Source organism: Engystomops pustulosus, chromosome 4 (genome assembly GCF_040894005.1).
Source record: "Engystomops pustulosus chromosome 4, aEngPut4.maternal, whole genome shotgun sequence".
Lineage (NCBI taxonomy): Eukaryota > Metazoa > Chordata > Amphibia > Anura > Leptodactylidae > Engystomops > Engystomops pustulosus.
In genome coordinates, this window is record NC_092414.1 from 139,300,314 (window position 1) to 139,372,402 (window position 72,089).

A 72,089-nucleotide genomic window follows, 5' to 3' on the forward strand; every position below is an offset into this window, starting at 1 on the left:
GTAACTTAAACCTCAGAGCAGACTACAATAGAGAGCACAAACAAGACGATATTAATGATGGTGGAAATTGTCTGAACCCACACAGCAGGTAATAATCGTGAATAATTGGCCGCACGCAGGGGGCTCAGTACGTTACTGTGCCCTGTCTGCAACCAACCAGGTATTCATACTTATTATCTGCTGCACATGGCCGATTCTAGCCTTTTTGCTGTCTGAGGTGAAAAGAATATAACTACTACAACGCTGCCCACAGTTCCCGTCCCTTGACCTCCCTGCCGCCCACAGTTCCCGTCCCTTGACCTCCCTGCCGCCCACAGTTCCCGTCCCTTGACCTCCCTGCCGCCCACAGTTCCCGTCCCTTGACCTCCCTGCCGCCCACAGTTCCCGTCCCTTGACCTCCCTGCCGCCCACAGTTCCCGTCCCTTGACCTCCCTGCCGCCCACAGTTCCCGTCCCTTGACCTCCCTGCCGCCCACAGTTCCCGTCCCTTGACCTCCCTGCCGCCCACAGTTCCCGTCCCTTGACCTCCCTGCCGCCCACAGTTCCCGCCCCTTGACCTCCCTGCCGCCCACAGTTCCCGCCCCTTGACCTCCCTGCCGCCCACAGTTCCCGTCCCTTGACCTCCCTGCCGCCCACAGTTCCCGTCCCTTGACCTCCCTGCCGCCCACAGTTCCCGTCCCTTGACCTCCCTGCCGCCCACAGTTCCCGTCCCTTGACCTCCCTGCCGCCCACAGTTCCCGTCCCTTGACCTCCCTGCCGCCCACAGTTCCCGTCCCTTGACCTCCCTGCCGCCCACAGTTCCCGTCCCTTGACCTCCCTGCCGCCCACAGTTCCCGTCCCTTGACCTCCCTGCCGCCCACAGTTCCCGTCCCTTGACCTCCCTGCCGCCCACAGTTCCCGTCCCTTGACCTCCCTGCCGCCCACAGTTCCCGTCCCTTGACCTCCCTGCCGCCCACAGTTCCCGTCCCTTGACCTCCCTGCCGCCCACAGTTCCCGTCCCTTGACCTCCCTGCCGCCCACAGTTCCCGTCCCTTGACCTCCCTGCCGCCCACAGTTCCCGTCCCTTGACCTCCCTGCCGCCCACAGTTCCCGTCCCTTGACCTCCCTGCCGCCCACAGTTCCCGTCCCTTGACCTCCCTGCCGCCCACAGTTCCCGTCCCTTGACCTCCCTGCCGCCCACAGTTCCAGTCCCTTGACCTCCCTGCCGCCCACAGTTCCAGTCCCTTGACCTCCCTGCCGCCCACAGTTCCAGTCCCTTGACCTCCCTGCCGCCCACAGTTCCAGTCCCTTCCCTCCCTGCCGCCCACAGTTCCAGTCCCTTCCCTCCCTGCCGCCCACAGTTCTAGTCCCTTCCCTCCCTGCTGCCCACAGTTCTAGTCCCTTCCCTCCCTGCTGCCCACAGTTCTAGTGCCTTCCCTCCCTGCTGCCCACAGTCACCCCTAGATAGTTTCTCCTCACGGAGTTTGAGCAGCTTCGACTCATAGGAGGCTGTATAAAGGAGAAGACGGAGGGTCATGCGATGCGTGCTACGGGTTGTGCACTCCTGAAATAGGGGGGGGGAAGATGAATTTTAGATTTTAATTTATGTACAAGAACCAGATCCTGTATCGGCCAATTGGCTTTTTCGGTCAGCGTCTGGATTCACAAATTGGACATCTACCAACTTCAACGTGATTGGGAATAGAAGCAATCACTGGAAACAGAGGAGCTGGGAAAAGGCAAGTTAACATTATGTTCCCACTCCGTGCAGAAAAGGGGCAGCTTTTCATATTGCATAGGACCCCTTTAAAGTGGCATTCTGGCAGTACCACTAGGATAGGCTAATCAGAGGGGTCTGAACATAACAACCTCCATCACTCATAACAAAGATTTTGGGGCTGTGTTGCAGTATGTGAATGGAAAAATGGAACCTGGATGACCTTGGTGCTGTTCAGATAATAGGAGAAGGAGCCACAATGGTTCAGACCACCACAGCCCCTTTATACTAGCAATCTATTGCGTCTCAAACCCCCACATTAAAGGGGTGGTCCTGGATTATGTATGTTTTAGTATAGAAACAGAACCCAACAGTGATGACAGCTTATAACTAATGTAAAGCAAGAAATGGCATTAAGCATTATTTACAAGCTATACCCATATGTATGTCCATAAGGATTAAGATATTGCTTATCCAGTATGTCACATGTACTAAGGGTTAAATGTAAGCCAGGCTGCAGACTTCACACTAGATATATACCAAAGAGAGATAACCCAGTACCTCATGTACACCTCCTATTACTAACAAAAGACATGCAATACCAATGGAAGTATATAGGATACCCAAGTAACTAGATAGGAAATATACTACACCCTGGTGGGTAACATTATTGGTTACAGCCCAATTGTGTATACTGTAGTTTGTGTGGCACCTTTGATGTATTTAACATGTATTGCATTACTTTAGACCACTGCCACACCTTTTGTGGTTTTTATGTGTGTTTTTAACCGTATGTTTTTTTGATGGCCGATTAAATAAAGTTGTATATTGGATTTATGGATTGAGTATGCAATTTCATACTAGATACTTCTTCAAGAATACGGAAGATGTGAGGAATAACATCCATCAAGGCCAGGGAAGCATTATAGAAGAATACTAAAATATGACAATACATCCTGAGCTGCCGGCAGGACCCGGGGGATCGGCGAGTGCTTTGTATTCAGGCGTTCGCCTCAGCAGATGATGCAAGTAGGAAACATTCTGCTGTTTATGTGAGAATTATTCATGGCGTGTTAATGATGTGAGTCAGTGACAGTGACCTATGGATGTATCATTGCAGAAGTGCTAAGAATTCTCCATTTACCTCAATATATATAGCACGTATCTCTTACACATTGAAGAAACTCAACGTAACAGACTATTGGGTTAACATTGGGGGGTTAAGAGGTAACTAGTCAACTGGATTGATATTACACTAATCTCCTTCTGAACAGGCTTAGTCCATGGGGGAGATTTATCATTAGACAGGCTCCTTGGGACAGTGATAGGACTTTGAATCTCTGCTGCTCTTCAGATGCATTAAAGTGGCTTTGGCCCTTTAATAAATGTTCTCTGCTCTATATGGGTCTGATTTTTCTTTCAAAAAGTTGCAGCACATACACCAGCAGGGGGCTGGAGTGACTTTTGCTAGTCATGAATCTGGCTATGCACTAGCAGTAGTTTTATGTTATGCTAGTATAGTGAAGTGGGGGGAATAGTCCTGTGCGACTTGAGCAACGAAAATTTGCAAATACCCTCTATGAAACTTTTATACGCCAAAAAACCCCAAACCAAAGATAAAATTCCACCCATAAGTCTGTATCTCACTTCATATGAGTTTGCATCAATGACGCACACTGAAGTCATTTAGAGGTATTCTAAAATGTTTAGAGCATATCTGGTAGAACCTTCTATAAAAAGAAGCACAATGATATTTACCACTGAGGCCAGTATCCGGCCAGTAAGCAAGATCCTCCTGAATAATATACATATAACCCATGTTACCCACAGTACATGGAAATCTCCCTGCATTGCATCTATAGCAATCACTACAAACATACCCCCGGCAAAAGATCTTTATTAAGTGACCCCTGCATATGAGTTTTTGTAATTGAGGGCAGATCCCCTACTATTTACAGGATAAGTAGTTATTACATTGTCACTTTCAAGCAGAGCAATTTCAGAAAGATAGAAATCAAAGAAAACATGAAAGCATGCTAGAGAAACTACCAAACATTTATCACATTGGGGAAATTTACCATAATCAGTATCTTCTATGGGGAGCTTAAAGGGGTATTCTCACCTCACTAAGTTTAATCAATCCCTAACAAAAAAAAATTTCTACAGATTTGTTTTTTTTTTCTTTGTTAAACCTACCTACATGCCCATAATATACTGTAAATGGGGCTTACCTGTCCCCTAGCAACAGTCCTGAGTTGATATTAGATACAGCCACCTCGCTCGCTAGAACAGGACGGCTGCCGGGCATGCACAGTAGCACGCCGGCACTGCTAAGTCCTCTTCATGTAAAAGCAGCAGTGAAGCTACTGCTCATGCCCAGCAGCCGCCCTGTTCTAGCGAGCGAGGTGGCCGGCATATGTAAACTGTGCATGTGCTAGATATGCGTGTTCACATTTTCCTGGTGGGTTCGGAGGCCGGGAAGCCTCTTTCCAGGCACCTGCACGGCGCAGCAGTGGCCATATCTTCTGTCAACACATGGCGTTACTAGGGCGCAGGTAAGCCCCATTTACAGTACATTATGGGCATGTAGGTAGGTTTTTGTAAAATCTGTTTCCCTCAGTATGTGATGATTTTCAAAGACAACTTATTAACTATTTTCTGTGATTAATTTTACATCAGTTTTATTTTTAGTCTGACGTTTTTTTCCCCCTTCACATTTGTGGATCATTGATGAAAAGTTGCAATTCCTGGGGTATGATAGGTTACTCTTAGTGTGCGGTCTCAAGTTGTGTTTTCATTGCGTTTGGAAACACATTACAAAAGCTGGGTAGAGTCAATTTGCCCAAATTACATTACTGTTAACATTTGCGTTTCCAAACGCAATGTAAACGTGTTGTCAACTGCTGTGGTAATGAATTTGCATTTTGTAAACGGAAATGTTAACAGTAATGTAATTAGGCAAATCTCCTCTCCTAATCCCTAAGAATTTTTTCCCTAATCCCTAAATACCTCCTAACCTGATTTACACTTTAATATGGTATTTTTCAGAAGGGGCTACTGGGGCATATTTATTCATAACATATTTTGTTAAATGGTTATTCAATTTTACTACTTAAAAAAACTTTAATGACAAAAAAACCCTATCTTTTTCACATTTGTAGTCATTTATTGGCTACAAAGAAGAAAAAAAATGCAGTTAAAAAAAAAAAAATCCTATAAGTTAAAGTCTCACATTAACTTAAACACTGGAAAAAAAGTAAAAAAAGTAAAAAGTTTTGGATATATAACGCGTTTTTAAAGTCCCCCTGTGGACCCTTCAAAAATCATCATCTTTTATAACTCTACATTGTAATGTTCCCGTTATTCCTAGAAGAAATGTACCCAGTACAACTGTCAATTAATTTAAAGGAAATCTGTTACCACAATTTCACAAATGCAGCTAGTGACAGGTTCCCATAGAGACCTATTTACAAAAACCCTTCTTTCAGCCAAAACCCATTTCTCTCACATCCCCATAAAATCAACTTTATGTAGTTATATTACCAGCTATCGGTATACATCCCGTATGTCCCCTCTCTATTCAGCACTTCATGTCATGTGACCAGGGTGATCTCATCCAGACTCCTTTTCCCCCTAAGATTTGCCATATGTACCCTATGTACATATCAGATCACATAATATCACAGCATGTCTCCATGGACTTCTAGTTCTCATTCTTCATGGAGGCATGCTGTGATGTCATGTGATCAGATACAAACACGGGGTAGATATGGCATATTTTAGGGGAAAGGACAAAAGATGACATCACCCTGGTCTCATGAAATGAATGTAAAATGACATCAATTAAAAAATGTGACATTATTTGAGCTTCATATGTCTGTAGTTATTGGCAGACAGTCCATTAGTACTAGTTCCATACAGCAGGATTTCAATCAGGAAAAAGGAGGAAAGGCAGTGCCTGAGATTTAGAGAGACACAGAGCTGTCAGTCAAAGTAAGGGGTCTAGATTCACTGGCAGCCCAGGAGCAAAGAATATATCCAGAATAGGTGTATTTCACACCAGACCCAGGTCTATTGTCACTCGCCGAGATAAACTCATGCTGGGCTACTTAAGATGGAGAGGTGCTTCCTGATACTAGGATATTGCATTCAATAGTTGTAGAAAGTCACTTACCCTCTTGCTCTCCCAACAACATCCTTCTTTTCCAGCCAGTTCTGGCCCTGCTTGTAAAGTCCCCGATCATCCACAGCATTGTTATCTCCCTTGGTTAAAAATTTGATGTCTCCATTTTCTCTAAAATTAAGAAGTAAAGATTTTAAGATTTTATACATTTTTCATTTTACAATTTTTAAAAAAGAATTTTATAATAAATTATTAATTGGTCCCCGTCGCTGTAGGGCTCAAAATAATCAACCTACCAGTATGTTCTAGAGAGTGGGAGGAACCGGAGGAAAACCACACAAATACGGAGAGATCCATTTAGTATAGATACAGATATGCAGACAATTAACTTTCTGTTGCTGTTGTACACAACATGTGACCCTGACTTAGGGTTAATCTGCATATACCGGTTCCATTTAACTTGCAATTGATCCCTTTAATACGCCAGGATCAACACCCTGGTTGGCATAAAAACTTATTGAAGCCCAAGACAACTGTTGGGGTGGCTATAGGATGCCAGAGTAACTTTAACATTTGGCGTTTCATTTTCGCTATAAAAAGGTAAATGGGCAACATTAAAAACATCTGTATCTCACATACAACAAATATTAAAATATTGAAAACCAATGCGTAGAACTCACTTTTCATGAATTTTCAGGACACGATGCACAATTGGTATCTCCCTTCCTTCTATTCTGAAGACCACAATTTCACCAACTCTGATGGGATCATCAACACGGTTGGTCAAAAAGAGCAGATCCCCCCGATGAAAAGCTGGTTCCATGCTGCCACTGCGAGTGTAAGAGAAAAGGTGAGAAGAAGCTTAACCAGTTTGTAATCTAACATGTAATGCTTTATTTGTTTACAACATTTGAGCACTTTCATTTAGCAAAGCAATTTCAAGATTGTTGTTTTGTGGACAAATTGGGGCTCATCTACTAAGGGGCCTGAATTGACCCGGGTTTTTGGCGCACGTGATCAGATTGTGTCGCATCAGCGCCAGCTTGCGTGTGACGGAAAACGGGGGGGAGGGAGGAGGGGCCTGGCTGTCAGAAAATCGTTTCGGAAAAACCGCGGTATTTAAAAAAAACAAAAAACAAATTGTGCCGCAAGATCAGCACTTACATACACCGAGGAGGAGAAGAAGGCAAACTCCGGCGGATCTCGGCGCAGCAGCGCACGGACCTTAGTGAATCCGGCAGAACTGAATCCTCGTCGGAGAACGCACCGCTGGTTCGCAATTGGTCCGGGTAAATAAATGTGCCCCATTGAACTTCATGTCGGTGGCAAATTCGGATTGATACGTTTTACATTTATTACTAAAAAGAAACAAAAAAGTTTATACCTGTGAAAGATATACCTCACAACATAACATATAAACTGCCTGGATATTATAGAAAACTTTGTCTTGATATTTTACAAAGCCACCATACTGGCTATAGGATCTTATCAAGTCATTATATGACAAAAAGGACAATATTTTGGTGTAATAGGCCATAGCTGGCTATATATATATATTTGTTTGGAAGCCTAAATATGTTTTTATTAAGTGGCAATGTTATAGGTAGACTGACCTATAACTGACCTGGACATTTAGGAACCAATGACAGTCATGAAGGGGTTAAGTAAATCTCTACAGTGTAATTTGGAAATCCCCCTGTACTGCCTTACAAGAGGGATTATGGCATAACAAGGGAGACATTGAAGAATCTCAAGAACCTATTACTTCTAGAACCTATGTAGAACATTTTGTTAGGGAATACTTGGTATGTGTAGGAAACACGCCACGTCTTGCCCTTATTCGCTGAAAAAATGTTAGTCAAAAAGTCAGTGCTATAACAGCAAAGAATACTTGGATATAGAAAGCAGCATCGATACCAAGTTAAATGTAAAAAAAAAACTTTTTCCCTTCCAAAGGTAAAGAACAAAAAAAAAAAAAAAAATTAAAAATGAAAATAAGTCACCTTCCAATATAAGTGGAACCAAATTCCACACACATCTATAAGTGACAGCGTTTAACACATTGGTTTTAGGATATAGGTACGGTCATTCTCATCCTATGACAGAGCTGTAGACTATTTACTTTCCCTATCCGTGCTTAAGGAAAAATACATAAAACCTTTCGCTAGCCCTTTACAAGAACCTTTCCCGATTGCTCTTCAAGGCGGAACAAGGCGTCACCCGAATACATACTTCTTGATATTTACACAAACATGGCATAAAGACCAGTACAACACATCCGAGTGACCTTTAAAGGTAATCTCCACTAATTTGAGAGGAGATGTCAGGTTCACCTAGTATTTGCTTTATTAAGCCATCAATCACAATAAATATATTTACACGGCAGACAGCGGAAATAGAAAGAAAGAAATGGGCAATTGTGATAAGAAAAGGGTAAGGCGATTAGCAGAGAAACTCCAGGACAGGACTGGCTGATCTTACAGCAGGGAAAATATTGTTATCTCGGAAATTTGCATAATTCCGATTAGCTGCCAGTTGATGAGGCAAAAATTCCTATATTAATAAAAACTAGGGTTATTAACTTGAGAAGTACAGGGATAATTCCGGAGCACTTCTGTTCTAAATATTTCCTATTTAACAATGGTCTGGTCTTGAGGACACAAGCCACTGCTGAAGCACCTCTAGTCTGCTAGCCTGCAAACCAATATTAACCCCTTACTAGTCAAAGGTAGATTATTATGTTAAAGTTCCTTTAACTTAATTTTAACATTACCACGAAAATCCATTATAATAAACCAGGGCCACTTACCCTATATACTAGAGCATAAGCCAAGCTCCCTAATTTTACCACAAAAAAAAAAAAAAAAAAGGAGAAAACCTATTGACTCGAGTACAAGCCTAGGGTAGGAAATGCAGCGCCCCCGCCCCCCCGGGTACACAGCCTGCAGACCCCGGCCCCCCCCCCCCCCGGGATACACAGCCTGCAGACCGCCCCCCCCCCCCGGGTACACAGCCTCCGGGTACACAGCCTGCAGCCCCCGCCCCCCCGGGTACACAGCCTGCAGCCTTGACTTGTAATACAAAATGGGTGACAAAATGTGTAACTTGTAAACAAAGCCAACCAATAGAGGACCCTGCAAAAGAACCCTCTCCCCCAAAGTACAGATGTAAAGAGCACATACAAAACACTGATGACCATTTTCAAGGCTGTCAGGGAGTGCCATGTTATGGCCATTGCAGATATCTATTCCTCCTGGAATGCTGGACAATGTGACTGCATTTTCCATAGCACGATGGCCAGTGGTTGGGATTAATCATTTTGTTTTTGGATGTGCCTTTTTTGTAGGGTTGATACCCTCTGCACTTGTTATGTGTTTGAGGCTTATTGTATGTTGAGGTATAAATAAAATGATGATTTGATAATTTTATAGAATTGCATGTGTGGAATATTTGATACTGTTTGCACTTGCACTTTACTGTGACAATTGTTTGTCATCCTACCTCCACGATTCTGATATGTGGGCATGGGTATTAGTTTATACAAATAGAATACATTTTTACACTGTGCTTGTGTATGTCACACTGTCCATGGTTTTTGTCCGTTTATATGGGTATTTTTATGCTATTTGGTGTCTCTAATTGCTAATAATAAATATTGATCTTTAAAATACAGGCAGTCCCTACTTAAAGGAAACCTACCAGTTAGAATGGTAGGGGTAAGCTGTAAGTACCGAGCACCAGCTCAGGGTGAGCTGGTGGCGGTACTTACTTTCGTTAGTGTTATAAACCGCGGTATCGCGGTTTTAACACTTTTTAAACTTTAGAGCAGAAGGGGCTTCAGCGCTGCACGCGACCCTGCGCGCGCAACATCTGTTATTTCCTATGTAGGCGCACGTACGATCGTGCGCACGCAGCGCCGAAGCCTCTTCTGCTCTAAAGTTTAAAAAGTGTTAAAACCGCGATACCGCGGTTTATAACACTAACGAAAGTAAGTACCGGCACCAGCTCACCCTGAGCTGGTGCTCGGTACTTACAGCTTACCCCTGCCATTCTAACTGGTAGGTTTCCTTTAAGGACTCCCGACTTACAGATGACCCCTAGTTAAAGACAGACCCCTCTGCCACCTGTGACCTCTGGTGAAGCTCTCTGGATGCTTTACTATAGTCCCAGACTACAATGATCAGCTGTAAGGTGTCTGTAATGAAGCTTTATGGATAATCCTTAGTCCCATTACAGCAAAGAATTTTGAAACTCCGATTGTCACTGTGTCAAAAAGTTTTTTTGTCTGGAACTACCATTATAAAATATACAGTTTCGACTTACGGAACCTATCTTGTATGTAACCCGGGGACTGCCTGTAATGGTATTTAGTGTAAATTGATAGTAGATTTCTATAGGAGTTGTTATTCATAGGTTATATGTTTGGCTTGTGCATAGCCTTCTGATGAATTTTTGATACTTGATAGGATTATTGTATAATTTTTTGGTTTATAACTATTCCTCCCAGTCGATACACCTAATAGATGTGAAGGGAGCTTCACCCATCTCTGAAATACATACTCTGAAAAGTAAGATGGGATCCGCTGTACATACCTTAGGACAACAACTATTGGACTCTCACTGCCAGTTAGCACCATAAGGCCTTTCCATATCATCAGTGCTGAGGAGACAATCATACCAAAGTTTAACACTTGGTAATACAGCTAGAAGATAAAAACAAAACATTTGTTTAAAAACAACAAAACAAAATGGAAACTGAAAAATAGAAGCAAACAACCCAAAATAAATATTACATTATCTGTTACAGCACAAATGATGGCGCTAGATAAAGATTACTGTTATTAAACAGTGGCCACCAAACTAGGAGACGTCAAGTCTATTGTCACCAGACAAGCCTTTCGTGGTGGTAATGGTGTTACAGTGTGGGCAAAAGTGACTAGTCAATACCAAACTCTCCTACAAATTAGTAATGGATAAGAGACTAGCCCATGCAACTTAAATTATACCACAAAATCCAGTCATCCAGGTCTATATTCATCCTCATGGACAACACTGTACCGCAGAAGCTCCATGACCTGAGGGCTTCCCTTCGAGAACAGTGTAATGTCGCCTCAGCAGACAAGGAGTTGACTTGTCATCTGCAAACGATGCTCAAAGGCTGCGTTCACACATTGCATTTTGCTTGAGATAATGCATGTGTTTTCAAATGCATCACTACAGCTGAGAAGAGATCTGCCTAATTACATTGATGTCAACATTGCATTTACAAAACGCATGCATTAACATAGCGTTAATAAAAGCATGTGTTAACATCTGTGTTTGGTAAACGCAACATTGACAGCAATGTAATTAGGCAAAGCTCCTCTTCTCAGCTGCTCTAATATGTCTGAAATCGCAACCGTGGAAGGTGTGAATGCAGCCAAAGCCACATGACAAGTTATTGAGACACTGACATTTTTGTGGGGTTATACTTGGCTTCTGTTTCTAGTTCTATAAATATTAGATATATATTTAGGTATAAAACCATTATCTAAAGTTTACTGAAATTAAAGAGGAACTATGAAAAATACTGTGTGTACAGGGCCCTATAATTTACATAGGAGATGACAAGTGAGAGCAGGGAGTTCGGTGCACGTCACCGCACACAGCAGAGAGTGGCTAGCCCGGTCCTTGGCTCCATGCTCTACACCCCCGGTACGGCCTTAGCACAGATGTAGTATCCGCCACCGACTTGTACATCGACTCTGATACCTCTCATAAAGGTAGCCCCTCCGGGTCAGCTGCCATTGTGTCTCCCTACAGCACTGCCGGCTCTCCTCACCTGTCTCTTGTTCATCCGCCGCACATCATCGAGAAAGTCCATTGACAGCATGATGCGCCCTGTAACCAGCATCAACCGGAGACCCAGCAACTCCGGAAGTTATGTGGTGTGAAGGCAGTACACAGCACTTCCGGTGCTCGGCGGAAATAGCTGAGCGGCCATCTTATGAGAGGGCAAAACACCAGGTTGCTTGACGTTGGTGAGGCAGCAGCCGTGGAGCTGTGTTTGACGCTGTGCATTTTTTTTTTTTTTTACCCCTGTAAGCTTTAATTTAATGTGTGAAAGCTTTTCATTATCTCCTCTTTCTGAAAATTAAAGCATACCTGTTAAGTATGAAAAAATGGACAAACATTGGAGCAATAGTTTAACATTTGTATTGAAGTTGGAGATTGGGAAAGCATAAATAAGGAATGGTCAGAGGCTCAAAAGATTATAGTTTTAAAGTTGTTTAAAATTTTATGAACCCTTTGGTAACTTTTGGAGCAGCGGCTCAGATATTTATCTAATAACTAGATATTATGGAAATCTGAGATATTTTTATGGTTCAGTGAAGGGGTGTTTTCTGCCGCTCCTGGCCACATTACCATATGCACCTGGGTCGTTCACATGTACTGTTTGAATTGCATTTTAAAAAATTACATGGGAAAGATTTATTATGTCTTCTTGACCAGTTTCCTGCAGAGAAGGGATGCAAGTATCCCCTATGTGCACCACACATCACTTTGGGCGTGTAGTGGCAGGCAGAAGTGTGAACGACCCAGGCCGCCCAAGTTACTATAATGCCGCCAGATCAGACCTGGCCTAAACAGTTCTAACCTGATGGAGACTGCGCCCGCATCCAAGGTGGGAGCACAGCGCCGGGCCCCGCTTTCTGATCGTTTTGGAGGGCCTGCCGGTCTGGAGCTCCAATAGCCCCAATAATAATCCAGCCCTGGGAATGGCGTATAATAACTTGCTTGCTGCCAGCTGCTACTAGGAGGAGATAGAAATGCCAAGGGGGAAGGGACTCTTGCTAGTTGGTTACTAAGTTGTGGGGGGCTTGCTAATCAATTATTATGGGAGGGTGGACCCTACCTAATGGATGATTATAGGAGGGGAGGACCCTACCTATAAGATAATTATGGGAGAAGGAGGACCATGCCTAATGGATAATTATGGGAAGGGAACCTAGCTTAATAGATGGTTAGGGGAGGGTAGACCCTGCCTAATGAATTAATGGATGATTATGGAAAAAGGGAGGACCCTGCCTAATGGATCACAATGGGAGGGTGGACCCTGCCTAATAAATTAGAGGGGTACAGTGTGGTCAGTTGTTGTGTCAGGGGTATATATAATATATGTGGGTTCAGGTGTAAGGAGTATATAGGATGATATTAACCCCTTCACGCTCCGTGACGGATATATCCGCCATGTAGCTGTGAAGGTTGTAAAATGTAAAAAAATAATAAAATATTAAAAGTTCAAATCACCCCCCTTTCCCTAGAACTGATATAAAATATAATAAATAGTAAAAATCACAGACACATTAGGTATCGCCGCGTCCCAAAATGCCCGATCTATCAAAATATAAAAACGGTTATTGACGGCGGTGACCTCCGGAACGGCAAATGGCGCCCAAATGTCCAAAACGCGACTTTTACACCTTTTTAGATGACATAAAAAATGTAATAAAAAATGATCAAAATGTCGCACAGTCCTCAAAACGGTAGCAATGAGAACCGACCGCGGTTATTAGCGGTGGGGGTTTTCTGCAAAATGCAAAAACACCCACCTTTGTATGAAGAGGACTCAGCCCGTGAGCCCTCTTCATACACTCCTTATACCTCTGCCCCGTAGAGCTACGGCGCAGAGCGTTAAGGGGTTAAGTCATTGGATTACACTGTAACCTCTGTGCAGGACTAGTATTGGTCGCTATATGTTGGTAAATACTGGTCTGTTTGCAAAGCATTTCATACAGTCATTATGTAATGATCATTGTATAGTGTTATTATTTGGGCCATGTACAGTGATATTGTCCTTTACATGGTGCTGTTTGTATAATAGCAGTATGGCGTTAAAGATTATGAAATTGAGGTTATATTTGTGAAATTATTGGTAATGGCGGTCTTTGTATAGAGTACTGTGTTCATCACCATTACATGACTAGGCAATACAGCAAGCTTTCTCTTAGGCATATAGCACAAAGATCTGGCAGGGAATTCTGGGAGAGTCCGGCTTTTATACATATTGTGGCTAAAAGGTTCGCTTTCACTGGTATATATGAAACAGTCTAAGCAAGATAGTTGCTGATCCATGGGGATCTCAGTGGAGGGACCCTCACGGATCTCGAGAACAAAGGTCCGCTGTACCCCTGTCATAGTCAGAGATAAATAGAGAAGCTAGTCGGGTATGTGCCGGGTATGTGCCGGCTCTATTTATCTCTATGGCGCTGACGAAGATTGCCAAATACGGTGATCAGCTATCTCCATCAGCACCATAGAGATGAATGGAGCAGCTGGTGGATGCGCGACTGGCTGCTCCGGTCATCTCTGGCGCAATTGGGGTACAACGGATCCTCTTTCTCGAGAGATCGGGGGGGTTCCATTACTGAGACCCCCCAACAATCAGCAGGTTACGATAGGGATGTATCTTTCTATGACGGGAGAACCCCTTCAACTATGTATCTGTATATTGTTGTGGAAGGGAGCCCCATCCTAAATTAGGTGTCCCAGTTATGGTGGTCCTAAAGTCGGAGCCTTCTGGTCTTAAGATCTCGGCGGTGTTGCACGTCACTGTGAGGTTCCAAGAGTATTTTTATTAGTAGATTGTTACCTTTAAAAATCAAGCACACAAACTCTTTCAGTTTATTTGTATGGCTACAAGAATATATATCGTGGACAAATGAAAATCTCAATTATCACTCATGAGCTACGGAAAGAGTACCCAAGATGGTAGTTTATGAGAAAATCTCTGCAATAATAGATGATTAAGTGGAGGCTTTGATTGAGGCTACTTTCACACATGCGATTTTTTTTCCAGTCCTGTATTTCTGTGCTGTATGTATAAATCCGTATATACGTGACGTTTTTCATCCATATGTGCACGTATGATGGATGGCTGACTATTGGCTGGCTGAAAGAATGCACCTCCAACTGGTTCTGTTCTCCCTGGATGCTGCACATATATGCGTTCCCATAGACTTCTATGATGCATACGGAACAGAAATATATGAGAAAGTAGGACATGCTCTATATTTTTTACATCACAAAAACGGTACGGTGGACAAAACGGCCATGTGTATGGATGGCAGTATTGCCCATTAAAATTAATGGGGTCATATGCTACATGTATATACGGCCCTTTTCATACGGTCGTGTGCATGATGGTGTTCCCTCTCTTCAGAGCATAAGGTACATAAGGTGTTGGTTTAGATTCTTTAGGTTTATCATGCATCTGTATGATACATTGGGCATCTTTTTACAGGAACATGCAACCTGAGTGAAGTTGCCCCCCCCCCCCCTTGTTCAAATCAAACAAAATTGGTGTCAAACGTTTGTGCTATGTTTGTGCTGGTTTGTGCAGCAAAAATTTTCGCTTGTGCCGCTATCGTTTTTAAGATTTTAATGAAAGTTTTCAGAGGTCAACCAGCCCCCCCCCACATTTCCCAAACCAAACAAAGCTGGTGCCAATCAATTCTGCTACGTTTGTGCAGGTTTGTGCTGCTCAAATTTTTGTTTATGCTGCTTTTGTTTTGAATATATGAACAAAAAATTAAAGGTCAAAAGTCCAAGCAGCCCCCCCACATTAACCGAATTGAACACAACTGGTGTCAAACGTTAGGGCTACGTTTGTGCTGGTTTGTGCAGCAAAAAATTTCGTTTGTGCCGCTATGATTTTTAATATATTCATACTTTTTTCCAGAGGTCATCAGAGTTCATTTCTTCCAAAGTACAATGTGTTTGCTAGCTCCCCCTGGTGATCAAACCAGGGAAGTGTCACTAGGTTTGTTTTTTACCAGTTCCTCCTAAACACCTCTAACCTATGTAAACACCTGAACATACCTTAAAAATGATAGTGGCATAAATGAAAATTTTTGCTGCACAAACCAGCACAAATGTAGCACTAACGTTTGACACCAGTTTTGTTTGATTCGGTTTATGTGTGTGTGTGGGGGGGGCTAGTTGAACTTTTGACCTTTAATTTTTTGTTCATTTATTCAAAACAAAAGCAGCACAAACAAAAATTTGAGCAGAACAAACGTAGAAGAATTGTTCGGCACCAGTTTGGTTTGGGCAATGCGGGGGGTGGGGGGGGGGGGGGCTGGTTGACCTCTGATGACCTCTAGAAACTTTCATTAATATCTTAAAAACGATAGCGGCACAAACGAGAATTTCTGCTGCACAAAGCAGCACAAACGTAGCACAAATGTTTGATACCAATTTGGTTTGATTTGAACAAGGTGGGGGGGCCAACTTCACTCAGGTGAACATGCAGGAGTAGAAACATTATTCTATGGTGGTACCCATACAAGGACATTTTTGTTAATAGGTAGTGGATTTCTTGGACTTTTTGTTAGTTAATTGGCTGATGGACTTTTTGGCAGCTTGTCCACAGAAAGTTTGTATGGGAAACACATCTTCAGATGGGTGTTGTGTAACATAGGAGCTCCGCAGATGGCTATTTTGGCACATTTTTACACCTTGGATTTTAGGAAAAATTTTTTTTTTTCCAAAAAAATATTCGTATGACACAGCTTACAGACAAGCGGTAGTGGTATTTACAAGCCGGCGTACCTAAGATGGCCTGCTTTTAAATGTTTCTAAAACAAGGAATTAGAAATGTATTTTTTGAGGAAAATTGTGGGCTCTAGTGATCCATTTTATATTAGTGTTACAGAGGTGTAAAAAGTACAATGTTATCAATACTTAAGCGTCTTAATAAACAATAAATTAAATTGGCAGAGCAATTACTGTAATATTTTTTACACAGATTGGATCTTTTAATGTATGTAAGGAGACACTTCACTCTTTTTATCATACAGTGGTTATGAGTGCATAACTATTTTCCGTAGCTGCATGTATTTCACTGGGGGATAGTAATAGACTGAACAAAATATTCTGGAAATCAGTCTCAATTGTGGGAAAAGTTTACAAAATTATTGATAAAGAAGACCATGCTCTACATCAGGGGTCGGGAACCTATGGCTCGCGAGCCAGATATGGCTCTTTTGATGGCCGCATCTGGCTCGCAGCCGGGGCTCCTATCCAGGGGCTTAACTACAGCCGCAGCAACTGCTAATATGCCTGCCAAGACCAGACTGTTGTGCCCCCGGCTGTAGTTATGCCCCTGGATGTATTCTGCAGAGCAGCGCAGGGTCCGCGGGGTTAATTCAGGGGCGGCACCTCCCTCTCCTTCCCTGCAGCAGTCTCCTCCGTGTGTGAGAGGGAGGGGAGGAGACTGTCTGCCTGCAGCAGCCAATCCCGGGGCTGGATGTAGCAGCGCGGGAGATTCCGACAGAGGAGACCAGAGAGCTGCATACTCGGAGACATGAAGGAGAAGGAGTCCAAGGAGAAGGAGTCAGCAGCCAGCCAGGGATCAGCCAGAGATAAGTGCTCCCTCCCCCCAGTGTCTCCTCACACTCTGCCTTAACCCCTTAGTGTCCTGTGTGCAGCTATGAAGCTCTCCTGAGAGCTTCATAGCTGCATCATCCTCACATATCTTCCCCCACCACTGCATTTCTACATTAATGTGAGGTTATGCAGCAGCTTAGACACATGTTGGCATCTGTATAGGGATGTTCTGCAGCGGTTGGCGTCTGTATAGGGATGTTCTGCAGCGGTTGGCGTCTGTATAAGGATGTTCTGCAGCGGTTGGCGTCTGTATAAGGATGTTCTGCAGCGGTTGGCGTCTGTATAAGGATGTTCTGCAGCGGTTGGCGTCTGTATAGGGATGTTCTGCAGCGGTTGGCGTCTGTATAGGGATGTTCTGCATTGGTTGGCGTCTGTATAGGGATGTTCTGCATTGGTTGGCGTCTGTATAGGGATGTTCTGCAGCGGTTGGCGTCTGTATAAGGATGTTCTGCAGCGGTTGGCGTCTGTATAAGGATGTTCTGCAGCGGTTGGCGTCTGTATAAGGATGTTCTGCAGCGGTTGGCGTCTGTATAGGGATGTTCTGCAGCGGTTGGCGTCTGTATAGGGATGTTCTGCATTGGTTGGCGTCTGTATAGGGATGTTCTGCATTGGTTGGCGTCTGTATTGGGATGTTCTGCAGCGGTTGGCGTCTGTATGGGGATGTTCTGTAGCGGTTGGCGTCTGTATGGGGATGTTCTGCAGCGGTTGGCGTCTGTATGGGGATGTTCTGCATTGGTTGGCGTCTGTATGGGGATGTTCTGCATTGGTTGGCGTCTGTATAGGGATGTTCTGCATTGGTTGGCGTCTGTATAGGGATGTTCTGCAGCGGTTGGCGTCTGTATGGGGATGTTCTGTAGCGGTTGGCGTCTGTATAGGGATGTTCTGCATTGGTTGGCGTCTCTATAGGGATGTTCTGCATTGGTTGGCGTCTGTATAGGGATGTTCTGCAGCGGTTGGCATCTGTATGGGGATGTTCTGTAGCGGTTGGCGTCTGTATGGGGATGTTCTGCAGCGGTTGGCGTCTGTATGGGGATGTTCTGCATTGGTTGGCGTCTGTATGGGGATGTTCTGCATTGGTTGGCGTCTGTATAGGGATGTTCTGCATTGGTTGGCGTCTGTATAAGGATGTTCTGCATTGGTTGGCGTCTGTATAAGGATGTTCTGCAGCGGTTGGCGTCTGTATGGGGATGTTCTGCAGCGGTTGGCGTCTGTATAGGGATGTTCTGCAGCAGTTGGCGTCTGTATAGGGATGTTCTGCAGCGGTTGGCATCTGTATGGGGATGTTCTGCATTGGTTGGCGTCTGTATAGGGATGTTCTGCATTGGTTCGCGTCTGTATAGGGATGTTCTGCATTGGTTGGCGTCTGTATAGGGATGTTCTGCATTGGTTGGCGTCTGTATAGGGATGTTCTGCAGCGGTTGGCGTCTGTATAGGGATGTTCTGCATTGGTTGGCGTCTGTATAGGGATGTTCTGCAGCAGTTGGCGTCTGTATAGGGATGTTCTGCAGCGGTTGGCGTCTGTATAGGGATGTTCTGCAGCGGTTGGCGTCTGTATGGGGATGTACTGCAGCGGCTGTCGTCTGTATGGGGATGTTCTGCAGCGGCTGTCGTCTGTATGGGGATGTTCTGCAGCGGTTGGCTCATGTATAGGGACAAGCTCGAATGTAAATTATCTATTTTTTATTTTACAGGGAATTACAATTGTTTTGGTCCAGTGGGAGCTTAGTACGGGGGGAGAGGAACACTCCTTGCTGTACTAATGACTGCTGGAGCCATTGTTCTGTCAGTGTCCCTTTAAGCATATTGTACGGCTCTCGCAGAATTATATTTTAAAATATATGGCGCTTATGGCTCTCTCAGCCAAAAAGGTTCCTGACCCCTGCTCTACATGAATAAATCTAGTATCAGCAAAGTGGTTTTAGCTCAAGGTTTTTATTAATGAAGTGTCATCTTGAGAGATGTAGAAGATCATTTGTCTGTCAGTTCTTGCTATGACAAATGGAGTTTTATGAAAATGAGCAGTAAGAGGAACTTATGTAGATGAATAATGCTAGACTGCAGAAGTGAGAAATGTACCATATCAATGTTTTTCATCAATGTCTGATTTTTTATATCATTTAAATTTGTATCTGTAATTACCTGTTGATTTATGTGGATGTGATACTTTATTTTCCCTTTGGAGCAAATAAAGATTATTATTATTCCCCCCCCCCCCCAATTATCTTTATTTGTAGAGCTCCTCTCCTCTTCATGCTGCTGGACAGGAAGTGCCTCTGCCTCTCTCCTCCCCGCAGCACAGGAGCTGTATGTTCATGCAACAGGAATTTCACCAGATAGGAAGCCCGGCTGACCATAGTCCGGTCATATCTAAACACACATCAGAACTGATAGAGACTGGTTAGAATTTGATCTGTGAACTGCTGCATTTTTTTCTAATAACATTGAATTAGAGAATGTTTTATGTTGCCATCCTGAGTATTTAAGAATTTTGTAATTTATTTTTTTCAGTGGGAAGGTCATTTAATACATCAAATACATATTAAGAATTTCACAAGAAAACAAAGGTGTTCTACTGCCGTATTATTTCATGAGTTATTTACAAGTTTCTTTTTGTTTACAGCCATTTACATGTTGCAAAGGTTAACATGTGAGGAGCGCATAGAAATTATATTGATGTCCGGTGACCACAGTTCCCAGGATTATTGTAGCAGATTTCAATGCAGGACACCCTACGCCGAGACCAACCAAATTGCATGCTACAGTTAGCAAATTGCTTGACAGATTTAGTGAAAGTTTCAGTTTTGGATTTTCCAAAATGGGGACACAAGAAAACTGTCACAAATGAAGAAACATCAGTGACTGTCTAGCGTCATTCAGCAAGAGCCCATAGCGCAGCACTTGCCAGCTGCTGCACCATCTCAACGAGAATGACCCACGTCGGCGCACTGAATTTGTAGAATGGGGAAAACAAAAATTAGAACAGGACCCTCAGTTTACACAGAACATTATGTTCAATGATGAGGCAAACTTTATTGTGAATGGTGAAGTTAACAAACAAAATCACAGCTATTGGCCTGTAATTAACCCATAGTGGAGAGATCCCTCCAAGACTATTGGAAGACAAAAATTGATGATATGGTGTGGGATATGGGGTACAAAGATATTGGGACCACTCATGATGGCACATTCCCCGAGTTTTTCCAGCAAGATAGTGCACCACCACATTGTGGGGGTCAGGTCCGAGCTTTCCTACTTGAACAGTTTCCTGGAAAGTGGATTGGTCATTGTGAGCAACTTGAATGGCCAACAAGGTCTTCCGATCTGACCCCTTAGACCTCTATCTTTGGGGTCATTTTAAAGCAATTGTCTGTGCTGTGAAGATTCAAGATGTGCAGCATCTGAACAACAGATACTGTAACCCTCTGGTAGAATTTCTTCTGGAGATGAAATCAGTTTGTAAAGAGTGGGAGAAGACGATTGCATTGACAATGCAACTCAATGGGCAGCACTTTCAACACATTTTACAAGTGGTCATAAGCTTGTAAATAACTAAAGAATAAAGTTACATTAAAAACAAACATACAATGTCTTTCTTTTGAAATTCTCATCAAGTTTGATGTGTTACATGACCCCCTTCCCATTGCAAGAAATAAAGTTGGATCCAAAATGACCGATTTCAAAATGACCTCCATGGTCAACACCCATCTTGAAAAGTTTTCCCTTCCCATATACTGCCACAAACAGTTAGTTGATATCACCAACCATTTTAGTTAGATGTAAATGGCCCACCCCGTACTAGGGATCTTTATAAAACAGTTGAAAAGTTGGGTAAATTTTAAAGTAGACATACACCAACCTACTATAGTGCAATCTTCAAAACACTGTTCACAGTACAGTACCACACCGTGTCACACACTTATATATTTTTTTTATATCATTGGAGATTTCGATACAGGCATTAACAGCCAATCAGGCTTTCTGTTTCAGTCTTTTATTTGAAATATTCTGAAGCAAACATACATATAATCCTCAGAAGATTCAACAAATGTAAGAGGACGTTCTCATAACAGAAATCTACAGACAGGCTTCTATGTACATTACTCTAGTCTGCACATTGTTATAAAAGAGGGTAGAAATACTCAAGATTTGTCTGTATCAAAACACAAGTAGACAAAATCCTAGTTTTTAGAGGTAACATGATAAATAGCAATTATTTCTCTTCTTATTTAAATTAAATGAATGAAAACTTGGCTCAAGAAGAAATGAAATGGTACATGATCATAGAGAAGTTGCAGTGCCACTTAGCAGCATGTCACGGACGGCACACTCACAAATACATGTATCTAGCTTGCTATGGTGGAATCAGATTGTTACTAGATGTCATTTTAGGAGAATATATTACTGGAAAAGGCTCCCAACATAAAGTGTTTATACATTTTATAGTTTAGCTTTTATTGGGTGACATATCAGTGCTCTGATCTAAATGGCCCTGGTTATATTATTTCACTATGTGTGGTTGTGACCACCTTTATAAGCAGGCGTACTGAAAAACACTAGTGGACTGATGTGCTTCACATCAGAATGTCAGAAATGTTTATATTTATACAGGTTTTTGATTATTTTTAGGATGGCTAGAAATCAGGTGTTTATGTTTAAATATATAGGGAAATCCAAGCAGGATTTTGATAGCAGCGAAGGTACACAAAATGCTATGACCATCTCAAATCCCGGCGCCCCAAAATATATGGCATATTTGTATATAATATCAGAAGTTTTTTGGGCTATCAATTATCGATCACGCAGGGGGTTACGTACAAGATACAATATATAAATGCACTCCGTCTGCAAGTTATGTTTTCCCATATGTTGGGAAAGGATATGTCCTGTTGTATACATTAAATTGACTAGTAGGCTTTCTAGTACCAATGGAGGCTGCTTTTATCAGTGTGCACCGTGGTTAAACATAAATTCTACTTTTTTATGCACATCTATTCACTTTACTAAGAGGACATTACACGTGTTTATGAACAGATCCTAGACATTGCCTGAGAAGGCACAACATTGTCATGTATCAGGCACACAGAAGTCAAATCCTATAATATCCAACAAATATCAAAACAAAGTGATGTATGCTTGTTAAATGTTGCATGAGGTGTTTATTACATATTAATATATGCAAGTTGTGCTAGATTACAGAAAAAAAGTCATGGAAAAATAAAGGCAGCCCATGGATAGGTGAAATTCTGGTGTGTGTATATATATATTTATATATACACACAGAAATACATATACTATCATATTCTATATACATAGTCATGCACATATGTACATAATAATGAATATTGTATAATATGTATATGATGAGCGAGACTGCACCTTAAAAAAAAAAACCATGTAAAAGTATATATATATTTACATTTATATATGTATACAGTACATAGTCAATATGACTACATTTAAATAAGATAAAACACATCTTTAATAAGTCATAATAACATTGAAAACTGGATGAGAATAGGCTAGTCTAGAACGAGGGCAGAATACTTTGATACCACTTTCTAAAGGAGACATAGAGAGCAGATCATTGCAGACAATGACATGGAAAGTAAAGTTGCATATAGTGGCTTAAGAAAGACAACCTGTGCAATGCTTGGATTCAGATTTTGACATTTAAATGATGCAGAAAACCAATAAATGACAATTTTTTGTATAATTCATGCTTTCGGTTGCTCATATTCAGCCTTCAATCAACATTTCAGGTTGTTAGACTACTCCCAAGGGGGTAATACTGAGCCAGCAACGCAGAGCGGAGAGGGAGTTACAGCGTACACAGCCCCCCCATGGCAACAACTGTTTTCCACATACATGGAGAGAGCTAAGAGACCAAGGATTCAGCTGCTCTAACCATTAATTGGAGTTGAAGTCTCCTGACATTCAAATCTTATAGGATGCTTTTATTTTGTGAGGGCCTGCTGTGTACATGAAGATTTGGTCAAAGAATTATTATTTTTTCAATACTAAAAAATTAGAACCAGATGTATCAGAACCTTCGCTTACTTTGTGGAAACCTTTGATAAAACAAGAGCATGGTATTTTATGTTTTATTATTGGCCAAAAAAGTATATGGGATTATGAAATAAAAGTGGACAAATCTAAGACATAAAACATTTCCCAAATATGGACTTGAAAAACAGACATGCAAGCACAGAGAACTCTTCTCTCCCCCCAGGCTGCAATAGTCATCTGAAAGAATTATCAAAGGGGTCTGCAATGTCGTCTCATTGTTTGCTTGTGTTGCCACAGCAATCGAAAAAAAAAAATCCAATTTTGACAGATGCACAAAAATGTTTTATCTGAAGTTGCACTGCAAAATATACCCATTACGACTTCTATCTATCCTTTGTGTAACCTGGGAACTGCCCATTTACTGAAATTACTTCTGTTAATAGAAAGAACCCCTAAGGCCTATTGCCCAAGAGTGATTGTAACGTAATTTACTCGCATGGTAAGCGTGCCTGAATGTCCGGCCCGAATTCTTAGAAACCGCAACTGAACTCAGCAAGTCACTTCAGTTTCGGTCATTCAGACAAGCTTACGAGTAAACCTTGCTTGTGGGCAATAGGCCTAATGCAAAATAAAATCATACCTGGGCATAAAGTATATGGATAATAATAAACCTCTATTTCCATAGCGCCATCATATTCCACAGCACTGTCCAGATCAAATATGAATAGGTATTACAGCAAAAAATTGGTTATGCAATTAGGGTTTACAAACAAATTTCTAAACATTGGTATTTTGTAGCTTAAGTGTATTGATATATTTTGAAGGCTCTCTCTGCTATTCAGTGGGAAAGAGGTCAGGAAAGCTCAATCGGTGGTCCCTCTCCACTTTCTTTCTTGAACAGGAACACTGAAGTGACATTACATTTCAGTCTTGGGCTATATTCAAGCCAGAGCAGATTAGGGTGTGCTTTAAGAACACACTAAAAAGGCTGTGTGACCTGATCCATTTAAAAGTATTTATCTAAGTGTAGCCATGTGCTTTCCATTAAATACTAAAAATAAGTCCTAAAGAAAAATGTGCACATACAGCGTTTTGATTTACTCTTTCTCTGCGGAAAATTGCATTACATTATCTTCTATGCATAGTGTTTTCTTCACTCTTTTCTTTTTAAGGATTTGAAAAAATCCAGATAAATCCCTGTAAAATAAAGACTACCACCAAAACTTTTCAGAGTGACTTTGAAATTGCGTGATTGACTTCGTAGTTCTCTAAAATTGGACCTAAAAATACATGGCAACAAATAACTAAAGTGCATAGCAAGCATGAGATTTTCTTCTTGTAGGTACAGTATCTTCAATATCATTTACAGAAATATAGTAAATGTGACTTGCCCCCCATCCGGATACACCTGTGTTTTACTGGAAACCTCTTTAAGAGACAAGTGAAAGTGTGATCCACTAACATAGAATTCCATGGTTCAGGTTTGAATTGGTTGCTAAATTTTCAACAAACTGCACAAATGAGTAGTACACGCGACTACAAGAAACTTTGTACATGTCATCAGAGGAAAGCACTTCCTAGTCTAATTACTTGCCTAGCTTTTTCAAGACAGCTTCAGTGAGCAGCGAGTCGCAGAGACAAAAGGGGGAGATTTAGCAGAAGTGTCCGAGAACAAAACGGTTCTAGTTGCTTATAACAAACAATCGGAGCTCAGCTTTCACTTTCACACAGCAGTTTTTTAAATGAAAGCTGAAATCTGATTAGTTTCCATAAACAACTAGAACAATTTTGCTCTGAGACTCTTCTCATAAATCTCCCCCAAAGTCTCCTCCCAGCAACTGAATAGAGATGCTGCAAGTGTCATAATGAACCGAAACAGCATTAACCCTTTTGTAAACACTGGACAACAGATTCCTGTACAGCTCGTTGAAATGTAGCATATACTTTATATCAAGTCCGACAGGAATATGTGGTACAGGACATTTCATTGATGCAATTGTTTTTTCATGATCAGTTCAAGCAGGATGTTAGGAAGATTCACTTGCAATTACAGGTACTACTTATATAATGCAAGCATATACACTAGCTGGACTCTGTAGTTCTTCCCTCTAGGTACCGTGCCAAACATGTCAGAAGTGGAGCAATGAGCCTTTTTTTTTCATAACCTGATTATATTTCACATTAAAATGGTCTGGTGACAAAACATTGTGCACAGAGTCGGAAGCAGATGTTTTAGTCCAATGTGTAGTGGCCACGCATTGCAGTTCACACAGTGATCATTCACTACAATAGGAATAGTAATAGTACTAAGCCACTAGACAGAGACATTTGCAGCTCTGGGTTATGCCAGACTGAGCACAAAACCAAAACTCAACCCCTTATTCATCAATGGAATATCCCTGCCATATGTGCATAGTCATCTTTTACCATACAGTAGAGAGGTCTGGGGTTCCTGAAAGGACACACATTACTTGCAAATTAGTTTTCCATGTATGTAATGAAAAGCACTTAATGTTAATATTCCATTACACAGTAATGCACATGTGTAATTATCCTGCATGATGTAACTAGGGTCTTGTTTTTTTCAGGTTAAACAGTTAAAGAAGAATCTCAACTCCTGACTTGAAAGTTTTAGCATCTTATCTTGGATTATAAAATTGCAGGTATCCTACAAATAAAGTTTTTTTTTCTCTATAAATGTACATAACCACATAAACATTCTGCATCATTTAAGTGGGTTAAAATCTGACAACAATGGGGAAAAAAATGAAGAAAACCATTTACTGCTTTCACATTCAGAAATATACAAGTCTCTCTAAAAAGACAGACCCTGTCTAACCTGATGAGGAACTCGATAATACTGGAAAACAGATGAGCAGACACTCTAATAGAACCAGAATATAAACTTGCATTTCTCACTTTCCCTTTTTCCATTTCGCTGCTCCCCCCCTCATATTGCTTGGCCTGGTGGTCCGTGAAAATATGTCCTAAATGAATACTTAACAGTCCACAGAAACAAATACAGTACCTTAATGCTGAATCACTATTATTTTTTAATTTAAATGAACATCCCTCTCAGTTTCTCAGTAAAAATATTTTTAATTTCTCTATTTTTTTTTTTAGTCAATAACATATGCTTTTGCTTCACACATGTTCAATTTTTATTATGCTTTAGGAGATCCTGTTTTCGGTTTGCTTTTAGGGCTCTGTTTGTGAGTCCGTACATGAGCAGCATGTGCACTTTGAAGGTCAAAGGTTAAATCACATTGAGAACACTCCCAGGACTGATCCAACTTTGAACTTAGAACCGGCTTTTCGGAGTCAGGGTCTGCTTGCCTCTCATCCCCCTCCTCCTCTTCCTCCTTGACCTTGTGCACTATAAAGAGGTGTCTATTAAGTGATATTTGGGATGTGTAACACAAGCCACAGTGCACACACTGGCACGTTGAGTTGTCACTCTTGTGTTGAGGTATGTGCTCTAGAAATTCTTTACTGCTGTCTGCCGTAAAGCCACACTTTGCACATTTATATGCTGCTTTCAGTTTCTTAGCATCTGGCCCATCATTAGAGTCCTCAAGTTCCTTCTTGATAGCCTTTTTAGGACCAGCAGACTGAAGTTTAAAAAGAAAAAAAGTTTCATTAAGAAAAAAATTATACTGTGCTACTAATTTTATTTCACTTAAAAGGGTTGTCTGACTATTTGAAAAACAGGTGGGCTGGAGAAGGCTTTTAAAAGAAAATATACCTCCACCGGCATTCCCGGTCTCCCGTATTGCGATCCGTCAGAGCCATGCTTGCCATGTTTGTTTACAGGGCACGGCATCTCCTCTCCGGCAACTTCTGGTGGCCTGGCACGCGCACCTCTCTCAGCACTTGCAGGAGACACGTGGGCATGCCAGGCTGACGGAAGTTGCAGGAAAGCCGCTTTTGAAAAGTATGCGGTGCACATAAGCTAATTATAATAAGGAATAAAAGTATTATTTAGAAAAAGTCACATATCATTCTTTCCCATGGTAAATGTTCTATTTGCTCGTTACTTGTGGTAGAAGATACACATTCACTTTAAAATTACTTTTACTTTTCCTACCCGCTTACTTGATTTAACATTCAAAAATATTGTACCTGCTCTTGATCTCCACGTTCTGCAGGCGATTTTGTTGTCTTTGAAGAGGGCAGCTGAGTAAGTTCTGGATTTTTGATGCCGTGCATTAAAATGATGTGATTGGCCAACATGGACGGCTTGGCAAAAGTAGGCTTCTCTGTGCAATAGCTGAAAGATATAAAATGATAACATGTCATTTATTTTGACAAAAACTAACGCTCCAAACATCATAACACAGAAATATTAGCAATTTAGACGGAAAACAAAAATAATAAGTTAGTAAAGTTACAGGTCTGAAAGGCCTTCTGATTTAATAATGGATAACTAAAGGCTTACCAACAGGCGTATTCCTTTTTTGTATCGTGGTTGTTTCGAGCATGTCGTCGTAAGCTGGTATTGGAATTGAAGGAACGCTCACATTGCCGACATGGGTACCTCTTCATGTTCTATAGAGAAAAAAAACAAAAAACACTCAACATGATGATCAGGTCTAGAAGAAGCAGCAAATTCCTCACTGTGTCAGGCTGCATGCGGCAACCTGTCATGTACTAAAACAGGGCCAAGAACATAAATATTAAGGCTATGTTCACATTACTGACAAGATATTAGCTTATCAGTTTTGCCAGTTAAAATAATTTCAGGGATTTATTTTGACCGATGCTTTCTGAAGGGTGGAACAAAAACCTAACACCTAACAGAATGCAGTTTTTTTCCATTAAATATGTCATTCACCACCCAAAGAGGAGTTATGTGCTATCACATCATTGTTGAGGACTTTTGGGAGTCTGCTGCCATCACAGACAATTGCCTCGGAGATGCTCCCAGACTGGTCACGGCAGAATCGCTATTACACTTTGCCAGAAGCACATCGTGATAAGGGAGCAGTATAATAACCACTAATGCAATACAGCAATAGTATAGTATATTGCACTGGGTAAAAAAATATATAGTATATATTATCAGATAAAACAAAAGGCATCATATATTTACCCTGCTTTTGATGTAAATTGGCTGCTATATGAAAAACACCTACGGAATTATCAGATATCAGTATATTTTTTAACTATATTAATCAGGCTTCTGCTAATTAGGCCTGCCTCCTTTCAGATTCCGTGTTCACAATCCATGGAGCATTACTGGATATCTACAGTTATACTGCTGAGCTGGATGGTACCGTATATACTTGTGTATAAGCCGAGTTTTTCAGCACAAAAAATGTGCTGAAAAACCTCACCTCGGCTTATACACGAGTCAATGATAAAAAAAAAAACTTAATACTCACCCTCCGGTGTCCCCGATGTTCCTCGGGGCTCCCGATCCCTGTCGCAGCTCCCGGCATCTCCTCTTCTGCCTTCTCTAGCCAGCAGAGTCGCGTCCATGCGATCTGCCGCACATTACGATGTGGCGCTGTCGCCGCTGATGACGTCATCAGCGGCGACAGCGTCGCATCACGGTGTGCGACGGCCGGCAGAAGATAGAAGAGTGAAGAAGTCACGGGAGCCGCGATGGGGATCGGGAGCCGCTACGAACATCGGGGACACCGGAGGGTGAGTATTAAGTTTATTTTTTTAATCTGTATGCTACACGGGGGCAGGCTGTATGCTACACGGGGGCAGGCTGTATGCTACACGAGGACAGGCTGTATGCTACACGAGGACAGGCTGTATGCTACACGGTGGCTGGCTGGCTGTATACTACACCCTCGGCTTATACTTGAGTCAATAGGTTTTCCCAGTTTTCTGTGGTAAAATTAGGGGTCTCGGCTTATACTCGGGTCGGCTTATACTCGAGTATATACAGTAATTAACCATGTTGTATTTGATATTTATCAGGATCTCAGATAAGGCAGAACTAAACAAGGTGGTATTGCCTAAATAATACAGGTTTACATGCTCATTTAATACCTATGGTTGACTTGTGCTTTGTGCAAAATGAAAATACTCAAAACTCACAAGAAGATACTAAGTATAAATCAGCAATTATAACATGATATAGTTTGCAACTACAATTATTTGCAACAAAGAATAGAATGGGCTGCTTCCTCACAATTGCAATTATTTCATGTACAATTGTTATAAGTAGAGCATTACAGCTACAAAAACCCCTGAATTTACAAATCGACTTACCCTGCCATGACTTTTCTTCATATGGAAGACATATGTCTCCCTGTCGGGAATCCATTCAGAGCACTCTCCGCATGTGTAGCCTGCTAGTTTCTGCTTGTGATGTGACTCTGTAGACTCGCCGTCTCTCTTGTTGGTAGAAGTAGCGCCCTCACCTTTCCCAGAAGATTTTGATGCAGAGTCCTCATTTTTCTCTGAAGTGGTATCTGACTTTTTCTGAGTGCTAGATGATTCTTCTTGGTTTTTAGGAAGGCCATGGACGCTCTACATTAAAAGTAAAAATAAGTCATGAAATATATTATGACTACTGCACATGACACCCAGGAGCGCTCAGTAACCCCCCTAGGAGCCTTTCAGGCTCATTAGCATATTTTTGGAAGGAAGGAGGTCATGGATACCAAATAAGATTACCAAGATCACAATACCTGTATCTATGAGAAAGTGTCCCTGGTTTATCTTGATTACCGTATATACTCGTGTATAAACCTCGCCTCGGCTTATACACGAGTCAAAGCTAAAAACAAAATAAACTTAATACTCACCCCCCGGTGTCCGCGGCTCCCGATCCCTGTCGCAGCTCGCGGCGGCGCGATCTCCCGGACAGAGAAGATAGAAGAGTGAAGAAGCCGCCGGGAGCCGCGATGGGAATTGGAAGCCGCCAGGAGGGACATCGGGGACACCGGAGGGTGAGTATTAAGTTTATTTTTTTATCTGTATGCTACACAGGGGCAGGCCGCATACCGCAAGGGGGCAGGCCGCATACCGCAAGGGGGCAGGCCGCATACCGCAAGGGGGCAGGCCGCATACCGCAAGGGGGCAGGCCGCATACCGCAAGGGGGCAGGCCGCATACCGCAAGGGGGCAGGCCGCATACCGCAAGGTCGGCTTATACTCGAGTTTAAAAAGGTGTTTTCCATGTTATAGAGGGTGCTAGGAATTTAAGTGAACAGGGCTTTACAAATGAAAAAGCCTGTCATTTCCATATCTTACCTTAAGGTGCTGCACCAGTAGCTGCTTCTGCATGTATGCAAGCTGGCATTCTGGACACTTGAAAACACTGACCAACAAAGTGTTTGTATTTTGGTAAAAATGCTGATGCAAAAGTCTCTTCTTATTGAAGACAGTCTCACATGAACATTTATAGATTATCCTGCAACACAAATACATATATTAAATTATGGTCCAAAAACACATGCATAATGTATTTCTTTTATAGAAAATCTGAGTATAAGAACAGTATCTCATATTACTAAGCAGCCATAGCAGTAAAATTGAGGATATGTTGCTTGTTAAACTGCAGCATACCTACCATCAAAATCCATCATGATACACCAGGGGCACTTACTTATAGATCCAGACACTGTGACTGGTGAACTTCTTATATTTGTTATCCATGGCCTCTTTCCTTTTAAAATCAACTTTTATAATTATGCTAATGAGCATGAGGTGGGTGTTTCTAGAGCTCCTCAGTGATGTCTTTTCACAGGCTGTTACAATGAACAGAGCAGGTCTCCTATCCCCCTGAATTTCCTGCAGTTGCTATATTACACAGGCGGAGGGAGGCGGGTGGAAGCAGGGGGAGGGTGAGACATGTTCTGCTCATTGTAACAGCCTGTGAAAAGACTTCACTGAGGGGGCTTTAGAAACACCTCACCTCATTCTCATTAGCATAATTATAAAAGTTGATTTTAAAAGGAGGGAGGCCATGGATAACAAATATAAGAAGTTCACCAGTCAGTGTGTCTGGATCTATAAGTAAGTGCCCCTGGTTTATCCATGATTGATTTTGAGGATGTATTTCCTTTAAGAATATGATTATTAAGTAACATAATTATGATTCACTAGCAGAACAAAACAAGCCCCAAAAACAAAATTTCCTACAGTGTGGCTACTTACTGTGCATTCTTGTGGCTTGCAGTGGGATGCTGGGCAGTGATATGAGCAGCCGTACTTTCTGTGCTCTTAAAGGCCATGGGGCAGAAGGAGCACTTGTGGAACACCTCACAATGTTTGTCCTGGATATGAGCTTTCAGCAAACCCAGAGACATAAACACCACCCCACAGTGAATGCACCTGATGGAATAGTAGAAGAAAATCAATACACCAACTAACTGTATGGAACTCAGTAAGGAGATAGTCACAACTTCAGTTTTATTCTAGGTGCACTTTTGGAAGACAAAACAAAGAGTGGGTAAAAACAGATGAGTATAATCTGTCCCTAATGATCTTTCCGTTTCTGATCCATAAGTGATACTTGTTCTAATTTGTTTGCAAGCAAAATATTAGTAAAAGAGTAGAAACAGTAGTAGTAACATCTTAAAGGGGACCTGTCACAAGCAATGTCATTATTAACTGGTGACAGTTTCCAATGACCTCTGCAATGAGGAGTTTAAAATAATTTCAGAACTTTATAAAAGTGTATTAGACATTACCTGGCACCACCCTGCAACTTTAGGAAAGGGGGTGGGGGCGCTCCAACAGTGCCAAGTGCAAGTAGGAAGGAGGGCAACTGCGTATGTCAGCATAATTGAAGAGACAGGGATGCCCCTCCCTCCTGGTGACACAAATTCATATAGACTATTTCCCTTGTATTACCAGCTCGGTATTCAGACTCAGCAGTCTTAGATTTTTAAAAATTATTAAAAAATAAATAAATGACAAATCAATCAAATAATGTATGTATATGGTGGCAAGTCATCTTTCACACAACAGAGTGCACACAACACACTGACAACTACATCCCATGCAAGCAAACTGAATTTAAGTAACCTCTTTCACAGGCATTGGAAATTATCTTGTAGGTTTCTGGCCATATGGCAGAAAAGAAAAATGTAATGTCTTGTAATGTAAATGTCTAAACACACAGCGAATGCAGCATTCAAGTTACATGAAGATACTAAATATAAGAATTGCATTACAGCAAAATAGAAAAAATATGCAGTTCTTAATGTACAGTTTTAGAACCCAAATGCTACGACAAAGTTAAAATTCAGGTGAAATATTCTTTTCCTTACTCAACACATAGGATAATGCAGAAAGATGGCAATTACCGGAATGCCACTTTGCGAGTATAGTGTAGGCAGTTCTCCTTAACATGGGTTTGGAAATATGCAGATCTACATAGGACACCACATTCTGGGCAGCAGTATGGAGACTTGTGGGTATGAATGCGCTGGTGAGCACCATAACTACATTTATTAGGGAGCATCATCTGGCAAACCTGGCAAGTCTATGGGGAAAAAAAAATACAAAATATTATTCATAAATAACCAATCCATCTACAAAAGAGGGTGATATATATACCGTATAATATATATATATATATATATATATGACAATAAGCCAGATAGTAGGGTGGGCGATTATATGGCCATTTTTGATACACTTATTATATAATGCAACCTCCTTATAATAATAATAATTCCTTTATTTATATAGCGCACACAGAATACGCAGCGCTGCACAGAGCTTGCCAAATCAGTCCCTGTCCCCGATGCAGGAACTTTCCTGGGAATAACAGTCCCAATGCATATCACATGCAGCTGTTGCTAGAGCACATCCATATTCAGTGATCAGGAGATGCAGAGACCAGGGCAAATCACTGTCTGTATGCCTGCTTGGATTTTCTATAACTCAGCTGCTTAACATCTCTTTTCCTCTCCTGCCTGTCCAGCTGCTTGGCAAGTTTGTCAGGAATGAGAATAAGTGGAGGAGACGCTGAGCGGCTAGAGATAACACAACAGTTATACAAAACAGAAAAGGCAGTGATTTGTGCAAACACCTAAATACACGAAATCTTACAGATCAGAGACTACTGAGGAGCAGCCATGTCTGTAGCCCTGTCCAGCATCTCTTGAAAGTTATTCGCAAACGGTTTTCCGGAAAAGGAGGTTACATTATATAATATATTCCAAATATACATTAAATCATCTGCCCTACATTGCATAGAAAAAAAGACCTGTTAAAATCGCACCTGATGACTGATAATTATGTCACAGCTTAGGACTGTCTTACTTTGCTTTTTCTATTAGCAGCATACATCCCCTTTGCAGCTAGGCCACTCCCTTTTTACTAGTTGAAAGGCTGGATTCACACTGCCGTTTGTCCGCTGTACCGTAGCATGGCGGGCACACGGCGGCGCCGGGGAGAGGGTGAGTGCTGCTCAGCCCCGCCCCTCTTCATAGGGATGTATGGCGCATGGCGCCGCATGCCGTGAACAGATAGGACAGGTCCTATCTTTTCACGGGGTACAGAGCTGTACGGTGCCGCACCGTACCACTCGCGTAGGGCGCTGTGTGCCCATTACCGTCTATGGGGGACATATATCGGCCGTATATATATGTCCCCCATACGGCAGTGCGAATGTAGCCTAAAATTATCCAAAAACAGATATTTGCATAATGGGTTAGATTCTTAGATGATGTCATTGTGAAGGGCATGATGCATAAGGTAATGCTTGTTACCGTATATTTATTTAAAAATATAATTTGAATGGGAAGATTTAAAATATTACTTTAGGTTTTTTTGTCCAAGGAGGGAACTAGAAGCTGCACTCGTGTGATTACATACATAATACACATGTAGGTCACAGAAAACACTGGCCACCATGACTTAACATTGTGGTGCAACAGTGGATTAACCGGTTCGCGACCGCCCGCCGTGTATTCATGGCGGCGGTCGCGTCGCGCTGCATGGAGAGGGCTCACGGGCTGAGCCCTCTCCATAGCCGGTAAGTCTTTGCTGCATATTGCAGCAAAGGCTTACCGGTAACATCCGCGATCGGTGCTAGCACCGATCGCGGGTGTTTTTACAGTCAAACAGTTAGCGGCGTATGGGCGCCGCCATCTTACCTGGGATCGCCGCTCCCCTTGACGTCATCGGGGGGCGGCGATCCGTCTCCATGGTAGCCTCGGGTCTTCCGAAAACCCGAGGCTATTTAGTTTTAACCCCTTCATTACAATGTGCTGATAGCACATTGTAATGAATGAGGAAGAAAGTCCCCATATACTGCCATACTGTAGCATGGCAGTATATGATAGGATCGATCAGACAACCTAGGGTTAAAGTACCCTAGGGAGTCTGAAAAATAGTATAAATAAAAATTAAAAAAAAGTTAAAAAAAAAAAATTATAATAAAAAAACCTAAAATTTCAAATCACCCCCCTTTCCCTAGAACTGACATAAATATAAATAAACAGTAAAAATCATAAACACATCAGGTATCGACACGTCCGAAAATGCCCGATCTATCAAAATATGATAACGGTTTTTCAATGCGTTTAACCCTGTAACGGAACATAGCGCCCAAAGTCGAAAATGGCACTTTTTTGCCATTTTGAAAAATCTACAAAAATCTATAAAAAGTGATCAAAAGGTCGTACAGTCCTAAAAATGATATCATTGAAGATATTATCAAATTTCGCAAAAAATGACACCACCCACAGCTCCGTACACCAAAGTATGAAAAAGTTATTAGCGCCAGAAGTTGGCAAAATCAAAAAAAATATTTTTGTACGGGAGGTTTTAATTTTTGTAAATGTATGAAAACATTATAAAACCTATACAAATTTGGTATCACCTTAATCGTACCGACCCAAAGAATAAAGTAGACATGTCATTTGGGGCGCTCAGTGAAAGACGTAATATCCAAGCCCACAAGAAAATGGCGCAAATGCGTTTTTTCACCATTTTCATTGCATTTGGAATTTTTTTCCTGCTTCCGAGTACATGGCATGGAATATTTAATACCATCATTATGAAGTGCAATTTGTTACGCAGAAAACAAGCCGTCACACAGCTCTTTACGTGTAAACATAAAAAAGTTATAGATTTTTGAAGGTGGGGAGTGAAAAATGGACATGAAAAAACAGGAAAGGGCCCGGTCCTTAACCGGTTAAAATACATGGCCCCCACTATTTTACTTTAACCTTTCAGACATGAGTCTTCTGATTCTCAGCTGGTCGCATAAATTATGGCATATAGACTTTATAGATCAGTGGTGTTTTACTACCATCATTCCAAAGAAAGGAGCTACACAAACAATTATTAGTCAATTTAAAGTATATTCCAGAATTTATGAAAATGAACAATTCTTGGTTTAGAATATAAGCTTTTTCAAAGCATCTGTAGTGTGAACTTTGGGCCCCTCGCACACAAGCATATTGGGGGAGGGGGATTGCTACGGGCGCATAATCACCCATCATAGAGATCTACGGCACCCAGTCACAATGCAGTGAGCACATGCTATCTCACTGCCCATGACAGAGCTGGACAGTTGCACGGAAAAATATAGGACATGTCCTATATTTTGCTGTATGAAGGTGCCGGATATCGATGGAGAGGGAAGGGGTGAGAAGCGTTCATTCCTCCACTCTCCATCTTGCAGCTGTATGCTCGCCCGGGCTATGTTCATGTGCAGGGGGCCTTCTATTAATGAATATCTGTTATTCAATAGATTCACTTGGAAGTACGGGAACGTCAACACCAGCTCACTTCACGTTAACCAGTCTTAACATTTGATAGGGTCTAAGAAACTAAAAAGTAGCTATAAGCTCATCAACATGGCAAAGCTACAAGTGAAAGGATCACAATTTAAATGAAACTTCTAGATCTTCAGTGAATTTGAGAGCTGCTCATAATTATGAGTAACGTCTCACTTACAAGTCCGTCTTTTTCCTCCGCCACCCTCTGATAATGTCCTGCCAGGGATGTATAGTCCTCAACCTGTTTGCTACACTCCAAACATTTGAACCCATGGCGTATAAGTCCATACGGATCTGCATAGAGTGGCATAGCAGGTGGGGCATACGAGGAAGTTCCAGACCACACTCCAAGTGAAGGTGTTGATGCTACTGTTCGTTGGTTGGAAGATGAAGGCTGAGATGCCAGGGCAGGTGCCACTAGAGGAGGGGGAGTTAGCATCTGTTCAGCAGAAATGGGTTTCATCATCAGCTGTGAACACTGCATGATCAGTCCTTTGCTCTTGTGCTCCCTCGCATGGCCCAGCAAACTACACTTGTTGTAGAACTGGACCATTTTAGTGCACTGAGTGCACATTACTTCTATATGGATACTTCGTCTACTATGATGCTGTGCAAGGCTCTTCTCCAAGGCAAAGGAATCTCCGCACTCCAGGCAAGTGTAGCCTGTAGGTGGCAGCGTAATATTACTGTCAGGAGGGGGATTTAAATTTGGAGTATATGTTGGGACAGGATTAGCACTGTGCAAAAGTTTATTGAAAGCATCCACGATAACAGGAGCTGCCATTTTAACTTGGTGTACCAGTGGCACTGCCATAGGAGTTCCTTGCGTCTGACGTACAGTTGTAGTTTTCACCGCAACAGTAGAAGTAACACTATTGGGCACCAAGTTAAGGTTAGCAAGGTGAACAGCCTTGGGGAGCAAGGTGGTTGAGTTTGGGGCAGTCTTGGTGGAAGTTGCCGACTGCTTTTTGTTCTGAGAACTGTTGGACGACTTTGCTGAACCACTGCCAGGATTCTGAGGGCCTGACCCCTGCACTCCTTTCTTTTTATCCCCTTTAGAATTGGATACTTGAGTGCTAGCAGCATTTTGTCCTTGGACACTAGTTGGAATGGTACTTTTACCAGAGTTCTTTGTTCTTTCCTTTTCAGATTCAGTAACTTCTTCCAAGGGCAAAGCAGCTTTCACATCGTCTCCAGACGAATTTTCGCCCAGAACGTCTTCGGATTTTGCTAAATCATCTGGTTCAACTTCTGGCAATATTCTGGTTACAGTTCTTTTGATCTCACCTGATGACATTTTTATAGTTTTTATCCTCACTTTGGGAATTGCAGGGGGGGAACCCGCACAAACTGAAGGAGAGTCTTTACTGCTGGTGTCACTGCAGACACTCATGGGGCTGTCTGGGTTTTTAATAATCTTTTTTACCACCTCCAGGGGACTTCTTGGACTTTTAGGAGATTTTGGCATCTTGGGACTCCCTTTAATACTTTCTTTCAATGGGACACTAACGTCTTTAGAAATATTCAAAGATTCTTCTTTAGGCACCACAGCAACTTTTTTAGCCTGCAAGGCTACTAGAGCAGCTACACAAGATGATAATTTTGAATGCGCAGGTTTAATACGCTGCCGAGGAGGAACAGATGAGGAACCAGCTGCGCTATTAAAAGGTTCCCCAGACCCTGAAAATACTTTCTCCTGAGAATTGCTGCTGTCCTGGGCATCACTAAACGACAAAGATGGCCCAAGAAAAGTGCTGTTTTTGTCTCCACCTCGGGTTTGCTCAGATCTCTCTTTTTCTGCCTCCATGCAGTCCGATTTCTGCTCCTTTTTACAGTATTCATCAAACATACTCAGTTCTGGTTCAGAGGGCTTTCTCAGAGAATCAACTATACATCCTTCTTCAGGTGCATAAATAGGAGGCTGTGGGAAATATGGAGACCCCATTGTCTTCTGCTTGCCAAGACACCCATTATCTTTTGAATCTTCGGGCTCAGGGCTAGAAATGGGGCTAAACTGGCTAAAAGTTGGTAATGGTTCTGCCTTGTGAGATTCCATCTTATCTGCGTAACCCCGTGAGTTGTCACCATTGATGAATCCTGGTTCAAATTTCCCATATCCTGGTCCAACTGCATGGGGATCTGTCCCAACTTCAGGGCCACGAAACCCATTCTGTAATAGTGTTGGACCCATGTGATTTCCTTCCTTCTCAGATGCCTCAAATGACTCCTGTCGACTGGTATTTTTCACAATTACACTAACTGCTGGGACATCCGGGGCAGGCACAGACTGGGCCAAAGACAGATTTTCATCCAAACACATTCCTGATGGTTTAAGATGGTTTTCTTGCTCATCACTTGTAGCCTGGATAGCTTCCTTGGCATCCAGACTGGTGGCATCAGGGATATCAAACGCAGCAAGAAGATCATCAAAGTCTGGAGTCTTCATATCCCCCATGACTGGAAATGTGACGGTATCTGTAATTGGAGGAAAATTGTATTAGAATATTTCCATTATTTATATTTGTATGAGGCTATAATAATGCCATGTAAACCTGTATCCTTGAAGGACATCTACCACCAGAATGAAGGATTGTAAACCAAGCACACTTACATGCTGGTATGTGCCCCTCTCCTAGCTTCATATGTTCTTGTTTTTAAGAAGAAGAAAAAGCCTTTAGAAAGTATTGTTCCATTAACAAATATGGAATTGGATCCCCCTCAGGCTCATTTGCAAAATTTTTAAATCAGGACATAAGCAGCTTAAAGAAGAGCAGACCCCGCCAGAGGGGGCACAGAGGGGTGCTGCTTTGGACCAGGATACGCAAGTGTGCTTAGTTTACAATCCTTGAATCTCGGGTAGATGACCTTTAAAATGCATTACTTGTAGCATATTGTGAATATTATATTTGGAAGAACTCACTTATTTTCTTTAAATAAAGTGTGAATATAGGCACAGATCAAGTTCCTATAGATCAGCCACTTGTCTAAATCGCCCATTTCCCATAAGCGAGTTTGGTCCGATAAACCCGCTCTGTTCATTTGCATGATTTCCTGGACCAACACCGAAATGCCCAGAGGTTTATTATATAAAAAAAAAAGGAGGGGGGGGGATGTCTGGTCATATAGTTTTTGCAAAGGCCGGAAAATCCACTTAATTCTAACAGGTTTGACCCCTTAACGCTTTTCACCTTCCTGACACGGCCCATTCTTTTCAAATCTGCCCTGTGTCACTACAAGTGGTTATAACTTTGGAACGCTTTAATATATCCAAGTGATTTTGAAATTGTTTTCCTGTGACACTTTGTACTTCATGTTAGTTAAAAAATTTTGGTGGTATGTTTTGCATTTATTTATGAGAAAATCAGATATTTGGTGAAAATTTGGAAAAATTCGCAATTTTCGAAATTCTACTTTTTCCACACATGGGTTATAACACCAAAAAACGTAATAACTAACATTCACCGAATGTCTACTTTATGCCCCGTGGTTTTTTATACATACTATCATTTTTGTAGGATGTTATGGGGCTTTGAACGTTAGGTGCGATTTTTCACATTTTCATAAAAAAAGCAAAGTCCTGCTATTGAGGGACCTGCTCAGGTTTGAAGTCACTTTGAGAGACCTAAATAAAAGTAAAACCCCATAAACTACTCCATTATAGAAACTGCACCCCTCAACGTACGTAAAACAACTTTTATGAAGTTTGTTAACCCTTTAATTGGTTTACAGGGGTTAAAACAAAATTGCAATTTTAAAACAAAATTAGCAATTTTGAAATAATTTTTTTACTAAATGAATGTGTTTTTCATAAAATGTACAAATTCTCAGTGGATAAAATACCAAAACGCTCCACAAAATTTGACACCCAATCCCCCCCCGCATATAACAATACCCCATATGTGGTGGTTACCTGCTGTATGGGCACACGCCAGGGCATCGAAGGGGAGCTGCGCCGTTCAGAGCAGATTATGCATTGTCACTTTATAATGGCTATACAATCTTTATTTTTTTGGCAATTTGGCTTATTTTTTTGCGACATGAGATGCACTTTACAAATACTTCATTTTAGTAGGTCTGTAGCTTTTTGATGAGATTTTATTAACTCTTTAATGTATGGAGGAAAAGAAAATTGTCAATTTTGGGTTTCTTTTTTTAGTATATATTTTGGGGGTTGTACACCGTTCACTAAAAATACTATAATACTTTTATTCTATAGATCACTACGATTACGGTGATACCTCATTTATATAGTTTTTTATATATTTTACAAGAAAAAAACGAATATAAAGAAAATCTCATTTGTTTTTGCATCACCATCTTTTCGAAGATATAACTTTAATATTTTTTGGTTGACAGAGCTGGTTTAAGGCTTATTTTTTACGTGTTGAGTTGTCCTTTTCAGTGGTACCATTTTGGTGCACATAACTTTTTTTGATCACTTTTTGGATCGCTTTTTCAAACTATTCTTCACCTAATACAGTGTAATACAGATGACAGCTAAATGCCCCTGACACGCCGCGGTCAGCGCGACCACGGCGTGTTAGGGGTTAACACCCGCGATCGGAGAAATCTCCGATCGCGGGTGTTAGAGGCGGGTGTCGGCTATAATATATAGCTGACACCCACAGCTTCTGGCGCCGGCTCCGTTCAGGAGCCGACGCCAGAAGCTTGACGTACTATTACTGCATTTTGCGGGAACGCACCTCCTGCCATGCAGTAATAGTACGTCAAATGTCGGAAAGGGGTTAAAGGGACTAATTTCCATATTAAAGGCTTGATGTCTAATGCACTGGAATAAGATAAGCCTGAACTCACCTCACTGCCTGTAAGATGCTGGTATAGATTTGAACAATGATTTAAATGAATCTTCTGTAAATTTTAAGAGAAAACTCATGCCCCACATTAATCCCCATGAATGATTGCAATAAAACAGGTTTGCACAAAAACTATTCACTTTTTAACATGTGTAGATGTAAATGTACATTTCTCCCCAATATTTGATAATGATCAAATACATCACAGGCCACTGTAAGAGCGGGTACCGAATATATTTGAGTATAAGCTGCCCCGACTATAAGCCGAGGTACCTAATTTTACCACAAGAAAACTTCAGTATAACCCCAAGCTCATAGTAGAAAGCCAGCAAGCCCATGCCCCCTATTATACAGCCAGCCAATGCCTCCCAGTACACAGCCTGCCAGCCCCTGCCCCCAATATATAGAGTATAAGCCTAGTTAGGTTTTTTTCAGCACATCTGAAAAAAATCTTCTTATAATTGAGTATCAACAATACTTCCACTGAAATGTTATACAACTCCAACTTCACCAGTTCTGTTGGTGCTCTATGAGCATAATTTCATATCCAGGCTAACAATGGAAATAATCTGACAAGGGCTGTGGAGTCGGTAAACCAAACCTCCAAACTAACTACAACTCTGACTCCTCTATCTCCCGAACTTCAACTCCAGCTCCACCAAAATAGTCAGGACTCCTACTTCAGTCTTGTTTTCGTAGTCACACTAGCAGCACTTAAAATAAGTGCAGGCATTCCTTCCTAGTGCCTTTTCCTGTAATCTACAATAGAGGAGCTTCATCGCTGAGCATGTACATAAAATGCAGCACACATACATCTAAACAAAAAGTGGTGCAATGCTGTGCCGACAGGCCACATGCAGCCTGTCAAGCTATGTGTTGTTGCAGTCCCCACCCTGCTGAAGGTTCAATGAGCACTTCCATTACTACTGTTTGTGTTTATTGGTGCAGGAGGCTGGGTAGCAGTGAGTGCAGCTGAGAAATTCTCCTGGTCCTCTCCTGCCACTCTGCTCTGTGTACTGACTCCTGACATTGGTTGGTCCCGATACTGCCGCATACAACCAGTACGGGACACAGAGCAGAGTGGCACATGGAGGAGAAAAGAAGCTGCAGTGCAGCACAGGGAGAAGAAGAGCCAGGAAAGGAGAGGATTTTTTTTTGTCTGCTCTGGGGTCTCCAGTAATATTGTCTGTTATTGGGTCATCAGTATTTTTTTATGCTTTGGGGGTCTCCAGTATTGTCTTCTATAGGGTGTTCAGTATTAGTAGTTTTAAGCTCTGGGGGACTTTAGTATTTTATGCCTGACATGAGTTCTCCAGTACTATTATTATCTGCTCTAGGGTATTTGGTTTCTGGGGGTTATTTATTGCTGACATTTATAATTTCTGCAGTGGTATTTTATCCTGTACCGTGGTGATTCATCTAGGGTACTGGTTACTGATGGGGCCCCTTATAGTTGAGTAGTATGACAGCATGGACCTTGGACCACTAAATGTTGCCCCCCCTGGCCTAAAACCTTAGATCAGGAATAGAACAGACATTTAAAGGAAATCTTAAAAAATATTTTTAAGGTTTGTGGAATCGATCCATTTTATCACGACTCCTCAACCCTAAAATTTGTCACCATAGATCTATCTGGACGTATTAGACATGTTTGCACATGTAAACAACAATGCAGCCATCAAATGCACAGAAACAACTCAGACATTTCCTCTCTATTTCCTTCCTCATTATTGATACTGTTAAACAAGTCATATTATTTTGTACACCTAAAGTGAGTGAATGCAGGCTGAACACTTACCTGGTAGATCTAATGCATGGCTCCACTTAGATGGTAGGTGCTGCACACAAAGCCTAAAAAATATGTAAAAGAACAGTGAAAGGCAGGCATGCTATCCCAATAACCACTGCAGACTATAGTGTCCTCAAAGAATGCAACTTATGGTAATTTTATGTGGTACACTTTAACTCTCAGCAAAACAATGGAAAGCTTTAAAAGAAAACATTATAGTGTTATATAAACTGAAATAGGCTACACAATCCTAAAAAATACCACCCCCTCAGATAGCATCATGTTTGCTGAGAAGGAAAAACACAGTGTCGGATACATTGCTATTTTTTTTTATTTTTTAGAATGAAGTAAAATGCACCATGATGGAACCTGCAGGGTGTCATTTGGATCTATTGGGCTTTAATTATGCTTGTCAAAAGACAGTCCCCAGCTTGAAAATGAGGGTAAAGGCACAGAAATAAGGAATTCCTGAGAAAGTGAGGTTGTCAATGCCAGCCTCTGGTCTGTCACTCACATAATCACCAAAGTCCTTTTTGTTAAGGGGACAACATATCTCCATGCTCTAGTAGGGCACAAGGCTGCAATGTAAGCGTCTTAAATTCAAGTCCCATGAACAACCTTTCACAAAACCTTTTTATCAATACAGCAGGGACACCAGCGACTATAAATTAGGGACAACGGTACCAATAATATGAACGGACCCATATTATAGCAGTGCATGACAAAAAGCGATACAAAATGTAAAAACAGGAGTCTGTTTGGTAGTCGGCTAGCCATACACATACATCTATTGACACGCATGTCCATGTGACTGTGAATGCTCCGGAGCCCTTATATGTGTGCACACTTATCTCGGCCGTCAATTCTCAAAGCATCATTCCGATCTCGCAGAACAGGATCTGATTCGTCCTGCAGATAAGACATAACACTGCATGAACCCCGTTTTACTATCATTTTCAGCACCTTCAGACTTTTGTTCTGCAAACGTCTAGCCTAAGTTCATGCAAGAGAACAACGGACTGTTCACTGGTCAGTTTTCACAGGTCTATGTCACTGAGTACCACTCACTGTGCTCAACTCATGGTCAGCACACAGTCCGTTTGTTATGGACCAACCATGTTCTTGTGCAGCCACCCTTACTCTGGGACAAAACTTTATAATGCAATTTCTGTAAATCTAAGCCATTTTCACTGCCAGACTATTCCATATGTGACCAGGTTGGCCACTGACTTCTGGAAAATCCGCTAACATCACGAAGAACCTGCGCGTATTGTGGCTACATAGACATGAGAGTATTGCAGATCCCTGAAGCAGATGTGACACTATATCTGAGACAATAAGATGGGTTCATGTGCAGTGTAAGCTACAAGTTTAATGGCGAATGAGGAAGGTGAGGACCCAGTGAAGAACAGGATGTGCCAGGACGCAGAGCTCTATTTACCAAGCACAGTATTTGCCTGGAGCAGCACAGGGGGCATATTGTGTGCTTAATTCTCTCCCATTATACTAGTCATTACGGCTATTTGCTTGTTATTAAGAGAAACTAAAGCAATTATGTCAACTCTCAAGTCACTAAAAATGTGTTTGCACTGGGCAAGTTTGGTGATAAATCAGTGCACTCCTTTAAAGTCGTCACGCTGACTTATAATAATCTTTTGTGAAATACACTGAAACCCCATTTCAGATGACCATTTATCTTCTAGACTCTAGAGGGTGGTCTTCTCAAAGGTGTCCAGTATATACAGAACGTCTGGTCTGGATAAAGGGATGATGTGCTCTATACCTCTATGGAATGACACAATGTCAGTGTTCATTCTGCTGGATAACAAGTTAGAATTGCCGTTCAGAGATTTGGGAAAGTTGGGTTACAGTCTCTATAAAACCTGTCACTCAGCTATCCTACATGGATCCATATAGCAAAACATGGCACAAGGGGCAGAGAGGGTGCAAGGTGCAGGGCACAGGAGGGGGCAGCACCCCTGGTTGACAGCTCAGACACATCACTGTGACATGCACTAGAAGAACAACCATGCCAATGCTGTTATAGGTGCAGTGCCATGCTGGGCGCCAGCAGTAATAGGTGCAGTGCCATGCTGGGCGCCAGCAGTAATAGGTGCAGTGCCATGCTGGGCGCCAGCAGTAATAGGTGCAGTGCCATGCTGGCTGACAGAAGTAATAGGTGCAGTGCCATGTTGGGTGACAGAAGTAATAGGTGCAGTGCCATGCTGGGTGCAAGCAGTAGTAGGTGCAGTGCCATGGTGAGTGCCAGCAGTAGTAGGTGCAGTGCCATGGTGAGTGCCAGCAGTAATAGGTGCAGTGCCATGCTGGGTGCCAGCAATATGCATGTGACAAGCCAGATGCAGATACGAGACAGCCCCCTCTCCCCACATAAAGCCCCGGGCACCCCAGTAACTACCTGACTGCAATGTTTGTAAACAGACGGCGCACACAGCCCCCGCCTGGCACACATAACGCTGGGCATACCCCACTCCTGTGCCAGTGTATACACGCTATACCCTGCACTGCGCCCCCGCCAGCCACTTACCCCCGCCCTGTGCCCGCCGGTCACACGCGCTGCCCCCGGGGACGCAGCTCTGCTGGGAACCAAACGATCATCCCAGGAATTGGCCTGATCAGTAGGCCGGGACCTGGAGAAACTAACATGGCGGAGAAAGACTGGGCCTGGGGAAGAGGAGGGGACTGGACAGTGAAGGGAGGGGAGATGGGGCCTGCGCCTGCTGCTGCTGGAGGAGGAGGAGGAGGGGACTCTAGCGCGGCGGGAGCCGGGAGCTACTGAGACTGCGTCTGCCAAGCACACGGGCACGGCAGCCCCGGCCAGGAACCATCCACCGGAGCCGAGAGGAAGACCGGGGACACGGGGGAGGGAAGCGGCGAGGCCACAGACGGAAATGCGCGGGAGTGGGAGGGCGTAGCGGTGCTGGGGAGGCTGACAGGGGATCATGTGAGAGACCGCAAGCGTGTGTCCAGTGTCTGCTGCTAGGACTGCGTGAGTCCACACGTTCACTTTTCCAGTTGAAGTTTTCAAAGCGATAAGAAGATGTGGAATGATGATGGGTGAGAACATATAACACATTGAGAGGCGCTGCTCCTCCTTTATTCACAGCGCTTCTGGTTTAGACAAACTGCAGGTGTGAACGTCCCCTGACCTCACGGTCGGCTGTACGAAGATGGAGATGCACTATGCGCTGCTTCTATAAGAAACCTACACCCTGGGGGAGATTTATCATCAAGTTTCTGAGGTAAAACTGTTCTGGTTGCCCATGGAAACCAATCACAGCTCTGCTTTAATTTTATAAACAGTTGTGGTAAAATGAAAGCTGAGCTCTGATTGGTTGCCTTAGGAAAACAGAACAGTTCTGCCCTAAGAGACTTATCATACATATCCCCAATGTATTTGAGGCAAATTACTACATGCAGGAACATCAGAAAGCAAATATCCCGGAGCTAGTATAACAATTCACATGAAGGTGTAGCTGGTCTGTGTTCTCAGGGACCCACTGTAGTCAGTGATGCTACCTGAGGGCATAACTATTGTTAGAGAACATTGTTCTTCTCTGTTTAGTTGTGAAATAAGCGGGGCTTATGATATGAGTTCTTTTGGGTTTCAGTCGCGGTGCGTGCTGGACTTCTGGGTCTGTCATTTTTCTGCATGCACATAAATGAGGGTGTGAGCTGGGTGCAAAAACTGCCGCCCGTGACCCCCATTGCAGTCTGTATTGCACAGTCCAGTGAGCTCCCAACCAGGATTGTCTTTTTTATATTTTCATTGAACAAGCATTTTTGGAGGTGACGATACCTAACGTGTATGATCTTTACTGTCTATTTTTTATATGTGATCTAGGGAAAGGGCGGTGGTTTAAACTTTTATAATTTTTTTTCTATATTTTTTTTAACTTTTATTTCAGACCCTTTAGGGTAATTTAACCATGCAGAGTCTGATTGCTCATACTATATACTGCAATACTACTGTATCAAAGTATATAGCAATTTTTATATATAATAGTCTTTACACATGACGAGCCTATGAATATGAGACTGTAGGCTGCCATCATAACTGATTGTCACCCTACGTTGACGATCAAAGAAGACTGCTCCCATCGGAAGGTAAGTTAGGTGCTCGATCGCGGCAGGTTAACTGACCGCAGCAGTAACAGGCGGATGTCAGCTGTATTATACAGCTGACACCCTTTGTGTATGGGGAGAGCTCAGCCCACCCTCCGCAGCAGCAGGATGGTACATTCTGATGCGTAGGGATTAATAATCAGGAACATGGGGCTACAATATGAGGATGGACAGGGAGCCACAATATGAGGATGAAGGAGAACAGTGTCCAAAAAAATGAGGGGTATGGAGGGCTGGAGGCCACATTATGAAGGGCATGGAGGATAGTGTCTGCAATATGAGGGGGTGGAGGACAGGAGCCCACATTATGAATGGGGATGAAGGACATTGTCAACAATATGAAGAGTCTGGAGGGCATGGGCCACAATGTGAGGAGGGGAGGGCAACAGGAGTGCAGAAATTTAGGGGAACAAAAGTAGAGAGGATATAATTACAGAGGGGGCATTATATGTTGCTGATTTGCATTATTGGGTATATGGGTATATGGGTCGATAGGGGAGTTGGCCACAGGTAGGGGTCATTATACTATGTAGGTGCCATTAACCCCTTCCCACCGCAGCCCTTTTTCGTTTTTGCATTTTCATTTTTCACTCCCCACCTTCAAAAATCTATAACTTTTGTATTTTTCCATGTATAGAGCTGTGTGAGGGCTTGTTTTCTGCTTCAAACTGATGGTATTTAATATTCTATGCCGTGTACTGGAAAGCAGGCAAAAAATTTCTAATTGCAGTGAAATTGGTGAAAAAACACATTTATGCCGTTTTCTTCTGGGTTTTTACGGATTTCACTCTACGTCCCAAATGACATGTCTACTTTATTCTTTGGGTTGGTACAATTACGGGGATACCAAACTTGTAAAGGTTTTATAATGTTTTCTTACATTTACAGAAATTAAAACCAGCAGTACAAAAAATGTTTTTTATTTTGCCATCTTCTGGCACTAATAACTTTTTCATACGGAGTGTACAGACCTGTGGGTTGTGTAATTTTTGGCGACTTTTAAAGACTTTTTCAATGCTACCATCTTTAGGACTGTATGACCTTTTGATCACTTTTCTTTGAATTTTTTTATATTTTTCAAAATGCCATTTTCAAATTTGGGCACTATTTTCCCTTATGGGGAAAAAATCTCATTTTATTTTGATCAGGCATTTTCAGACGCGGTGATACCTAATGTATTTATGATTTTTACTGTTTATATCAGTTCTAGGGAAATGGAGTGATCTGAATTTTTTGATTTTTTTAAAAATTATTATTATTTTTTTTTTTTACTTTTTTCAATTTTTACTATTTTTCAGACCCCTTAGGGTACTTTAACCATCTACTATTACGTCACATGTTTGGAAGGGGTTAAGGATGTTAGACTAAATTTGGGGGTGGGCTTAGGCCCACAGATGTGAGCTTAGGCCCAGTTCACGCCTGCATAAGGTCTGAATATTAAACGCGGAAAGAAGGTATTATGTTCACTCTCTATCCTCAATAGGGTTCCACATATAAAACATTACTTGCGCTGCTGCTCTATTTTTACTGCTCTAAAAAATGCAAAGGCATGATGGAAACTGTAGAACACAGATGTCAACTTATTCTAATGTAAAGAAGAACTATTACAATAAAGCACAATTTTCCATTGGGCTTATAAAAATTAGTACAGGCAGTTCCCTTGTTTACGTACAATATAGGGTCCGGAGGTGTGTTCTTAAGTTGAATTTGTATGTAAGTCGAAACGGTATATTTTATAATTGTAGATCCAGACAAAAAAAAAATTGTCCCCAGAGACAATTCGAGTTTAAACATTTTTTGCTGTAATGGGACCAAGGATTAGCAATAAAGCTTCATTACAGACACCTTACAGCTGATTATTGCCGCCTGGGGCTATAGTAAAGCATTCAGAAAGCTTCACCAGAGGTCAGAGGGGTCTGTCTAACTATGGGTTGTCTGTAAGTCAGGTGTCCTTAAGTAGGGGACCGCCTGTATTGAGTTACACATGGCATCTATGCCAACACCAATCTAATGCAGGCCATGTTCTATTCTATTGGACAGAAGATAAAAAAATGCCTCGCTGTTGATGAGAGGCCCTTAGAGGTACAGTAGATGTGTCTGTGCATGTTTTTTTAGATTTTGCCCTATTAATCTACTAGTTTCCTCAGGTGGGATATGTTATCTCCTCTCTAATATTCCCTCTCTCATGTGAAATCTCAACCGTTTACCTATTTAAAAAAAAATCTAAATACTTCAATACAGTAGTATTGCAGTATATAGTATGAGCAATCAGACCCTGTAGGGTTAAAGTACCCAAAGGGTCTGAAATAATGGTAAAAAGATATTTAAAAAATTTTTAAAAAATTATAAAAGTTTAAATCACCCCCTTTTTCTAGATCACATATAAAAGCAGACATATGAAGTCATATGAAAATAAGATGAGTACTGTATTACAGTGAAATGAGTCACTTTTAGAGGCTGAATTGGGTTCTATAGGTCACAGTATCATGCTTATTAAAGATACAAAAGTCCCTTTCGGATTGTGGTTCTTAGATCTATAAGAACCAGAGATATGGGTAGTTAAGGACGTAGGGGGGGAATTTATTAGGGCTGGCATTTTAAATGGCAGTCTTGAATTTCTCCCTGGTACTAAGAGGCTCCAGTTTTATAGTAGATATGGGTGCAATCTCTGCCAGTGCGGACTTGTCGATGATGTCTGACCTGGTGGAGATTGCTTATTTCCGGCTTCAGCACACTATTAGTTGACCTGTGAACTGCGTGAAATGTTGTCTTCAAGCTGTAATTGATGCTCAAGCCCACATGACAAGTAACTAAGACATTTGTTGTGGGGATTATACCCACCACGGTCGTTGGATGAAGACTGTGGCTTTCCAAAGTATCCACCAGATCACAACAGACATCAACTCATCCTCTCCACCGTTCTGTTATGCGCTATGTAGTTTGAAGTACATTGTTCCCAGCTGCTATTACAGCACATGGGGTAATCTGTGTGCATGTACAACAACCCTCCACATTGCTTCCTTCCAATTTTATCAAACTATGCCCGCATTCACTGGAATCTTGCTGCCACAAAGCTGCCCCTCTCATACAGAGGCTTTTTCATTCCAAATGTGTAGTTGGTGTAGAAAATACAGGTTAATGGTCCTCTCTAGGGTCAAGATTGTGGTTTGAACATGTACATGAGTGATTAGGAATTGACGTGATTTGGACTCCTCCCTGTCTATAAAGGAATGAGGCTCTACCTAGAGCAGTGATGGTGAACCTTTTAGAGACCGAGTGCCCAAACTACAACCAAAATCCACTTATTTACCGTGAAGTGCCAATGTTGCATTATAAGCAGTAACTTACTGCTTCCCGTTCTTCCACTTCTTTCAATTGTATCGGCCGCCTGCGGCCACCAATACAGTTTAAAGAAGGTGGGCAAATTCAGGCTTTCATTATAGCTTCTCTCCAAGTTGCCTGGGACTGCTGGAAGATTTGATGGATTTGGTCCTGTTTGGTGTACTCTGCCCTGGGGTGATGGGCTGAGTGCCCAAAGAAAGGGCTCTGAGTGCCACCTCTGGCACCAGTGCCATAGGTTCGCCACCACTGACCTAGAGCTAGCCTCCCCACCTGATAAGCTAACAGGAGGAGAAGGGCCTTGGTAGCAGAGTTGACTAAAAAGCCAATGGAATGCAGTTTCTCTGTGCAGGGTGCGCCAGATTCAGGATTTCTGGGGGACAGTTTTCATGAAGCTGGCGCTCCCTGCACTGCTCCAGCACAGTGCACCAGCTTTTTTTTTTTTTTTTTTTTTTTTTTTTTTGGTGCACCTTTAACATATGGCGTGTCACACAATTCTGTTGGACTTTGCATGTTAAATCTGGTGTACGGACCAACTGAGCATCAGAACGCCCCCTAAATTGTGGTGCAAACAGATTGCACCTACTGTAAAAGAATGTGCAAAGTCCGACAGAAAACGGATGCAAAGCCCTTAGTAAATGTGCCCCTCTGTGTGCACTTTCAAAAGGATTTTGCAGCACATCAGACATTCCACTTTATGACAGATTGACAAGAAAGAAGCATATCCTCCTCTCCTCTGAAAGACACCTGAAAACCCGTCTGAAGCCAAATAAAAAGCACCTAGGGGATTCTCATACTGGGAGAAACAAGGTTATATCCTCTGTCATCATGGCTCAAGGAAACATTGTTTTAGGCTACAGCTGTTGAAAAAGGCTCAGGAGAGCCGAAATATGTCTAATATTAATTGGATGCTATACTGTGTGACAAATTGTACCTACAATAAAAAGTTAAAAGCTACCTCAATGCTGGGACCATTTCTCTCATTTGGATACACTGCTAAAATCTTCGAGCACGAGGTAAGAAGCAGTTTGGTTGCCATCCATATTTGGAATTTTGAATTGTTTTAGGCTATATTCACATGACTGTTGGGGGACGTATATACGGCCTCAAACTTGCGGCCATATATACGTCCCCCATAAGCTGGCTAAAGGCGCACGGAGATGTACGTGTCGCCGTGCACCATGTATCTCTATGGAGAGGGGCGGGGGTGAGCAGCTGTCACCCCCCTCCCCTCCTGTGCGCCGATGTGTGTCTGCCATACTACGGCATGGTGGGCACACGATAGTGTGCATGTAGCCTCAGGGTGCGTTCACACAGCCATTGTGGGGGCATATATGCGTATATTGTGTCCGGATATACGTCCACATAGACTGCTATGAAACCAGTTAATGGCCGATATTGGTACCAAATGTCAAAAACAAGCATTTCAGTGCAAAATAATTATTTGCTAAATAATATGAAACATATATGTGAGCATCATACTATCTGCTCTTCAGCTAAAAGCACAGTATTAGGGCAACAAATTCTTCCTTTTATACCTTCTTGTAGTCTATCCCCTGATAGCATCCAAAGACTACATTTACCAGCATCCTTTGCAAATCTCTTGCACTCACTAGCAGTCATGCTGTGGCTGAGCTGTGGGCGGGCCTGGCTGTGGTGTCACGTGACCGGCTGAAGCAGGAGGATTGTGCCGGTCACGTGATCGCCCGGCCAGGACTCACTACACACCAGACACAGCACAGGTGAGCAATCTAGTCAGCCCCATATATAGGAGCTACACACTATGTATCCACATATACCACTGAAGAAGCCACAGGGCTAGGTGACACAATACGTGGGGAGCCAGCCCCCCCTCCTGTCATCCCGGTGATATCTTTTCATTTATTTAGCCATTTCACAGCATATAGAGCTTTGACTGTATTTATTTATGCTTTATATTATACTAGGAAATTGATTGCATCGTGTGGGCATAACAGGGGAGAGGGTTTTACAGCCACCACTGCTTATTTTTTGCACATATCTACGTGGCAGCTATTGTAATCCTTGCATCATTTTGCACATATCTGACTGATTACATAGGACATGAATTTGCACATGTTGGTGCTTTTAAATGTTTTTAACTTGTCTATAGTATGAATTTAAATAAAGATATTTGATATTTTTCAAAAAACTATATATTGAGTCGGTACCTTTATCATGTCACTCTGTTTGTTTGCACTGAAACACGTAGACGGCTATGTGACCATGCTCTATCTATCCCCTACATACGGCCATTGCTACACTATTTCCTATGGAGTGGGGAGGGGTGTGCAGCGAGCTGCTGTATGAGCCTGCATGTGTGTAAATGAGGGCTTAGTGTCACTTCTCTGATTCTTTGTGTAATACATTTGTGTAACTGAAGGTTTGTTATATCATCCCTGATGAAGGGTTCTTAGCAGTTCTGAAAGCTTGCTTCTAACATTTTGTATTTTATTTAGCCATTAAAGGGTATTACAATCTCTGGAAGGTTATTTTATTTGGACTATTAATTCTATTATTTCACCTACCTAGGCAGTACTATCAAAAGACGCTACAGTGAATAAACTCAAATAGCTATTATAAAAAATATTAGTACTTGGTTTTATTGGTCTCTATGATCCTCTCACATAATTTCTTTTGTGACAAGTCATAAAATCTTTGAGTGCTGTGCATATTAATGGTGCCTCATAATGCAAGATGAAATGTGATGCCTATTTCAAACATACATGATTTAGTTAAGTTATACATCTCAATAAGTCATCTATGTAAACAGATTGCTATCCTCCTGTCCATGATGATCTGGAAAGGGCAAACAATATTATTGGTTTCTGAATGCCATAAGGATTGAGCTGCTTGTTGACATGTGCCACACGGCACAAACTTCTCAGCGCTGCATTGTTACATCTCATCTAATGATTAGTGTCCTGATGCAACATAAGACGTCCCAAGTGATCATCACAGACAATGCAAACGTATTGGATTTTGGTTCCAAGTAACAATGCAACTCAACAAACTTATTTAATGTAGGAAGCATGCCATTTTTTATCTGTAATTTATGTCTGCACTTGTTTTCCACATTAATGACCAGGGAATTTTTCAGCTTTTTTTTATTAATGCCTTCTACAAGCTATAACTTTTTTATTTTTCTTAAAATTATTATTTTTTTAAACATATTACCTTTCTTGGCATAATGAAGTACCGTATATACTCGAGTATAAGCCGACCCGAGTATAAGCCAAGACCCCTAATTTTACCACCAAAAACTGGGAAAAAATACTGACTCGAGTATAAGCCGAGGGTGGGAAATGCATCGGTCAAACCCCCCCAGTAGTATACAGCCTGCCAGCCCCCAGTATTATACAGCCTGCCAGCCCCCAGTATTATACAGCCTGCCAGCCCCCAGTAGTATACAGCCTGCCAGCCCCCAGTATTATACAGCCTGCCAGCCCCCAGTAGTATACAGCCTGCCAGCCCCCAGTAGTATACAGCCTGCCAGCCCCCAGTAGTATACAGCCTGCCAGCCCCCAGTATTATACAGCCTGCCAGCCCCCAGAAGAATACAGCCTGCCGGCCCCCATGTAGTATACAGCAAGCCCCTAGTAGTATACAGCAGCCCCTAGTAGCATACAGCAGGCCCCTAGTAGCATACAGCAGGCCCCTGGTAGTATACAGCAAGCCCCTGGTAGCATACAGTAAGCCCCTAGTAGCATACAGCCAGCCTGCCCCCACGGCCCTTAAAAAAATAAACTGAAATACTCACCCTCCGATGTCAGCGCGGCTCTCCGATGTCAGCGCCTCCTGTCTTCTTTCTTCTCCACGGCTCCTCTTCTTTCTTCCGGCATGGATGCGGCCATGTTTTTTTCTAGCATGCGCATGCTATGACGCGGCCGCTGCTGACGTCATAGTATGTGCGGCCACAAAGAAAACATGGCCGCGTCCACTTTTTAAGTGGGTTATTTTTTTTTGTAATAGACTCGTGTATAAGCCGAGGGGACGTTTTTCAGCACATTTTTTGTGCTGAAAAACTCTGCTTATACACGAGTATATATGGTACTTTTTGCATTGCCAGTTTTTTTATTGTGGTTAAGTTAATATTTTGTGATGGATTAATAAAAAGTGTAAATTTGTGAATAAACGCATTTGCTTCGTTTTCTTGTGGGCTTGGAATTTACAGCTTTCATTGTGCGCCACAAATAATATGTCTACTTTATTTTTTGGGTCGTGTGATCACGGGGATACCAAATTTGTATAGGTTTTATAATGTTTTCATACATTTACCAAAATTTAAATCTTGTGTAGAATATTTTTTTTGCCATCTTTTGGCACTAATAACTTTTTATACAGGCAGTCCCCGGGTTACGTACAAGATAGGGTCCGGAGGTTTGTTCTTAAGTTGAATTTGTATGTAAGTCGAAACTGTATACTTTATAATTGTAGATCCAGACAAAAAAATTTTTGGCCCCAGTGACAATTGTAGTTTAAACATTTTTTGCTGTAATGGGACCAAGGATTATCAATAAAGCTTCATTAGAGACACCTTACAGCTGATTATTGCAATCTGGGACTATAGTAAAGCATTCAAAAAGCTTCACCAGAGGTCAGAGGGGTCTGTCTGTAACTATGGGTTGTCTGTAAGTCGGGTGTCCTTAAGTAGGGGACCGCCTGTACTTCGGTGTACAGAGATGTGGGTGGTGTCATTTTTTGCGACTTTTGATGTCTTTCAATGCTATCATTTTTAAGACTGCACGACCATCGGTTTCCTCCCACACTCAAAAACATACTGGTAGGTTGGTTAGATTGTCAGCCCCATTGGGGACAAGGACTGAATTGGCAAGCTCTGTGTAATCTGTGTTCGCTATATAAATTAAGGAATTATTATTATACGAAAAAAATTATACTTTTTATTAATCCATCACAAAATATATCATATAAAAAAACTGGCAATGCAAAAAGTACTTTGGAGGATGTAGGGGACAAAGTACCAGTTTGGTTTCTTAGGACTGTTCGGTACTAATTTCTTTGCTACTTTCCTAGATAGTGTGCCCTGTTCTACTTGAGTCCGTAAAATTATTATATTTTTCACTCAATAAAGAATAATGTGCCTGAATATATACCTAAAACAACAATTTGGTGAGTTCCCTTCTATTCTTTTACTATTATATGTTGCTAGCTGTTTACTGTGAGGATTGAGCACCCTGAAACAAGGTCCATGACGCAGATAGTGGTGGCTAACCGGGTCTATGACCGTGTTACCGCATGGATGTTAAAAGCTGGCAAAAGTGTCATCCGACACTTCTTTACATTATTACCATGATAAATTTTAGCATCGACTGATAGCAGTTTCCTACCTCTGTTTTTAGAAATTGGCGACAATGTAGAAAACTAGATTCTACGGTAAAATAATTATGTTATGGTTTTTGATTTTATTCTGACAAAAAATGGGAAACTTCTTTTTTTTAATTTGTCAAGTAAAAAAGAAAGGTAGACATGGTTTTCTGCTCATAGGCATACATTTTATTTTACACCATATGGGCAAATAATAGTTAATAGAAATTAAAGGGGTTGTCCAAGACTTAACAAAAACTCTTGGACATGTACTTTCCTCCTTGGTCCCTCACCACGATCTCTCCGCGCTGTGCCCCTGTTTGTTTACAGGAGCACGAAAGCTCCGATCTTGCAACATCCGTCCGGGCACGCCTACCCTCACCATATCCCAGCACCTGATACAGCGCTGGGAATGTAATCAAACAGGGGCATGGCACAAAGAGACCACGGCAAAGGACATCAGGAGGGGTTGAGGATGTCAGTACATGTTTATTTTTTTTTATGCAGAACCCCCCAGCACCACCGCCAACCTCACTATTTTTTGTTAGTTTCGGACAACCCATTTAATAAATGTGTGCAGATTGTAGGGACTTACTTTATAAGGCGGCCACATTTACACGACCCTTTGAGGTCTATGACACCCAGGAGTCTAAAGATTTTTTTCCCATAAACCGTTGACTATTGACATTCAAGTTTCTTAGATCCTTGTTTACTGGCAAAGAAAGGATTACATTTTGAAGAAAATTATCAGATTTAATATTTAAGACAAGTAGTTTCTGAAATGTCATCCTATTGTATCTGAGATGCTAACGAACCCTGGAAGAATCAGATTGCTCCTGCTTACGTCTGTGGCGTTACTCTTCTGAGGTTAAGCTTCGTCCGCTGGTCAGATGTGTGTAACGGCTGATGTCTTCCTGACATATCTGACTATCTTACAGTTTCCTCCAGAGACAAGCAGCTGAGAGAAATGACTCATAAAAAAGTCACACTCAGAGGGGTGTCAAAGGACTGCCATGAGGTGTCTAGGAAGAGGAAATCTCAAGAGATTTATCTCCTGTGTAGCACAGGAGAAATATTTATCTGAATATCATTTTCCCCAAATGAATCTGAATGTGCTGCTCATCTGATACCACTATGTCTTGTTGACAGGTGAAGAGCAGGAGGTAGATATGAGAAAGGCAGTACTAATGGTATGTGCTTCTGCAGCCCTTCTCCAAGTCCTGACTATGTGCACAACTTATCATTCGGCTGCAAATCAATAAGTGAAAACTGGAAATTACAGTAATCACTACAAGATTTATAATATTATTCTTTTTTTCAAAAATGGGTATAGATATACAGGACAACTATACAGTTTTGGTCAGTTTTAACAAAGGAGATCAAGTATAAAACTATCGTAGATCTTGGTGATATTGTTCAGTTGTGATCAAATAGATAACATCCCACTCTTAAAGGAAACCTACCACTTGTAGTGGCAGGTTTCCGATGGAAATACCGGGCACCAGCTCAGGGTGAGCTGGTGCCGGAGCTTATTTTAGTTAGTGTTTTAAACCGCGGTATCGCGGTTTAAAACACTTTTTAAACGTTATAGCCGGCGCAGGCAGGTACGCGCTCGGCGCTTACCATGCACGCGGCTCTCATTCACTTCCTATGTAGCCGCGCGCACGGTAAGCGCCGAGCGCGTACCTGCCTGCGCCGGCTATAAAGTTTAAAAAGTGTTTTAAACCGCGATACCGCGGTTTAAAACACTAACTAAAATAAGCTCCGGCACCAGCTCACCCTGAGCTGGTGCCCGGTATTGCCATCGGAAACCTGCCACTACAAGTGGTAGGTTTCCTTTAAACTATGATTGCTACATGTACAATGCTATGGCTCTCTTGTTCCTCACTCAGTAAACTTACTATCTGCTGACTTCCTTTCCGCAGTAAAGGTAAATGGAGAGACTGCCACACATTCACAGCCATTCTCTGGGGAGTGGCAAAAGTAGTCAAGACTATACTCTTTGTGCTGTCATACAGTTACACAGATAATGACTGCACATGTACGATTCCCGAGATATGGGTCCCAGAAGTAGGACCTGTATCTTTTATCTAGTTATGACATAATCCTTTGGATAAGTCATAAATAGTCCAGATGGGAAAACTTCATTACAGTATTTTTCGGACTATAAGGCGCACCATCAATAAATACCTGCTAAAGCGTCTAGGTTCATATATAAGGTGCACCGGATTATAAGGAGCACCTGATTATAAGGATGAATGACCAGCATGTGGCAGACCTGTGCACAGTTCAAGGCAGCTGGTGTCTGTAAGTATGGTTCATATATAAGGCGCACTGGGCTATAAGGCGCACCTTTGATTTCTGAGAAAATCAAAGGATTTTTAGTGCGCCTTTATAGTCCAAAAAATACGGTAATTCCCTTAAGAATACAGAACCATTTTTTTCAAATCTGCCCTGTGTCACTATTAGTGGTTATAACTTTGGAATGCTTAAACATATCCTGGGGATTTTGGGACTGTTTTTTTCATTACGCATTAGTTGAAAAATCTTGATTATATGTTTCGTGTTTAGTTATTAAAATAAATTTAATTTGGGGCGTGGCTAAGCGGCCGACGAGAGCAGTCGCATGTAAGAGCAGCTCCGCACTTACCTAATCCTGCAGACATCCTGCTGTCAAGATTCCGGGCAACAAGGTCAAACGTGGCTCCGGCCTCGGCCAGCGGAGAATGAGCAAGGCCAGAACCTCCGGGGCTGCTGCAAAACTCCGGGAATATGCATGGCGTGGCTCACAAGATGGCGCCGGCCCTTCAGAACCAGCGATTCCCGCCATTCTCCCCGCACCTGGTGATCAGGAGCAGGATTTCGAATCTGATTTAGAGGACGCCGACCTTACCCTCAAGGAGGTTTCTAGCCAACTGCTGACGGCCATACAGACCTCCACCACGTCCCTCACCTCTAAGATAGACGAGGTAAGAGTGGATGTAGGCCTAATTCGGCAGGACCTGCAGAGACTCAGAGATCGGGTCTAGGTTTCCTAACCTGGAGGACCTAACAGCTCCTATGCCGGAACGCCTGCAGTCTCTGGAGAAGGCGGCGGCCATTTGGGCCCTCAAGTCGGATGACCTAGAGAACCGTCTCAGACGCAATAATGTGCGCATATTGGGCCTCCCTGAAAGGTCGGAAGGGAACGACCCAGTCGCCTTCATAGAAAAATGGTTCAAAGATGTCATACCTACTGCAACACTGTCTCCAGCCTATGCGGTCGAGCGAGCCCATCGCGTTCCCGCTAAACCACCGCCTCCGGGTGCGAGACCTCGGCCATTCTTGGTTCGCCTGATGTGCAGTAAGGATCGCGATGCCATCTTACAGGCCTCAAGACGCATGGGGTCCATCTCATATCAAAGTGCGGACATTTCTCTGTTTCCAGATTTCTCTGCAGCGCTGCAGAAGACCAGAGCATCCTTCCTAGGAGTCAAGAAAAGGCTGCGGGAACAACAAGTGGCTTACTCCATGCTATTTCCAGCACGACTACGTGTGGTGTATGAACACCGCACCATTTTCTTTGAGACGCCACAAGAAGTGGACGACTGGCTTAATACCAGGAGAAGGCCTCCTCGACGTTGAAACCCCCGCTAGCACCTGGGACTCAGTTCTCTAAAGGGACTGGTGTGATAAGTACCCAACATTTGTGATTTTATGTCCTCTTTTTTGTTTTTGGGCCTGGCCCCACATTCTGTTTAGCAGAAGGTCTTCTGCCATTACATATATATATGTTACTAGCAGGCCAAATGGCCATAGAGGCACACGAATTAGTCTATGCCATCAATAGTTTGCCCCGGATGACAGCCGTTATCCGAGCGCTGGGTGTTCGGCGCAAAGGTCTGTAGTTTTCCACCAAACTTACACAGACCTTCCCCGTTTCTTTACTTGTTTTATTGGGTGGTCTCTCCCCGGGGCTCTCGCCACTGTCTCCGGAGCAAAGGGAGGCACGGCGGGTGCGCCGAGGTGCACACGACCCACAGACCTGGGCTGTCCACGGTGTGTACTGGACAGACCCAGTATATAAATATCTTGTATTCTATCTGTTTTGTTCTGTGGTAGTTAGTTAGTTAGTTAGTTAATTGGTAACACTCAAATGGCTTTGTCTGTATTAACGTGGAACGTCAGGGGTATGAGAGACACCCGCAAACGCAATATTATATTTTCTTCCATAAGAGCTCAGAACCCCCATTTAGTATGCCTGCTGGAAACTCATATAGCCTCCGGCCAATCTACTAGAATAGATCGCCCCTGGGTCCAGTGGTCGGCACATGCGATGCTATCAACACATTCAAGAGGAGTGTCTCTACTGGTTCACAGAATGGTTAGGTGGGAGGTGGGAGCTGTATTAGTGGACCCAGAAGGGAGATACGTGTTTACCCAAGCCTGGATAAACTGTGTGTCATACGTCATCCTGTGCTTATATATTCCCCCCTCTTCAGGCTTATCGCTTCTATACGAGGCTGCTCGATTTGCTTCTAATTACCCTGGATCCTTGACCATTTGTATGGGGGACTGGAATACCACATTAGACCCATCTGTAGATAGATTACATGGACCAAACCCCACCACACAGAGTAATCGCCCCACACCTCTGGCCAAATTTCTTGGTGAGATGGGATGGTCGGATCTCTGGCGAACTAGTCACCCAGAGACTAAAGAATATACATGTTACACCCCGGGAAGGGAAGCTTTGTCTCGCATAGATTATGTCTGTGGAAACGATAAGGCATGTCTGGCACTAATATCAGTGGATCATCTCCCCCGTGGTCCCTCGGATCACTCACCAATACTTGCAACATTTCAGCTTTCAGATCAAACAACAGGGGGGGCTAAGCGCAAAATACACCCGTTTTGGTTAGGTGTGATAGGCGACCAGGATCGCACTCCCGCGCTTCTAAACGATTATATTCTGTATAATAGTCCTAACAATGATTACAGTTATTATTGGGATGCACTTAAATCATACTTGAGAGGTTGCCTACAGTCTGCTATCTCACATATCAAACGCTCAGCGGCCAGGGAGGAAGAGGCGCTGGCACTGAGCTGTAGCAGTTTGGAGGCAACATTTGTAGCTTCTCCCTCTGAAGAAAACAGAAGGGCATGGCTCCACCAGGGGAGAAACTACTTAAACTGTCTTTATGAGAAAAGCAAGAGGCGTTTATTCTTTACTCAACAAAGATATTACGAGCTGGGTAACCAATCCAGCAGCCTTCTAGCACATTTAATACATCGCAACACAGCCTCCCCAGCTATTCTTAAAATAATGAATGAAACAGGTACGGTGGTTAATACGACCAGAGACATTCTCTCAGCATTCTTGTCATTCTATAAAGACTTATATAGTTCCAAGGTAAATAGGACCCCACATCAAATAGATGACTACTTAGCTAATATTTCCTGCAAGACGCTAGATGCTGCACAGAGAGACTCATTAGATGCCCCAATAAGTTTAGAGGAGTTACAGGAAGCCCTTTCCAGTATGTCCAAGGGTAAGGCCTCAGGGCCAGATGGCCTCCCTTTGGAGGCAGTAATAAAATACCAGGAATCACTACTCCCGGCCCTGCTTCAGGTTCTTAATGATTCATTTAAGGAGGGCTGTCTGCCGCCATCCTTTTATGAAGCGGTCATAGTCATTTTGCTCAAGCCAGATAAAGACCCCATGGACTGCGGATCGTATCGCCCTATCTCACTGCTCAACGCAGATTATAAAATTCTTACCAAGGTACTAGCTAACCGGTTGAACCGGGTGGTGGCATCGGTAGTCCATGGGGATCAGACTGGATTTATCCCTGGGCGCTGCACCACAGATAACCTCCGAAGAGTGCAGACCATGCTACAGATAGGGGTCGAGACCGGAGAGGACTGGGCCTTGGCCTCGCTGGATGCGGCCAAGGCCTTTGATTCCATTGAGTGGCCGTTTCTGCAAGGGGTCCTCCGGGCAATGGGCTTCGGCCCAGTCTTTCAGAAGTGGGTATCCATTTTGTACAAAGCTCCCAAAGCCTGTATATCTCTGAACGGGACCTGCTCCGATCAATTCCAACTGGCAAGGGGCACACGCCAGGGGTGCCCGCTGTCACCGCTTCTTTTTGCGCTGGCAGTGGAGCCACTGGCGGTGATGATCCGGAGTGACCAGCTATATAGGGGCATCACATACAAGTCCCGTGAGGAAAGGCTGGGGCTATATGCAGACGACCTCCTCCTCTTTCTGTCTGATCCTGAACAGTCCCTCAATAGGGCAGTGGATCTTATCGACGAATTTGGAAGCTACTCTGGCTTAACCATAACTTGGACTAAATCATGTGTTATGTACCTACAAGATAGACCGATTATGGGCCTCTCAGTTGCTAGTCAGGCACTGGAAAGGGTGCCTACTTTCAAATACCTGGGGATACACATATCTAGGTCATCATCAGAGATGTTAGCTAAGAATATCTGGCCCTTGATCGCTCATTTCAAATCCAAATTTGAAATCTGGTCCAAACTTCCTCTTTCAGTGGCAGGGCGTATAAACCTCATCAAGATGGTCGTGCAGCCTAAATGTTTATACATGACTACTAATGTCTTTGTTCCCATTCCCAAAGCCTTTTTTAAAGACATGGAATCTATGTTTATCCCCTTCATTTGGGGGTCAGGTCGGTCCAAATTGAAATTGTCCAGCCTACAGCGTCCAAAATCCATGGCAGGGATGGCCTTACCAGACATATACTTGTACTTTCTAGCGGGGCAATTAAAGCACTTGGGACCCTGGGTGGAAGATGGGATTCCTAGTTCATCAGACTCACACCTAGCAACATACTTAGATTTAAAACAGCTTTGGCACCTTCTACACGCCCCTTGCTGGACAGGTAAAAAGCTTCTTCCAATACACAAAGTGGCTAGACTCGCGTGGCGGGAGGGTAGACGTCTTACCAGTTACAAAGACATCCCCCTGGAAACACCTCTTTGGGAAAATCCTAGTCTATCACATTTGTCTTCGAAGCAAGGCTCGATTTTTTGGAGCGCTCACAGGGTGCACAGAATATCTGATGTTATGCAGGACAATGTTTTTATGTCATTTGAACAATTTTCCACTAAATACCAACTACACAAACACGATTTATACCGCTACTTCCAGCTCAGGCATGCCTTTCAGTCCCAATTTCCAGCATCCGCTAACCACATTTTCTCATCCTGTCCCTTGATACGGGTGGTAAGGTCCCAGGGACCGGCGGGCTTGATTTCCACGATTTACTCTTTTCTTATTCAGGCCAAAGCCGATGTCAATCAGGGCAAGGCACTCTCGGATTGGAAGATCTTGATTCCCACCTTAAGCGAGGAGGACTTCGCGGATCTACTCGAGTCGCACCGCTTTGTTTCCCCTTCCATTAACAACAAACTTATTCAACTTTATATAATTCACCAATGTTACCTCACTCCGATACGGTTGTACAAGATGGGCCGCATTACTGCCCCAAGCTGCCATAGGTGTAACCATTCACCTGCCAACTTTTGGCACATGATTTGGGCATGCCCATTTCTACAGACCTTTTGGAAGGAGATAATTGACACCTTGATAGATATAGTCGAGACACCGATTGACATTTCCCCGACTATATGTTTATTTGGGCTCTTAGACGAAGAGCAATGGCCCCATCACACTAGAATTTTCCTTCGAGAGGCATTGTTTATGGCCCGTAAGGCAGTGGCGCTCCGTTGGATGGACCCTCGTCCACCCAGATGCTCTCGTTGTAAAGCATTGGTTAATAACATAATTCCATATGAGAAAATAGTATTCTTGCATAGGAATCGCCCTGAAAAATTCACTAAGGTATGGGGGAAATGGTGTGACTCGCCCCTCACTATGTATTCTACCTCTGCTATGTCCTCCTCGCTTGAGGCTTTAGCTTGCCCTTGATTGAGGAGCAAGCTTCATACATTTTGAACTATTGAATTATTGCTATGTTTACAATTTTGCATGTTGTTCCCCGACTGTTCCTCCTATACTCTGACTTATTGCGAAGCCATATGTTAAATGAGTGTATGCCATTACATGTGTATGGTTGTTCTTGTATATTTTATATGGTTGTATTTATTGAATGTGCACATATCAGTGCTACTTATGCCATTATATCATTTCACACCAATATGGTGCCTTCAATAAGGATGATACTGCACTGAGAATAATGTCTATGTATGACTATTTGTTTTTATTATTCAATAAACGAGTTTAAAAAAAATAAAATAAATTTAATTTGTCAAAAATTTCTAAAGATTATCCATTTTTAAAGTTTGAAATTCTCTACTTTCCAGGCAGACAGTGATAGCACCCAAATTAATTCATGTTGGCATTTTTTTTAAGCATTCATTCATTTTTCTAGAATGTTATAAGGCTTAAAATTTGGGTGCGAGTTTTCACATTTTTTTGAAAATCGCCAAAATATATATTTAGAGGTATCTGCTCAGCTTTAAAGTGATCGAGCAAGATTGAAACTCCACCTAGCTTCACACTGTTTAATGATCTTATCCCATTTGGCTTCTTAGATCACTCTGATGCTTTTAAAGTTGATGTAAACCTAAATTGCGTAGTTTCGTCATGTGACATTACTTCTAAAGGTTTTACCTTTTGTTTTATATGAGCATGCCATACAGCTCCCACATCTTCTTTAAGATGCTTTTATCCTACGATCAAGCCAAGTGCCAGCTGGTTTAGGGGGTTCAAAGTGGCCCAAAATAAAACTATATTATGAACTGTTACATTCAGTGAGAGGCCTTTACATGATGAAGCTGTTAAAGATGTATGAAGTCTGCTCACGGGGTGCTAGCACCGATCGCGGATATGAACCCTTTGATTGCCGCTGGCGGCATTCCTCATCAAACAGGAATTTGTGCCCCCACATATGCTAACGCTGGGCCCCTCCAGCGTCCAAACCAACATGTGCCCGAATGTTAGGACTTAATTACTACTCTATATACTCTACATCCTCTATATCATGAGTCTTATACTGTTCATAAAGTTAAACGATCACCTTCATTTGTGCTCTTATTACCCATCTATTTAGGAAAGCCGATAACATTCCCTAACTGCATTAACCCCTACGGGACACAGCATCTTTTGGCCTAAAGGACGCGGCCCCATTTTTCAAATCTGGCCTGTGTCACTATAAGTGGTTATAGCGTGGGAACGCTATGAGATATCCAGGGGATTTTGAGATTGTTTTCTCGTGACACATTGTACTTCAAATTAGTTTAAAAATTTGGATGAAATCTTTTGCGTTTAGTTATGAAAAAAAACAAAATTTGGCAAAAATGTTGAAAAATTCTTTATTTTCAACGTTCTAAATTCTCTACTTTTGATTCAGAAAGTCATAGCACCCAAATAAATTCATAACTTACATTTCCCAAATGTCTGCTTTATGTTGGCATGGGTTTTTCAGATTCCACATATTTTACTAGAATGTTATGAGGCTCAGAATTTGGGTGCCATTTTTCACATTTTTTGTAAAATCGCCAAAACCTGTATTTAGATGGACCTGCTCAACTTCTAATTGACACTGAGAGGCCTAAATAATAGCGAGACTCGTAAATTACCCCATTGTGGAAACTACACCCCTCAACGTATGAAAAACCACTTTTAAGAAGTTTGTTAACCCTTTACGTGTTTTATAGGGGTTAAAACAAATGGAGGTGGAGTCTGCAAATTGTAATATTTTTTCACAATACACTCATTTTGGGTGGAAAATTAAACATTTGTAATGGATAAAATGAAAAAAGGCTCCACAAAGTTTTATACGCAATTTCTCCTGAGTACACCAATACCCTATATGTGGTGGTAACCTGCTGTATGGGCGCACGGCCGGGCATAGAAGGGAAGGAGGCGCCATGCAGATCAGATTGGCTATGTCACATTGTACAGGCTATAATTTTTTTCTTTATTGAGGACCTATAGGGGCTTATTTCTTTTGCCACATGAGATGCACTTTTCTAATACATAATTTTGGGGCATCTATAGCTAATTGGTGAGATTTAATTAACTCTTTGTTGGTGGAGGAAATGAAAATCATCAATTTTTAGGAAAATTTTTATGTGGTTTTTTTTTTTGGCCGTTAACCATACCATGAAAATAGTATATTATTTTTATTCTATGGGTCGCCACGTTTATGAAAATACTTCATTTATATATATTTTTTTATTTTTTCCCATTTTTACTGAATAAAAAGTAATTTGGCAAAATTGTTGTTAATTTTAGCATCACCGTCTTTCATATGCATAACTTTTTTATTTTTCACCTCACAAATCTGTTTAAGGGCTTATTTTTTGCAAGAATGATAGCTCTTTTTAGTGGTCTTATTTTAGATTGCGTAACTTTTTAAAATCACTTTTATAGAGCATTTTTAAAGGGCATTAATAAAAAATCATCTTTATCAGAGAGAGTTTTTTTAGGTTGTTTTTTACGGGGTTCACTTTGCGGATCTAATAACGATTCTGTTTTTTTATGCAGATTGTTACGGACGCAGGGATACCAAATATGTGGGGGTTTTGTGTATTTTATTCAATTGTACTGAATAAAAACTAATTTGGAGAAAATCTTATTCATTTTAGCATCACCATCTTTTTATATGCATAACTTTTTTATTTTTTGGCAGATAAATCTTGTTAGGGGCTTATTTTTTGCGAGAACAGTTGTTCTTTTTAGTGGGCTTATTTTGGAGTGCATAACATTTTTTAAATCACTTTTTAGAGCATTTTTTATAGGGTATTAATTAAAAATTATCTTTTTTCGGAATGTTTTTTGCGTTTTTTTCCTCCGGCGTTTACCGTGCGGGTCCAGTAACAATTCTGTTTTATTATGCAGATTGTTACGGACGCGGCAATACCAAATATGCGGGGTTTTTTTGTGTTTTTATGTTTTTTTATACTTTATTACGTTTTTTTATGGGAAAGTGACATTTTAGGGGCTTATATTTTAATGTATTTATTTTTTATTTATTATAATGTGTAGTGTTAACTGTTTTTGCATATTTTTACTTATACATACTTGAACTTAAACCAGTGATGCTCTGATCACTGGTTTAAGTTCAATACACTGCTCTACAATACTATTTTATTGTAGAGCAGTGTAAACTGTCTGAGCAAGCTTGCGCATGCTCAGACAGTTTACAGCCAGACCCGGAAGGGGTCTGGCTGCCATGGAGACCGGGCAGCTCCGGGGCACATGCCAGTCCTCGGAGCTGCCCAGAAGTGGATCGGATCCCCCGGTAAGCGGCACGGGGGATCCGATCCACAGCGCAAACACCCTTACACGCCGCGGTCATGTTTGACCGCGGCGTGTAAGGGGTTAACACCCGCGATCGGAGCCGGCTCCGATCGCGGGTGTTAGCGCAGGCTGTCAGCTGTACTAGACAGCTGACAGCCGCTGCTTCTGGTACCGGCTCCGTTCGTGAGCCGGTGCCAGAAGCAGGACGTTATAGAATGTCCCCGTGCGCTAAGCATCTAGCCCCGGGGACGTACTATAACGTCCTGGTGCGCCTAGGGGTTAAACCCTTTACCGCAACTACCGTCAAGACGAGATCCCCCAGACAGTGTAGGAGATGTGGATGCTATCCCTGGCTGGCCCGGCCTCTGCACGTATAAGCCGATGCTCCTAATTTTACCACCAAAAAAAAAAACTGGAAGAAGTTATTGGCAGGAGTATAAGCCCTGGGCTAGGAAATACAGCTGCTAAAATGTCCAGCAGCAGCCACACCTCATTACCACAAAGTCCACAAGAGAACCCCCCCCCTTTACAAAAACATCTAAAGCAGAGCCCCCCTTTAATGAAATGTACACTGCAGATGCCCCCCTATACTAAAATGTCCACAGCAGATGCCCCCCTTCACTGAAATGTCCACAGCAGATGCCCCCCTTTACTGAAAAGTCCACAAGAGAGCCCGCCCTTTACAGAAACGTCTACAGCAGAGCCCCCCTTTAATGTAATGTCCACCTGAAATGCACCCCTTTAACTAAATGTCCATCACAGATGGCCCACTTTAACAAAATGTCCACCCCAGATGCCCCCTTTTAATGAAATGTCCATCACAGATGGCCCACTTTAACAAAATGTCCACCCCAGATGGACCCTTTGATAAAATGTCCAGCCCGGTGCCCCCTTCTAATGTATTGTCCACAGCAGGGCCCTCTTGAAAGAGAAAAATCTAAACTCGCCATCCGGCTGCATCTCCCCGGCCCCGCAGCTCCGTCTTCTCCTTGCGGCTCCGTCTTCTCCTCTTCCGGCTTGAGCGCATCACTATGACTCAGTGTTCTCGCGACCACGCAACCTCATAGTTTAAGGGCCCACATGGTGCATAAACTAGTACATCACGTGGCCACGACACCTCCGCGCCATAGTGATGTGCCCTTGCTGGAAGTTTTTTTTGAAGATCCACCATTGACCCCAACACAGGATAAATGCCACTTAAATAACAACCTGATTGGCTTACAATTTACTTTTGAAGTACAAGAACAATGTTTGACGTTCTTATAAGCAAAACTTCACTCTCAGAACATCGATTTATCGTAATCAACAGCCATCAACTCCCTGCTCTGTCAGGAAAGTCACTATCCATACTCCCTAAGGAAAGGCATCCCTGAGGGATAGTACCTCAGGGCGAGGAGGAACTGCAGCACGAATCTCTAACCCAAGCTGATGACTTGAGGATACATTTGAGGGGAAGAGATTATGCAGATGCAGTTGTAAGACAGGTGTAGTTTACAAGAATAGTTTACATACTAGAAGTGACCTCTTTAGGTGTGATAAAGGATTCAGACAATCACCGCAGCCAATTCCCAGGGTGATGGTCATCTATGATAATGAAGACAATGATTAAGACATTGACCCATTCTCTAACCGTGAGAACCAACCTGTGCAGTACTATTATGCCTTGCTTCTGGCACCAGCTCCGCATAACTACAGCTGACACCCACCTGTAAGACCCACGATTGGAGATTGAAGCATGACCATGGATTGTAAGCGGCTTCTGATGTAGATCGCCCCCCCCACCCCCCACCTTCACCACTTACCGGGGGTCCAGTTATCTGATGGCAGCGCCAAGGTCTGACGAGTGCCTGGGGCTCCACTATCTCTGTGGTAGTCAGGCCCTGCCTCCGGGCAGGACCTGAATGTAACACACTGCAATACATTTATATTCCAATGAGAGATTGAACAATAGAGCAGAGTATTGGTTGTTCAAGCCAACCTGTCAATAAAAATAGTTTTGAAACCATTAATAAAGTTTTATTTTAATAAAATTAAATAACTAAAGACAAGTCTCTTAAACACCTCCATTCCTTTTACACATCTATTAAAGTACAAAAAAAACACAAAAACCCATGTTTGGTATTTTTTTATCTGTTAAAATCTATACAATAAATCGGAAACATAATTGGACTCTGACAGTGAATGACGTAAAATAAAAAATGAAAAATTTGCCAAAAATGTTAATCCCTTCACAACATTTCCTAAAAAAGTGATAAAAAAAAAGTTATGTGCACCACAATGGTATCACTGGAAAGAATAACTCTTCATGTAAAAAATAAGCCCTCAACCAGCTCTGTTTAGCGGAAAATACTAAAGTTAAGCCTAAAAATAAATGTACAGACGTACTCTGACCCCTTTTCCCTCTAAGGATTCTGTTCTGGAGGAAATGTATCAGGGGGGCACATAGTAAACTACACTTACCGGCCACTTTATTAGGTACACCTGTCCAACTGCTCGTTAACACTTAATTTCTAATCAGCCAATCACATGGCTCCTTGTAATAGGCAGGCACAGACCAGATACAAACGCATCACGGAGGTGCTGGGGGCACATTCAAAGCTAGGGACTGTCTGGGCACTGCCCTTTTAAGGGTTGGAACTTTTCGGGTCACCAAGGGACATTCTTTACCCATTTATCCAGTGTCATACTATCCCACCCTAGGACATGAACCACAGTAAGACAAACCATTACCTGTCAGCGAGTTTTAGTGTTGTGGCAAACGATCTGGTCAGATGCATTTGCTCCATTACTATTTGAGTAATTTTTGTGCTTGTTGTCCGGGTATTCTCATCTGGTAGGACTGTTTTTACACTTTAACTTACATGAACACCTTCATTGTTCACAATCCTTGTCTGTTTTACATTTATACCTTGTGATTTTTGGGGGATTGAGCACACTTTTCAAGGGTTAGAAAAGTATTGGATAGTTTAGAGCATTTTATTTAGTATATCACCACCAATGTTTAAATGCGTGAAAAGGTACATATTCCCCATATAACTGGGGTAACAAATGTGCGGCCGAGCAGTGAATTATGTGCAGTCCATTGCTTACGGTCATTGCAGATTTTGACCTTTTGGGACATAAGATAAGATAATCCTTTATTATTCTCACAGTGGGACAATTCACAGCGATACAGCAACAGAGAGAGTACAGTACAAACAATGACAGAACAATAATAAAGTCAGTCCCCTGGTTACGTATAAGATAGGTTCTGGAGACTTGTTTTTAAGTTTAATTTGTATGTAAGTCGGAACTGTATATTTCATCATTGTAACCCCAGCCAAAGTTTTTTCGGTCTATGTGACAATTAGATTTTAAAAATGTTGGCTTGTCATAAGAATCAGGATTGCAGACACCTTTAGTAACTGTTACAGCTGATCATTGTAGCCTGGGGCTAAAGTACTGGAAATTACCAACATCCAGAGATCTGTTTGTAACTAGGGGTCGTCTTCAAGTCGGGTGTTCTAAAGTAGGGGACCACCTGTATTAGGGATAAATGAATAAAAAGAAAAAAATTGATAAATAGACAACAAGATAAGATGACAATCAATGATCAGCAGTTTGGTATTCAGTCTGTGGATGGAACCTGCAGGGACTGGTTAGGTGGGGGGCACAGCCCCTAATATAATATAAATCCCATGACTGTGCTCCTATACAGTATGACTATCTCTTTTAAGCTATAACACACTGACAGTCTGTGGCAAGTCTTGCAAAATATGAAAATATAAAAAATGAAAGAAAAAACATTCTTGCATCTGAGGACACCCCCTCTGTAGCTGGATGTCTTTGGCACTGGTTCTCAAGTGCCTAATGACAAATACAGTCCTGTGCACTATATAACTAATATCATTTGTGATCAACAGAAAACCCTGCTTAGAATGCTGTACCTTTCTGACAGTAGTTTAATACTTAAAAAATAAGTGTAATCATGCTCCCTGTAACACACTTTAATATCCATTAGATGGCAGCAAACAGGTTATGAATACTAGTAAAAACTAATTTAAAGGGGTTGTCTACTTTCAGCTAATAATTGACATGATCTGTTTAAGGAAAAGTTATACAATTTTCCAATATACTTTCTGTATCAATTCATCATGGTTTTCTAGGTCTCTCTTTGCTTTTCTTTTATAGAAACTTTATTGTTTAATGCCAGTGGATAGAAATCTGACCATGGTCATGTGATGTTGCACGAGCCAACACACAGCTATGGTATCACAAAACTCTGGTTACTCTCTTTGATAATAATGTGCACCTACGTGTCCATCACATGATCATGGATAGATTTCTATCCACTGGAAATAAACATAGAAGCTTTCTATAGAAGGACAGCAAGCAGAGATCTTGAAAACAAGGAAGAATGGATACAGAAGGTATAATCAGCAGTTATAGCAGCTGCTATGTTAGTTGATAGGCGAGGCAGCTAACTCCCAGATTTTGCTCTGGTTCATATTTGTTCATTAATAGAAGTTTAGCCCCAAGTATTAGGTTTACCATCCAGATGGGTACTGTTGGCTGCGAACAAGCGATCATATCAGGCACATTCATCTAGGGGGGGCGAGAGAGAGATGGCTCCGGCAGAGTGCACCTTCAATCCAGAAGCGAGCCCATCGTGCTACATGCTATACACCGCTCGCTCCATGCTCCACCCCCTCAAACATATTTATTAAAAAAAAAGAATAATGGAAAACTTTTCCTTACTTAAATAATATCAATTATTTGCTGAAAGTAGATAACCCCTTTAGAAGTGATGCAAGGATGAATAAGGTATTTTTTTTTAGAATTTTTAGAATTTACAGTCTCCCTTAGAAAATTAGAAACATGGTGGAACTTCTACCTTGTTCCTCATCAATGTGGTTATTTATACTTTGTTCTTTTTGATTTTATTCACATGTGTAAAGGGAACCTGTCATGAGGGTTTTGCATTTTAACCAATTGACTGGTTCCTTTTAACTACTTAAGTATAGATCTTTCTGTTAGATGAAACCATTGGGTCTTTTACCTAAAAAGCAAGCTTAAAAATTTACTTGGTTCCTTGCCGGGAAAGGTCATGTGGGTGTCATCAGAAATATGGAGGGAGAGGCTGATGTACTGGTTCTCCCTTCGGGCAACCCCTAAGTGTCTGTAAGATAGGTCCCTGGGTAATGGATGGGGGAGCCCGTGGTGGTGACCGCAGTATCCAGAGATCAGACGGAGGCAATGTTATGCAAAATAAATCACGGTTCTTTAACAACAGCAGGCAAAAAGGCCTAAACGATCTTACAGCAGAACTGGTACTGGAGTGGTCACGGAGAGGAGTCAAGAATGGTTCACCAGCCTGGTAGTTGATGCAGGCTGGGATGGAGCTGTGTCCAGTTGTGGAAGCTGCAGCTCTGAGGCTCCTGACTCTT

At 42.2% G+C, this 72,089-nt stretch overlaps 2 protein-coding genes across 6 annotated transcripts in view; both read right to left on the bottom strand.

Annotated features, from left to right (window-relative positions):
- SEC11A (SEC11 homolog A, signal peptidase complex subunit) overlaps nt 1-11,794 on the bottom strand; it is a 13,011-nt gene extending 1,217 nt beyond the window's left edge. Inside the window, exons 1-4 of the mRNA XM_072147698.1 lie at nt 11,640-11,794; nt 10,412-10,521; nt 6,499-6,648; nt 5,870-5,989 (exon numbers count right to left, since the gene is read on the bottom strand). Coding sequence (XP_072003799.1) covers nt 5,870-5,989; nt 6,499-6,648; nt 10,412-10,521; nt 11,640-11,711 — 452 coding nt within the window. The 5' untranslated portion in view covers nt 11,712-11,794. The remainder of the gene's footprint in view (nt 1-5,869; nt 5,990-6,498; nt 6,649-10,411; nt 10,522-11,639) is intronic.
- A 13,520-nt stretch (nt 11,795-25,314) lies between these two features.
- ZNF592 (zinc finger protein 592) lies at nt 25,315-45,812 on the bottom strand. Of its 5 annotated transcripts, XM_072147699.1 has the most exons (11): nt 45,109-45,517; nt 43,349-43,472; nt 42,573-42,625; nt 36,139-38,435; nt 32,529-32,707; nt 31,375-31,551; nt 30,469-30,628; nt 29,483-29,743; nt 27,693-27,802; nt 27,377-27,524; nt 25,315-26,865 (listed from the first exon to the last, which is right to left on the bottom strand). In XM_072147699.1, coding segments are annotated over exons 2-11 (3,834 nt in total). In that variant the 5' UTR covers nt 43,351-43,472; nt 45,109-45,517; the 3' UTR covers nt 25,315-26,418. The 5 variants fall into 5 exon arrangements, with proteins under 5 accessions (XP_072003800.1, XP_072003805.1, XP_072003804.1 ...); XM_072147704.1 differs by lacking the exons at nt 43,349-43,472; nt 45,109-45,517 and adding an exon at nt 45,791-45,812; XM_072147703.1 differs by lacking the exons at nt 43,349-43,472; nt 45,109-45,517 and adding an exon at nt 45,731-45,753.
- Nucleotides 45,813-72,089: the final 26,277 nt, after the last annotated feature.

Coding starts and splice junctions, on each gene's coding strand:
- ZNF592 (XM_072147699.1), bottom strand. Junction 32,708..36,138: donor CGGAGGAAAAAGACGGACTT/GTAAGTGAGACG, acceptor TTTTCCCCATAG/ACTTGCCAGGTTTGCCAGAT. Junction 27,803..29,482: donor TGAAGAAAAGTCATGGCAGG/GTAAGTCGATTT, acceptor TTTTCTCTATAG/AACATGAAGAGGTACCCATG.